This window comes from Thermobia domestica, chromosome 17 (genome assembly GCF_964235325.1).
Source record: "Thermobia domestica chromosome 17, izTheDome1.hap1.1, whole genome shotgun sequence".
Classification (NCBI taxonomy): Eukaryota; Metazoa; Arthropoda; class Insecta; order Zygentoma; family Lepismatidae; genus Thermobia; species Thermobia domestica.
This window is the reverse complement of record NC_137470.1, coordinates 184,656,825-184,728,913: the sequence shown is the minus strand read 5'-3', so window position 1 is coordinate 184,728,913 and position 72,089 is coordinate 184,656,825. Positions and strand designations below refer to the sequence as shown.

The 72,089-nt window shown below is 35.6% G+C and overlaps 1 protein-coding gene across 1 annotated transcript; it reads right to left on the bottom strand.

Moving 5' to 3' along the window:
• Positions 1-13,299: 13,299 nt before the first annotated feature.
• On the bottom strand, positions 13,300-48,205 carry LOC145673866 (uncharacterized). Its single transcript, XM_081743644.1, has 4 exons — positions 48,119-48,205; positions 36,693-36,751; positions 21,712-22,145; positions 13,300-14,595 (listed from the first exon to the last, which is right to left on the bottom strand). Exons 1-3 carry the CDS (start codon positions 48,134-48,136, stop codon positions 21,713-21,715), a joined length of 510 nt encoding a protein of 169 aa, XP_081599770.1. The 5' UTR covers positions 48,137-48,205; the 3' UTR covers positions 13,300-14,595; position 21,712.
• Positions 48,206-72,089: the final 23,884 nt, after the last annotated feature.

The following is a 72,089-nucleotide window of genomic DNA, read 5'->3' as shown; positions in this document are numbered from 1 at the left end:
TATTCGCAATCATGTTTGTGCGGTATATTTTTTATGCAAAAGTCTGTGTAAGAAGATGAGGTCGTTCAATATCCGCCTTTGAACAAGTGTCTGAAGTGTAAAATTAGCAAGTAAATTCTTCTGCGGTTCATATTTTGGTTAAAATCTTATCCTTTTGTATGTGAGAAAACGTAGGAATTTGCTTTTAATTTGTAAGACTTTTTGACTATGAGTTTTAACAGTTTTCCAAATAAGTGAGATTTATTTGGATCTTATTAAAGAAATGTGAAGCATGTTTAAAGTGTTATCATTCATAAATTGTTTGTTTTTTCTATTATGAAGCTCAAGGTTTCTATACGAATCCTTGACGATGTTTGCCACATAAAGCGAAAGGTTATTTTTTTATTTCCATATTATAGCTAGACCTTTAATTGTATCTATCTATATACGGTACATAACAATGCAAGTGGTTATGTTCATGATTTCATAGCTCTTGAGCCACCCGACCGATCTCGATCACATTTTTAATGTAGATGAGCTTTGGGCCTCAAATGGTTTTTATCATTTCAATTTGAAAATGCAACGTACAGAAAGAGAAGGGGATTATATTTTTAAAATGAATGAAAATGACCGATATTAGTGCCAAATAAAAAAAAAGGCACTACATTGTAGCTTTTATCTTATTTTTATCGGTTTGCTGTTACTGCCATAATTAACTCTCAAAATGGTTTTACTTTGCTTTGCGTATTTCTTTGATTATTTGATTCCGGATGCTAGGTGAGTTTAATGCAAATGTTTCAGCTCAATGAGTTTTCCCTTCTCCTTAAATGACTTCCAATATTAAAATTAAAAATATGCGAACATTTTTGCAAAATAAAAATTGTCAAACCGAAATGCACATTGCACATTTGTGTTAGTAGTACAGATTGATAAATCTAAGAGTAAATCAAACTTCTATCACATTGTTATCAAACTTAGAAAACTTGCTTAACCCAGATAAAGAATATGATTTGAATTGATTTACGCGTTTACTGTAAGAGTTCCGTCTTTTATTAAATAAAAGACTTAATTTTTTCTCTGAAGATCTATTAAGTTTAGCAATAATGCAACGGATGTTTTATGTCTTGAATAAGAAGTGATATCATCGCCAAAGAGGAAAAAAAATGCAGGTTAATGTTTTTATTACGGTGTGATGTGCAGTCAAGGACTTTTGTGAATTCGTGCAAATGTTTCAGTTGTAATGTAATTTAAATGGGCTTTCTCTCATCACGTTGCGTACTAGTGATTTCTTTGAAATAAATAAAACGAAAACAACATATATATATTGCTATTGATAGGAACTCTTATCGCTTAGCTCATATTTTTTTTACAACGTTTTACTTGTAATTTATTATTTTCTTGAGTGTAACAGACGATTTCACACAGTAATAATTTTATCGCCTTCATTAAATCTGTGAAACAGTTCGGCATAGGAATTAATAGAAATGTTATTTTTAATCCAGAGACCATCTTCCACAGTTATTCATGGTTTTGTTGAAACGTGAATTACATGGTAATCAAGTCAGTATGCGTGAGAGTCTATTGAGTACATTTACAAGAAGCATGTACTTCAATATTTGAAAAAAAAAAAAAAAACAAACAAACAACAGTATATTGGAATTGCCAGTTAATAGCGCATATTTTTCGTATACTGCGTATAAATAATAGATAGACTACCTACAATTTCGTGTAGAATAAAATAAAAAAGTCAGGTACATCAGATCGGTAACAGAGAATTCCAAAACATAGATACTATAGAGTGCTCTTGATGATACACACTAGAGAATTAGAGAATTCGTAGAAAATATTAGACAACCCCAAAACTTAGAGACTGTCTTAACGAAATTAGAGACGAGACTACACAGTTGGCAACTCTTAATAATTTTCAATAGAGAAACATTCATTAAATTCTGAATTTCTTTGAATAAATGAATTTAACAGGTTAATAACAGTTGTTATGATTTTTGGTATGAACCTGAAGTTTTCACAAAACCTACAGATTTATTCGTTCTTGTTAAGATAATAAGTAATTACCCTACACGTTACTTATTCTTAGCCAAATAATTATTACAATTATTCAATACGAGCTTGAACATATAATTATTGTGTATATTCAAGATTTATTGGATGCTAGTCGAAACTTTTGTTATTGTGTGTCAGATCATTTGAACGAACAAATTGAGGGTTTCTCTACTACGACAAAAATCATCTCCGGACTATATATAAAACTACATGAACTGACAAATTAAAGGGGTACTTCCGGTTGACGTGGAAACTTGAAATTTGGCATGATTGAAGCTTTCCAGAACGAACTGACAGGAAATTTCATGTAATTTCATTTTATTTTTAAATTTCAGGGGGTCTAAAGGGGGATGAAAAATTTCCCCAAGTTAGTTAATTGGGTCTTTTTTCATATAATCTCATGTCTTAGGTACTTGGAATTAGAATAAAAACTTCAAATTCTATATGATTATACATTTTCATAAGCGTAACCTAAGTAATCTAAAGGAATAAAAATTTACAACTTTAGAGTGGTTTTTATGGGGAACTGAAAAATCTTTCCAATGTTATTTATATGGAACGCCTTTTACACCCCCAAATTATTGAGCACTTGCTGTATGGCTACAATGATTAAATTTGACATGATTGTAGGTTTTCGAGACTAACAGACAGATGAATTACCAAAAGTGATTTTTTTTTAATTTTTAGGTAGTGTAAAGGGGGATGAAGGAATTCCCCATGTTATTTAAATGAGTGTTTTTTTTTATTTTTTTCTTTTAGATATAATATAATATTTTAGGTACTTGGAATTGGAATAAAAATTCTGTATGCTTATACGTTTTCGTTTACGTTAACTAAGTAAATCGCTAAAAAAATAATAATTTCCAACTGTAGAGTGGTTTTATGGGGAACTGAAAAATCTTTCCCATGATATTTACCTTCTACACCCCAAAATGTATAATCACTTCCGGCAGGATTAGAATGATGAAATTTGATATTATTGTAGTATTCAACAACTAACCCACAGGGAAATTGCCAAAAGTGAATATTTTTAAAATTTAATTGGTCTAAAGGAAGGTAAAGAAATTTCCATGTTATTTAAATAGGGATTTTCATCGGATACAACATTTTATCTTTTAGATAGAACAAATAGGAAAAGAAACTTGAAATTCGGTAGAATTATCGCATTAAGAGGTGTGAGGCCGTAGGCCGAGCAAATGCGGGGGCCTGTGGGCGGAGCTCTCAGCTAGTCAAAAGCTAGTCTACATAAATATATGACACTACATGAACCCGGTCACTGATATAAAATAACGGGTACTTCCGGTTGACTTGGAAAGTCGAAATTTGGCATGATTGTAGCTTTTCGGGACTAACGCGCAGAAAGATTAGCAAAAGTAAATATCTTTTTTAAAAATAATTTTAGGTGTTCTAAACGGGGGAACAATAAATTCCCCATGTTATTTAAATGGCTCTATAGCCTGATGTGTCAGACATTTGGAATTGGAATGAAAACTTAAAATTCGGTATGCTTGTACGTTTTCGTTAGCTTTACCTAAGTAAATCACCCAAAATAGAAAAAATCAAACTTTAGAATGGTTTTGTGGGGAACTGAGAAATCTTTTTTTTTTTTTTCATCTTATTTGTGTGCGACACTTTCTACACACAAAAATTATTAGGAAGTTCCTGTAGGTCTACAATGATTACATTTGGCATGATTGTATCCTTCCAAGTGTGAAATGAAACTCATTTGTTATTTTATGGATTTCTTTCATGTTTCTGAATTTTGTGAAGTAGAGTTTCCATTACTTTGTTATTTGCTTATTTTTTATTTTTTTATTTATTTATTTATTTTTTTTTTGTTTGGATGTGATCAATGGTAGGCTTCAGTTCTATGTTGTTTTCCTAAATAACGAGTAAAGAATTAACCAGTTGAGAATGCTCCCAGAGCATTGCCAGAACGAACTTAAAAAGAATGGAAGGAAAAGTATAATTGTTCCTACATGTAAAAGTAAAACTTCCTATCCAGGCATTCTGTTTCTCGCAATATATCATCTCTCTGTGACTTACGGTCCCCGATATATGGTTCCTTAAATCTCTGGAAATTGGTCATTTTTGGCCAATATCTCGGGAACGGTGAGAGTGACTCGAAAAATGCCATCACTTTCTCAGATATTTTTTGATGCTCTATGAAATGAAGGGCATAATATTAAAAAAAAATGACAGGCAGACTGATAGACAGACACAGAGACATAGATAATTCCGTAACGAACTTTTTAAGTTCGTTAAAATATTATTATAAACAAATCTTGTAATTTAAATCAGTACGCTAAAATACTATATAATTTTCCTTCTTTCGCGTTGGACATTTCTATGAAAGCACAATATGTTCTATTGTTAAAATATGCACAACTTTTTTTTTTAAGATAAATTATTACTATATGTTGCTCCTTGCAAGATTTAATATTTTATGTAATATACCTTTCATGACTTTTTTATTCACGTATCTTTTTCTTTTATGTGACCAAATCAATACTTTAGTGTGGTGTAGCTTTCATGAATAAATGCATAAATAAATAATAAATAATGAATTTTTAATGTTTTTGCACTCTTAAAAAATAACTAGCTTATTGATATACATTTAGTTAATACAAAATCTGGCCCTCTCTTAAAAGCTCTGTTTCCTAAAAACAAGTCGCTGCTCTCTTTCCCTCATACTAGATAAGGGAAGCCATAAATAAATCAGGCATAAACATAACTGTATCGGATCGGAAGGATCGGTCATTGTATACATACAACGTTTAAGAAGGAAGTGCCATAAAATATTACATATCCTGCGCGAGAATGACACTAAAGATGCGAAACTTGGTTCGGTAACTTGACGGAGGGTAAAAATAATCTATTTCATCATTTGGATTAACTATATGTTTAAATCTAGAAAAGAGAAAAAACATATAACTTAGTTAGCCACAGTCCTGGAGCCTTATTCCGTTACCAGTCTTCTACTTTGTGTTGACGTAAATCATTAAGTAATTGGGTCCGTAGTCATTATTGCGTATCATCGAGATCAAGAATTGAATCAACTAGCAGTCATTTCTCACCAATGATTTTTTCTTTCCAACGACAAATGTAAAGGTTGACTTTTTAAAATAAATAATAGAATTTGTGTCAAAGCCACTATGTATTAAACAGAAATCTTGCCTTACGATTCGATTGTGCAACATCCGTTTCAAGTGTATCATTTCCGGTAAATCCAGAAGCCGTCAGTATCAGCAGTTTCAGCAGTGGATACAACTTCGTTGACGTATTCAAATTGTTTCAACATCATCACTTTTCATTTCTTCCTGCAACTTCCCAGCTGGATAATTAGAATTCGAGGGACAATTTGGGGTTCAGAACGAAAGTTTCGGGAATAAATGTTCAGTGCATTTTTTATGTGCAATAGAAATCCCTCAAAAAAGTTATCCAAATCCATTTGATATGTCAAAAAATGGCCGATTTAATTTTGAGAGACAAGAAAATGATAAGAAGTTCCTTGTGATCGATATACAAGTATATACCTTGCAGTGGCATGCGGTGAAATATTATTCCCGGTAAGCAATCCAATGAAACATCACTTTTCGGTAAACTCTGTAAACATTTAACGTTTGAATTAAAGCCACTGCTACAAATAATAACTAAGCCAGTGACAAACTAACTAACTAGCTCTATGGCCTATGGGACCCGGTGGTTCAATAACGCGTTCACGAAAGCTCTCCATTGACTTATGTCGTTTGCCAACTTCATCCAGTTTCTACCTTGTATTCCTATTTCTGCGACATCCATCTTAATATCGTTCTTCCATCTACTTCTAGGTATTCCTAATGGTCGTTTTCGGATTTGTCTTAAAGTGTAGACTTTGAAAGCGTTCCTACTTTCTTCCATCCTGGCTACATGACCTGTCCACCTGAGCCACCTAGATTTGATGACTAAAAATGTTTGGCAAACCTATAAATTATGTAGTTCTTCGTTATGAAGTTTCCACCATTTCCCATTTCAGTCCCTCTTGGGTCCGAATATTCGTTTCTGCATCTTGTTTTCAAATACTTTCAGTCTGTGTTCTTCCCTCAGAGTAAGCTACCATGTTTCTGATCCATACAAAACAACAGACATGACTATTTTAAGCTTCAAATTCCTCGACTAAATTCGTGACGAGAAGAGATTTTGAACTGGATAATAATACGAATTCCCTGCTTTTAGTCGACATTTAATTTATTCGCGAATTTGGTTTTCGTCTGTTAATATTGATCCTAAATATTTGAAAGTATCTACTTTATCAAAAGTATTATTTGGTATTTTACCGCGTCCATAATTTGCAGTATTACGATCCCGGCGAACTTACCTTTAAGCCCACATCCTTGCAAGTGTTTAATAAAACCTCTGCATTTCTTTCTATTGTCCTCCTATCATCCCCTATTAAATGTACATCATCAGCGTACACCATAAACTGGTGAATACCATTCAACACCCATGTTGCTATCTTTGATTTTCGTTAGGACCAGGACAAAGTTGAATAATAATGGCGACAACTCGTCTCCTTTTTTCAGGCCATTATCCACATGAAAGCTTGTGGACAAACATTTTTCTACCCGCACTTTACTTTGGGATTCATTTAAACACATCTTAATTAATCTAATTAGATTTTTCGGTATTCCAAATTCTATAAGAATGTTATATAATGTTTTTATCCTAACCAAGTCGTAAGCCTTTCTAGAGTCAATAAATAGTTGATGTACTGGGGTATTGTATTTCGTCTACACCCGGAGGTTTGTGTTTCTTTAAGTTCTTTATAGTGATTTCAACTTCTATTCGGCAAGGTTCCGGGATATACAGTTCTGCGGTATTTCCTTTTCTACACGAGCATTAGTTTTTGGCTGCATGTTAAGCAAATCGTCAATGAAATCTTTCCATCTATTTAAGATGCTATCTGTATCAGTGAGAACTGTTTCGTCAGCTTTCTTTAATATATAACACGAGGTTTATAGCCTTTCTTAAATTCGTTGATCCCCTTATCCATTCTCCGAATGTATTTACTTTCACTATTATCTTCAAGCTCCTTAATTTTAGCTTTGAAATAATCGCGTTTCTTTACGAAATTTTGTGTAGTTATTTCATTCGGAGTTTGTAGCCAACTGAATTTTGCCTGTTTTCTGTTCTTTGCTAGTTTAATGCATTCCTAGTCGAACCATGGTTTGTTTCTACCTATTTCCAACTGTCCCAATTTTTATTTGCTGAAATATTAATGCTATCTCTAATTTCAATCCAAGAATCATCAACACTAGTGCACTCCGACTCTTCTGAAACCGAGAATCTATTCGAAACTTCAATCTGGTATTCCTACCTTACTTGGCCCTCTTCTAATTTCTTTAATTTAAATCTCTCCGTTTTCAGACATTGAACATTGAACAGGTGTCGAATATTTCCTTTGTTCAATGATAATCTCTCTCTTATTATCGCTACTACCAGGTAGTGATCAGTGTCACCATCAGCCCCTCTAAACAACCGAACATCAATTATGCTAAATTGTCTTCTTCTGTCTACTAAAACGTGATCAATTTGATTATGTGCTTTTCCATCTAGTGAGATCCAAGTTTATTTATGAACGTCGTGGTTTTGGAATGTTGTACTCTTCACGATAAGACTTCTGGATGTTGTAAAGTTCACGAGTCTAACACCGTTGTCATTACTTGTCTTATGCAGACTTTCATTCCTTATAATCGGATTGAAAATATCCTCTCGTCCTTCTTTCACATTAAAATCACCTAATAGGATTTTCGTATGGTATCGGGGGAGTTGGTCAAATATCATTTCCACTTCTTCGTAAAATCTGTCTTTTATATCGTCATCCTTATTTTCCGTAGAGGCATGTAAATTTGAAGCAATATCACACCATCGACCCTTAAGAGTAATAAAACAAAGTCTGTCAGTAACAAATTCAACCCACTTAATTGCTGGTAATATTCGTTTGTGAACGAAAAACCCTGTTCCTAATTGGTGATTTTTATTTCCTTTCCCTAAAAGAACGTAAAATTTCCTGAATTCACAGTTCCATTTCCTTCCCACCTAACTTCCTGAACTCTTACTAGGTCTACTGTGTATTTCTTTAACTCGCTTGTTATGAATTTTGACGCGTCTATCCTATAGAGACTTCAAATATTCCATGTTCCAAATCCCCTGTCTATTTTCTTTTGCTGAGGTAGTGCCAAGTTTCAGTCCTAATTCGGGACTTCTGTGAATGTTTCTGAACAAGCTCCTTTTTTTTTTTTTTAACAGGATGAGGTTGTTGGACTCACCCAAACTCCCAAGCTGGACGACCACTCCTTGTCGTCTGTCCGCGACTGGTTTATTCAGTATATTCACAGCTAATCTCTATAGTTTATCTAGAGTAGGGTGGAGCGAAAAAAAAATCAAATTTTTGAGTATCGAATTCTAATAAGGCTCAAAAGTTGCATATTCCCATGCTAATTAATGAAAAAATAACGAAGAAAATCACACTTTGGATCTTTAGTTCGTGCAAATGGTCTAAAATTTGAAAAAAAAAATGACAAAAAAAAACACCAAAATTTTTCTTTACGCAAGAAATATACAAATTACTTTATTTTATTTTTGTAGCGTCCAAGTTCTTTCTTTATTTTAGTTGTGTGAGGTCATTTTGTTAATAATTCGTTAATGCTTTTGCAGCTCTTCGCCAATTTTCGAACGATTTCTTTCTGTGAAATGACGCATAACTCACCACGAGGAGGTGGCTGCAATTCGAGTTCCACCCACACCCTATCCAACCACCCGATCAATTATCGTGTGCTAAATTATGTTGATTTAGTCAAGGACGTTGCCTTAATTTCAGATTTTTTTAAAAAAAATCAAATTTTGGCATTGTGAGGGTGAGTAGGGTCTACTGCGAGCAAAGTTGCTCTAATGTAGCCATCTCTGTTTTCTTGTTCGTACACTTTTCCTGCAGACTCTGTAAGAAGTTTGGCACATATTTCAGCTTCCTGAGTGTGGCATGATAAATTCAAGAAGTCAAACTCATGAGCACACTTGTAATGTATAAGTGATAAGATTTCGAGCGTTGGAGGGGGCGACACCTTACGTTTTCTTCAATATATCAGCTCAGTGTAGTCTGTGGCATTAAGATTTATTGAAGGTGTCATAAAAGTTCTAACAGAGCAACTCAGACAGGGCAGTGTGCTTCAGATGTGGCTATAAGAGATCCTGGACCTCTCAGTTACTTCCGATGGCTGGCATGTGCAAACCAGATCTTACGATTTACGTTTCTCAAACAAATCCTACAAACGAACTCAAAGTGCTTGTAAACTGCATTATGGAAACATATTTCTGTTTTGTTCGACATAGAGAGATACCAGTCAGTAAAACATTGACCTAAACATATTTTGAAGATAGTTCAAACAATTAAACAATTGGCAAACAACATTAAAAGAATCATCGATCCTGTAATTTAGAGAAACGCGTTCTTCTGTCATCTAGAGAATATATGGTTAATTATGACAGTGGATATGAGATAATACGTACGAGAGTTGGGTTACAGGAGAGTGCTAGAGGGAAGAAATCAACATTCGAAGGGGAAATTTGTTAGAACTTTTATGCATTTTTAATAAATTTTGATGCCATGGACTACAGTGAGCTGATAGTTTGGAGAAAATGTAAGGTGTCGCCCTATGCATTATCTTATCTTATCATTTATGTATGACAAATCTGCTCATGAGTTTGATTTCTTAAATTTTCCATGCCATAATCAGGAAGTTGAAAGTTGTGTCGAACTTGTCACAAAGTTTGTAGGAAAAGTATGAAAGCAGAGATGGCTACATTAGAACAAGTTTGCTCTCAATACTCGCAATGTCAAAAATTGATTAAAAAAAAATCTGAATTTAAGGCAACATCCTTGACTAAATCAACATAATTTTTAGCACACCCTAATTGATAGGAGAGTTAGGTAGGGTGTGGTTGAACTCGATGCAGCCACCTCTCCGTGGTGAGTTCTGGGTTATTTCAAGGAAAGAAAAAAGAACGTTGATAAATGGGCCAAGAGCTGCAAAATCATTATGAAAATAAAATGTATAAAGTCACTCACATTACCGAATTAATAAGAAACATGGTCTCACACAACTAAAATAAAGCACTTGGACGCTACAGAAGTTTAAAAAAAGTAATCCGTATATGCCTTGTGTAAAGGAATATTTTTTTCTGTCATTTTTTTTTTTTCAAATTTCACCTCCTTTACGTGAACTGAAGATTATTTTCGTTATTTTTCCTTTTATTAGCACGCAACTTTTGCGCCCTATTAGAATTCGATATTCGAAAATTTGATTTTTTCACCCCACCCTGATCTAGAGGCCTTCTTCTTGATCTAGAGGCCTTGATGACGGGACTGTTAATTATAATTACTAGTTATAAGTATTTTTCTATTTAATATGATCTTTTATTTTGACTCCTAAAAGCCTGTTCATGCTTATTCAAGAAACAAACTTCAATGAAACTTTTCATATATGGTCTTACGAACGCGTTCCTTGTGTTGTTGATCACTCATTTTCCTTTTTCATCTAGCATATAATCAAGTCTGGAGTTTCTCGATTTTTTCCATAATTACTGCTTTCAAATGACATTAACAAAGACAGTACATTTTTGAAAGCTTTGTGTACATTATTAATGTCATTATATTATCCACATTCTAATTACTAAAAAAAAGAAGAACAAACAATATAACTTGTTTGTAGAAGAACAATCACATAACCATGAATATTCGTAATTTTGAAATGTCAAATTCATGTTTTAACTTTAGTGGATATATTAAATTGACGAGTTGTACGACCATTCTGCACAATTACCTTTTTATTTTCGTATGTTGTAGAAGTAAAATTAAATCACCGAAAATGAGAAGTTGTGCAATCACTATTATCTCTAGCTCCCAACTCAGTCTCCATTTCACAGGCTTCTTGCTTTCACTGCAATAATCAGAAATTGTCATTGCATACTTTCCTCCCATACATTGCACAATATTCAAATATTTCACTTCACCATTAAACAAACGGATGTAGCAGTAACACAGACACAGTCAGTAATCTTTATAATTTTTTTTTACTAGTTTTATTACAAATTTTCTTTAATGATGGCAAGAGGATTTGACACATTTTTTTAAAATTGTCTTTCTTTTTTAACTTTCGGCAGAGTATGCAAGCGAAGAATTGCTTTCAGACCATCAAACAATACCAAAGAATGATTCTAGTGGAGAAGGCTATGCTAGTATGTTGCTTTCTAGTGACAGTATGAGGAATTTACCACAACTATTCAGTTTCAATGTCAAGGAAGGAAGTAAAAGAGTGATTTTGGAAATAGGTTGGAATAAAGAAAAGAAACAATAATTAATAATGTTATGTGTGGGTTTTATCTTTGGACATACACTACTTGCCTTACATATATGAGTTGAGTTGATTTTGAGTTTAACGTCCCGTTCAGCAGCGAGGCTATATGAGACGTGGACCTACTGATTAACGTGTAATCCGAACCATATGAGGTCCAGCCGGGAATCGAACTCGGGTCTCCCGCTCCAAAGGCGCATACGCTAATCGCTTAGCCACGGATGAGCTCCTACCTTACATATATGAGATAAGCGCCCCTGATACAGTAACTATTTTCAAAGTAGTCACCATGAATCTCCAGAAATTTCAGGTAGAGTGGTACAAGCTTCGGCATACCATCTGTATAAATATCTGCCGTCCGAGAGTGCAGCCAGTCTGGAACAGATGTTTGGAGAAGTTTACTGTTGTTGGAACATTTCCCTACAAGGCACTGTTTTCAGCTGAAGGAAAATAAATAGGTCCCTGGGGGCAAAATTGGTGCTGTAAGGGTTATGATTGAATAGTTCCCATTGAAATCTTTGAGTTACGTGTGGGCAGAAGTTGCCGTGTGTCAGAAGAACTCCAGAGCGTAGCATTCTTCTGAACCAATTTTTTTATGCCACATGATTTTGTGAACTAGTGGTGTTTGAATTTCTAGGCTTTAGGAGAATCAGAGTGCCGCCATTGCATTGATTTCTGCTTCGACTCCCCAGTGGTGTACAATATCTAGGATACATCTCTCGTCTTTGTGTGAGAAAATAAGTTACCCCTATCCTTCTTCCACCTGTCCCAAAAGGTCACATGTAACTGTTATTCTTTGCTCTTCATGCAATAACAGAGCAAATATATCTCAGTATTTCTCACACTCACCTCGCACACAGTTTCTGATAACCCAATTTGTCTCTCACAAGTCGGTGCACTGTTTTTGCATACATTTCCGGAAACTTTTGGCGAGTTCAGTTATTATGAACTGGTGATAGGATTGCAGATTCTGGTTAGTGTGTTCCACCAGATTGTCCATCTGAACATTGGGGTTTCTGTGACACTCGTCGGCATGAACATTTGAAGGCCCTTCCCGAAACTCCCTGCACCATTGCATGACCATCTTACATTCGTTACTGCCAGTCCGTAAATCGCACACAATTTCCTATGAATGCAGCTGCATTCTGACCTTTGACGTTCAGAAATCGTATGACAGATCTATCTTCACAATCCTCGGAATTTTTTTGTATGGCAGCCATTTCACCTTACTGCTACTCCCACGTACACAATTCCATTCGAACAATTCTTTCTCTGTTACAAGTACAGAGTACTAGAGCATTTTCCTGCCCATACTCAATTCGATCAGTATTGCCAATCCCGCTTTAAAATATCCTTTTTTGGCATGCGCCTCGTAAAACCGACTTCCGGTCTAAATAGGTCGGTTTCATTAGAAACGGGAAGTTAAAATGTCTACAATCGATTTGACATGTTTGATTTGTTATTAAGAGGCTTTGAATTTGTTATTTTGCTATGTATTCTAGATTGTAGGAATGGACAGGTGGTATTTGACTCCCTACATATGGGTACACAACCAGTCAAAAGTTTCCGGACAGGAGCTTCAGCTTACATTTCAATGAACTAATCAATGTACTTGCAACAGGGAAATCTACCAATTCGAAATATTTGTGTGTATATGTGCAAGTCCCTGAAAGTCTCAGGATGATAATTGATGACTATCACTTTTGTAACATATATTTAATGAGTTATATATCTTATGTTCGGTTAAACCAAAGCTTGCTTATAGAAAAAAAGAAAAACATAAATCACTTTACTCAAGCAATCATGCAGAAACAAGAAATAAGTTGGACTAATTGCCAGGGATGATTAGAATAACTGAACAATGGCGGCTCCATAAATATATTTTATTTCACAAAATACAGTTAAGGAAATTTCGTGTACTTTTCTGTTACAAATCCTTGTACATTCGTACATGAAGCAAAGCAAATTGAAGTAAGTATACTTTCCAGCCTTCGTTTCGATTTCGTTTCTTTATATCCACCTCTTTTAATAAGACTTTTAAGAAAAATCCTCATAAACAGTAGATAGAAATGTACCAAGACACAATCTGCACCAGCTTCAAAAGTCGTGAACACGAAATTGCACAAAGATCTTTAAAATTCAATGTTCATCTATATCACAATTGTTACACATTGTTAAGGACAATTCATTTTATATAAATAAAGATATTTTGCTTGTTACATTAATAATATTACTAATTTTGCAAGGAACATACATATCCTTTAGAGAATGCTTAAGCTTCAATTATATAAACATATTTAATTTTTACATAAATAACTTAATACATTTTGACATATAAGTTCCTTTTTTAACTACTTTTATAAATTTTATGAGATTTTGTGATCATACTTCTGTGTGAACAATATATCCATACTATTAAAATATACCAAAACATTTGATACAAATATATAATTTTAAAGATCACAGTTTCTGAGAAAAGTGACAAGTTTGTATCCTTCCTTATGGAGATCACTACTGATACAGTTGTTTACTATTTATTTAAACAAATGTCGGCTTCTAACAAAATAAATCATACATGAAATGGTAATATTGTCAGTAGAATATACACTTTATAGTAAATATGTTGTATGTTCATTCAGTTTGCCTTTTTCATCTTCTGTAAGATTTCTGACGTTTATAATATGTCGTTTAATCATGTAATCAGCTGTTTTGAAAGATATAATACCTTAGTTGCAATAGTGTTGATATTAACAGTAAATTTAGTATAGCAAAGTTTACTAACAGATTTTAGTTGAAATAGTAGACATTAGCCTGAGATTTAGTGGGCATATTAGTAGTGAAGTAGTGATAGCAACAGTATGATCAGATGAAAGCTGAATCTGGAAATGGTTAACCTAAGCAAAACACAAATAAATATTGTAGCAGAGTATTTCATATTACTGCGCATCTGTGAAAAAAAAATAAATAAAAATAAATTTCTGTGAGAATGGTCTCATCAATACATTTGCGTTTTCAAGATAGTAACTCATAGATTTTCCATGGACTGCATTTATGTCACCTGCAAAATGCATTGGTGTAGAATTGCCTTGAAATAATGCTTTCTTCCAACGAAAAGTGCTGAATTTTGATTGATCCTTCAGGGTACGTTAGATTGAGCATAACATTCCTGTAAAGAGAATTAAAATTCATAATTAGCAAAATTGTGCATATATATCGTAAATTACCATCTTGTAATAATTAGCATCAATTACCCGCTTTGCTGGGTTAAATTAAGAAAATAATAGTAATACGTTCCGTTAGTCAGGCACTTTTTACTATTACTAAAGCGCTCCTTGATATTGGTCATTTTCGATGATTTTTATATATCCCCTCTCCTCCACCTCCAAGTTATGGGGCAATTTAGATTTAAATGACATCGCAAATCTCGCTATTCATTTCAGCGATCCCGAAACTTATAGATGTGACACTATATCTTCTCCTTCCCCCAAGTTGCACCGTCAAATTGAAATGGTAAAAACCACTCCATGTCCAAACCTAATCTATGTTGAAAATTTGAACGAGATCGGTTGGGTGCTTCAAGAGTTATTACATCACAAACATAGTCACTTTTATAGTTTTCTATGTCCCTGTATAGATAGATAAGAAAGCCACACACAAATAAATAAATAAATAAATAAATAAATAAAAAGCACCTGACCCCAGGATGTGGTTTCGATGTATTTTGTTACACAGAATCCAAATTTCGGAACCCCAGGGCGATCGACAGTGACAATTTTATATTATGGGCGAAAAACGTGAGCGATTTTCAAAGGGCTGGATACACGTAACACAGCTATACAAAAGAAGTTATGTTCAGCGCACCACATGGTACGTATTCGATGTATTTTATTCGAAACCGTAGAACTCGAAATTTCGAAACCCTAGGACGATTGACAGTGTCAATTTTCTTTTATAGGCGAAAAACCTGTGTTCTCCCTACCAAAATCGCACAAATATTACCGCCATAAAAGAAAAATTAACACGGTCAATCTTCCAGGGGTTTCCAAATTTGGCTTCTGTGAAAAAAAAAAATCATCGAATCCATACGCTGGGGTCCGGTACACAGAACTTTTACTTTTTGTGTGTGGCTTTGTAATTTATTCAGGATGAAACATTTTCTGCTATCTAGCTTTGGGTTAAGTTCACTGGAAAATAGAAAGACTGAGTAAGTAAATCTGATATAATTAAATGACATGTTGATTGAGTAGAACTTTCTTTTTCTCACCTTTTGCCGAAAAGTTTGTCCATAGAAGTTCATTGTATGTACATGATGCATATATTCCTGCAGAAGTTCAAGATCAAACGCTTTGTGCAGATCAGAACAAATAGAAATACAGAACAATTGCATACTTCTGGAAGTGTTAAATGCACGTTATCTCTTCGGAAAAGGACAGTGAGAATAAGCCTTAGTGAACTCAAATCCCGATCATTAACTACAGTATCGTGCTCCAATATTGCATCATGATGAAACTTACGCAGGAAATTAATTATGGATCTCCACTTCTATCCGTATAACCAACAATGTGTTCATCAAGATAGTGAGATAAAGGTTTGAGTTCGGAACTCTTTTTCTAATCATATACTTCTCTGATATGATCAACTGGTTTACAATACATTCAACTATTCAAATATACGTTCCTGCATGGAACAGTGCTCCTTGGTATCAAAATTCGACCATCAAAGAGCCTACAAACAAGTTTGTCTTGCGCTTCGGTACTCCTGTTGTATAGTGTTTCTAATATAAAGCTAGCTGACCAAAAATGTTCTATATTTTATATATACGCACGTGAAATCATTTTAAAACACTTCTCATACATCGTCAAATTTGAAGCAATTTGCCCCACATAATATGGTTCTGTAAAGTGCATGCTGCTTGTAGTTTTCATAAGGGTATGCTATTACTAATTTTAATGCCCGCTGCACATTGACAAGAAGAAGAATAGTCAAGATGAGCCAGAGCGAAGCAGGAGACGATACAGAGAGAGAGAGAGAGAGGTCTAACTGCATTACCTCTGTGCAGTGGCGTATTGAAGGGGGGTGTATGGTTTAAGCCCCGCCCCCGAAATTTTATTTACTATTTTAAAGTAAATGAAATATCTTACAGAATTTTCACATGTCCAGCAATAAAGTTAGCAAAGCCCACCGAAACAAACTCGTAAATACTCCACTGACTGTGTGTCTCTGTCAGAACGTTGGAGAGACCTTTGTCTACCACATGATTGAGTGAATTTGCGATACGAGGCTATGTTACATCGCTCACAGTACTGCACTTTGTCTCGGCTCTTTTGTCCTCTGGTCAGCATGAAGTTTCCTAAGGTTAAGCAAAACACGTCTTGCGTGATATCGGAATAGATTCAGTGGAGTTGAGTTGTGAGAGGTCGTATTGAGTGTTGTCCAGAACGAAGTGATGATCGTGTACGTATTCACACTCGCCATACAGGATCCATAAATTGCATTCTAGTATAGGAGACAATCAGCTGTACTATTCTCTTATATCTGCTTCTTATCCATGATTGATTGCTTGTAGATTTATGATGCAGTGAACCCTATACTCCGTCCTTATCCAGACACTTTGTGGTAGTGATAATTTCAGAAGTTTCTCCCCAAGGGAACTTCCAATACAATAAGGTTGGAAGTAATATAGTGCAAATACTGGTATACCACGTTAATCACAATAGGAAATATAACTCGGAATAATATTTCTCCTGGAATCATCACTGTTTGTGGAACTGCATCTTACAGCTTACTTATGTGCTCGAAGTACCGGAAGAGCTGGTAGTGAGTGAAAGAGAGCCAAGAGAATAGGGTGGATGGGTAAAGTTTCATACTGCAATCCATGGAGAGTCTGCAATGCCACTTGAGTGACATTTCTACGAGGACTGTCATGCAACGTGATACCATCTTTTGACAATGCATGAATGCTTGCAGGCAATGCTACTATGAATTTCTGTGTTCTGAACTGAAACGATCCGTAGTGATGTTTTCCTTTTGATGTAGGAAGACATGACAAATTAACTCTATGATCAATGTTATCTAGATGTTTTGGGAACTGTGCTGAACTTTGATCAGCCACTATTCTAATCGCCCAGATAGTCGCAGCAGATCCATTTCCCATCAAAAGTGATAATCCGAACACAGAGAACTGTACCTCTTGACACGGCGATTCTTGTAGTTTGGTGTCAACTTACGAAGCACCCACAAGTCACACTTTTCCACCTTACAATTCCACGGACATGCCTAAGGACACGGGCATGGTGTGTGTCTAACTAGTCTGTAATAACACAAACACTTTTCTAAGGGTCCGCTTCCACAAAATTCCTGAGAAGCTCATCCAAGGTTTTATTTTTTTCGGATTTTCTTCCTATTTCTAGTAATAAGGATACTTAAGAGTAAAAATAATAATAATGAAAGTACGATTTTCTCAAAAACGGCTCCAACAATTTTGTTTATAGTCATAAATCAATTTATCATAAACAACCTCATTATCTGGTATAGTCCATTGCGAGCCATGGGATAAAAAAAAAGAAGGTAGTTCATTCTTGAGGGTAAGTTTTTGTCCGATGATTTCCTCAGAAACAACTCAGAGGATTTTTTTTCATATTCCATTAATAACCTGAGAATATGAAATAACTAATTTGTCCTAAAAAATCTACGAGGGTTACTTTATTATTAGGGTTAGATTTTGTTCGACGATTTTCTCAAAAATGACTCAGGTGGTTTTGCTCACACTCCATAAATAAATATTTCATTAATAGTGTTACGTGCTAAAAAGAATTCACGAGGAGTCGTTTATTATTGGGGTGAAATTTTTCGGGCGATTTTCCTAATAACGACTTATGCTATTTTGCTCATATTTAAAAATAAATATTTAAATACGAGCTCAATAATATGTAAATTATTCCTTACGAAAAAAAAAAAAACAAGTGTAGTTTACTCTTCAGAATGATGTTCTTCTTTTTACTACATTTTCAAAAACAGCTCATGCAATTTTGGTCATATTTCATTATTATTCCTATAACGTTGCACGAATCACTCCCATGAGAGCATCCTCATTTAGCAAGTTTTGTTTTTGACAATTTTTTAAAATACCACATACGCGATTTTTTATTATAGAAACAAATATTCCATTAATAGCTCCAACGTATGGGATGAGTACGTAATCGCTTAAGGAAAAACCTACAACATGTATTACACTTCTGATCCTGAGTTTTCTTTTTGTAAAGTTTTCCGAAAACGCTTGAAAATTTTGTTCGCATTTCCTGATAAAATGTTGCATTACTAAATAAATTGAAGCGAGAAATTTTATCGTTGTTGGTCCTACCTCTTACTCAAGCGTAATATTTTCTTTCGTGGAAACATACTAGACGCGTTTTACTTTTCATCCACTACTCATTCAACCGTTGAGAAAGACATGCATTTTGGAAAGTTGTCAATAGATGGTACTGTAAGTTGATGGTACAACTAAACAGTTTGAAGGACAAGCAACAGATGGCAGTAAACGGAATTCCAGTCACCCAAGTCGATGGTGTATATAATCCTCGAAGATCGTAGAAATTATAATTACACCTGTTCATAGGCCAACGATCATGTGTGTTTTCTGCTTTACTTCCACTTTATTATTATTATTATTATTATTATTATTATTATTATTATTATTATTATTATTATTATTATTATTATTATTATTATTATTATTATTATTATTACATGTTTATATCAATTACCGCTTAGGGGCTGAAGTTATTTATTTTGTCTACACATGGTTGGTTGTCTCAGAAGTTTGTCGTTCCTTTTCAGTTTCGATACTGTGTGAGACGTGGGATTTCATTCGATAACGGTTTGCCTCAACGGAATGCACAATCTGCGCTTTAGTTTGCTCTCTCTCTCTCTCTCTCTCTCTCTCACACACACACACACACACACACACATATATATATATATATATATATATATATATATATATATATATATATCTTTATTTGTTGATAAGTTATTCGTCCTTTTGCAAATGGTGAACCATACCGTTAACAACTGAGCAAGGCATCCAGACTGTCAAACTGTGGGGTGGGAGTCCCCGTGCAGTAGCAGCCGATTTCAATCAGTGTCATCGCAACGTCACCCTGTGCCATATGTGGAGCACATTGTGTAACAGACAAACATCAATTGTTGTCCATACCTTCTCACCAAATAAAGATATTTGAAATCTGATTTCAGGTGGACATCCTGGGCAAATTCTAATTTAAGGTGATGCATCACACAATAATTTATCATTTTAAAAAAATGAATCTCAAGATGGCCGCCGTCCGCGAACCATCATCTAAAGTGTGTGCCCTTAGCCCTGTTGTATATTTCCTGCAACAAGTTCAATACAAATACATCCCTACGGATTTTAAAAGGGTTGCAAGGGAGTTTTGAAACACCCTGTATTTATCTTCAAGTTTCAAAGCCTACGATTTCACTTTATTTTAAATGGAAATGCGTATGCTAACCACAAAGTAACCGACAAATTATGATTTGTTAAAATTTTTAGAAACATGGACCGCTTAGATTCCAAATGTCCTAACTCCAAAATTGAAATTTTCCATGAGTCAAATTTGAACTTCAAAATATAATGAACATTTCACATCTCTGTTATATTGGCCACCAAAACCATGACTATGTAGCCTATAGTTTTATAATTTACTGTTTACAAACGTATGTTTAAAAACAAGAATTTTAGGAATGATCAAATGAAAATGGATCAAAATATTCAGATCTTGGCCAAAAATTTTAGAAACTATTAAAAACCAGTTTAGAATGCTCCAAGAACATTGCCAGAACGAAATTAAAAAGACTGGAGAGATGGGTCGCGAAGAATAGCTGTCATCTTTCCTAGATTTAAAAGTAAATATTTTTGTCCGCACCTTCTTCTCGTTCTCGCAAAAAAATAGCAAAATATAATATCCCTATGACTTACACTTCTCGAGATATGGCTGCATAAATATCTAGAAATTTGAACTTTTTGGCAAATATCTGGAGAACGGTGGCCAGTTGGCCAATAGAGAGTTAATAAGTGGCCACCGGTTACTATTTTGTACCAAAATGTTCAACAACCTCTTAGGTATTGATCAACATCAATATGATCTGTGCTACTTACGGTTCCCGAGATTCGGTTCCTTAAATCTCCCGAAATCGGTACTATGATTTGGCCAATATCACGAAAACGGCAAGTCAGAGACAGAAGATATTGGTGTGAATCAATCCCGAATGGAATGCCAAACATTTTCGTACCGATGTTAATTGATGGCCACCATTCAATTGGCCATCGGTTACTATTTAGTACCAAATATTTACCATGCTCTTGCGTATTGATCAACATCAATATCATCTCTCTACAACTTATGGTTCCCGAGCTATGGCTCCTTAAATATCTAGAAATTGGCCATTTTTGGCCAATATAACGGGAATGGTAAGTCATAGAGAGATTATATTGGTGTTAGTCAATACCTAAGGAGATGGCAGACATTTTGGTAACGATAATAATTAGTGGCCAGTTGGACAGTGCCCACCGGTTGCTATTTGGTCCCAAAACATTTGAAATCGTTTTAGATATTGATCAACAGCAATATGATTTCTGTATGACTTACGGTTCCCAAGGTATGGCTCCTTAAATCTCTGAAAATCGGCCATTTTTGGCCAATATCTCGGGAACGATGAGAGTGACGAGAAAAATTTAATCACTTACTTTCTCTTATAGATTTTGATGCTCTATCGAATGCAGGGTTCAAAGATGAAAAAAATCGCAAATAACAGGCAGACGGACAGACAGATAGACACACAGACATAGAGAATTCCGTAATGATATTTTTAAGTTCGTTCAAAATGAATCAAATGACTCCGATCTTGGTTAATAATTAGTTTTGTTATCAGGGGCCACAACAGTTTTGAACTGCTCCTAAATCAAGTTTTTTCTTTCTTTTTTCATTTCTTTTCTTTTTCTTTCTTTCTTTCTTTCTTTCTTTCTTTTTTTTTTTTTTGGAATAAGTACATTATGCTCAGTTAATTGATTGTTTGCGTTTCGCTACACTGTATGCAATTCTGCAAATATAATGAGTACAAGAAAATATTTGATTGAAATATATTTGACCTTTGGATTCCATAAAAGTACACACCTACAGAGGTGAAGCAAAGCACTAACCTATTTTTTTATTGTCCGAAGTTAGGCTACTTGGCATGCAAACCGTCCTTTTTTTTAAATACTTACTTTATTGTAATTTATGTTTCTTCTTTTGTTCGTCTTGTTTCTGTGCCTGTTCCTTATTGTCATCCTTTAAATCTCTTTTTGTCTTACTTCCTTTATCAGTTTTTGGATTAATTTTCATAAGTTCTGTGTTCAGATGCTGTTGAACGTAAGCTTCATCATCTTCGTTAACAATTACTTCATTTGTCTTTGCTTCTTCTGTTTTCTGAGTTGGTTTCTTATCTTCCGCCTTCTTCTCCACCTTCTTTGTCTCTTTCTTTATCTCTGTTTTAACCTTTACGGGAGTTTCCTGCTTTTGCTTTGAGATATTGGTTGGTATGATCTTCTCCACAGTTTCCTTTTCAACATCGGTGGATTTTCCATCTCCAGTGTAGTCGTGAACATACACGTGTTTATGCACGAAGAACTGGGGTTCATGTTGAACGTAGTACAACTGTCTGTAAAATAAAACATTGCAACATAAGTGTTTTTATTATAGTACCTTTCTTACACATAAAAAAATACTGTGAACCTGGGTTGTTACTCCTTTAATAGTCATTTTGGGATTAGAATTTCTACTAATACAACAGTTTGAGTAGACCCAGATTGCTAGCATAAACTTAAGCCACATTTTGCATTACCTATATTGCGAATGCAATTGAACGCAGCAAAAATGTGCTATGGAGTACTTTTGGAGATTTTGAGATGACAGAACGGAACTGTGAGTGTAAAAGAGAAACCAAATTTAAAGTTGTATCTAACATATATTTTGTCTCATTCTTAATCCCTCGCGTTTCAAATGTGGGTGCTGCAATACCTGTTTTATTTACTGTTAAAAACTGTCTAGACCGTTATATAAGGCGCAAATATTGTGTGCGCGTGAGAAAAGCATTCACATTACTGATGAAAACAGTTATTTGCATTGTGGAGCATTTGGAATGAAAAAAGGAAAATTCAGATGTTTTGACGGGATTTTATGCTGCTTCATGTTTTTCTTTTCCCATCTCCAGATAGACCTCGAAGTTGCTAATTGTTCATCATCGAAACAAACACATGTGTGTTGTAACTGAATGCTCCCTTAGGCTGTCATCTGCAGTAACAACACAATTTCTGGTCTTTTGTGCTAGTAAGGTGCTGTCACCTAAGGACAAAAGGTACAAAATTAAGTCTTACCTTACTTCCACTAATAAATTTCATCAACTCCAGGATTAATACAAGGGGTACGTTTTCATGACATCCGCATGGATGTCACTGGTACGCAAGGGGTTAATGTGCCTAAGTGAGTGTTTGTGTATCAAATATCTGTTATGTGACACTAAAGTGTGTGACGATTCTCAGGCTAAAAGAGGATAGATTAACTGGATCATACCTGACGTAGATGATGATGTAGACCAAAAAAAAAAAAAGTACACTAGGTGAGCAGCAGCCTTTGCTGCACACAAAGGCAGTCTCTCAGAATTATGCTGTTGAATACTTAATTCTCAACTTGAAGATTTAGCTGTGAGATACTAGCTCAATGACTCTAATACCTATTTCAATGACTCTTACCAAGCCTCTAATCCAGACTGTCTTTCACGGATTAATATGAACCATTTATACAAAAGGTGCTTACACTGCAGCTGGTGGCTCACAAAATTGAGATCAAAATCACTACATGTACGTATGGAATTTCTCTGAAGAAATCTTAACCTGTGACGACATGGATTGTCACGAACATGGTAAAGAGGAAGTGTGTGATAATAAGGTAACCTATCATTATGGATTTATTAGAAAGTAGGTGCGCCATCTTCTATTTTTATGGGTATATACGACGTTATTCTCCATTTGACCCTTCCACCCTACCTTTTCGATCTCAATCTGAGGTTTGTTATGATTGAGAAAATATATTGAAAGTTCTGGTACCAGCTGGTAGTGTAAAATGACGAGGGCCTTTTGATGCGAATGTCTGATCGTGATTGGTTGGTTTTGAACCCGGGATGGAAGCCATGGATCAACTAACGTTGATCGTCAGTTGGTCAGTGTTTAAGGTACGTAGAGTATGTTTCTTTACACTTTGTTAAATTTAATTATTATTTTTTATGTGAAAAATAGTGCGAAATTTTGTCACAGGATATTCGTGAGAATACTCAATGTATTTGGAAAATGATATTAAGGGATGACACATTTAGATACGAGCAAATGTAAAATTTTGCTATTGAAAATTTGACTGCTTAAAGACGAAAAAGTAGAGTTTGCTGTAGGCCATGCGGGAATGGCGTCGTTATGAAAAGTGTATTCTAGGCTGTTCCATTCGGAACTGTAGAAACTGTTTTTTACTAGTTATCTAATTGTGATTTTTTGTGTGCGTACTGTTAATTGTTTGTTCTTGTTATTTGATATGTTAGGTTTGCCATTGCTAAGCAACATCGTTGAACAACTGAAATAATTTTTGGATTAATTTTCGTATATTAAAAAGTGAGAGTGAGACATTTACATTATCTGAATGCGCTACGTGGTCTTTCAATACAGTACCGACAAAAACTTTCCCCCCCTTTTTTTAGGATTATTTTCCCGTAGGTCAAGTCTGTTTTGAAAGTTAGGTTTGTACTTTTTTTTTTAAAAAAAAAAAATATTTCAAGTACAGATTTTGCCCCGGGGTGGTCATCCCGAAAAAAAGGGGATTAAGAGTGTTCGTTGCAAATCAATACTTCTTAAATATTGAACACCATGTCAACACTTAGAATTTTACATAACTTACATTACGCTGTCCGAAGCAATGTGTTCGTTGTAACAAAACATAGAATTACAAAATGCTTATATTAACAGAAAACCCTTCAGATAAAACATTAACAGTGTTCACACACAATGTTTTATGAAATGAAAATAATAAAACCGAAACAAAACAAACCTTGATAATCTTCCAAAACTGAAAATTAAGATACATAATATTTCCAATAATGAGATTAAAATATTAAGACTCCTTGACAATATTCAATTTTAACACAGGCCAGTGAATCCCAGCATGATTGCCACCGTAATGCTTTGTTTCAACACCAAGGATTCAGTGTTGTTGTTGACACAGGCCTAGTGTTACCAATTTGATACAGAGATGATGCTGAGCAGCATGAAAATAAACCGCAACGATGCAACAGAACTAAGTATTTATATAAAAAAAAAAGAAAGGTGAATATTAACTTTGTTCCTATGATATTTCTGTACAGATTTTGATTCATTTATATTGAGATGAGTTTGAAGGTATCACTTACCTAGGAAATACCGCCACCGGTTTCGTATGATTTGCAGGCCACCTCTACTGACTAATTGCTCTGTATCAGAGTTTCAATTGCAGCAGATTGTGTTTTAGGCCTACCGCTCACTGGCAACTATCTTGTTGCTCTGGCTAAATGCATTGAGTCTTATGGGAGTCCGCTCACTGAGGCGACAGTGACAGAAAAGTTGCCGAGGTACCGCCAAGTAGAAAGATAAAAAAATAAATGCTTTCTACAAGTTTTTTCACGTAACAGTTCGTTCCTTGTGTACCGCGTGAAAAGAAGTGTTCGCAATACAAACTAACACATTCTTTGATTAGTGACTAGCATGTCTTTAATTAGTGATAAAGACTATGAAAAATTAATTGAGGAAATAGAGAAACCCCCAGCGTTAAAGAAGAAATATATATGAAGAAGAAATTATTGAAGGAAGTGTGTTTTGCTGTTGTAAGAAACTAGAATGAGCTTTCCGTCCAAGAAAAAACAACACAGATAGATACACTCATGTCCAAAATTATTGTCTATAAATATGTTTTTTGTAGGAATATAATTTGATAACGAATTCGCCCGGTATTTCTTATAATGTTAGTATGTGTATAATCAGCAAAGACATGTATGTGGAAAATTTCATGTCAAAAGAGTAATAACAATAAAACGAAAATAAATCTTTATTGTCCATTTAGCAGCATTTTGTTTTACTCATTCTAATTTTCGTATTTATATTTTTTTTCCTATGAAATTTACCACAAATATACATTTCCCGATTATACACATAGTATCAGTATTAAAAGTACCCTTCAAAATCATTATCAAATTATATTCTTACAAGAAGACAGTTATAGATATGCGACAATCATTTTGGACATGAGCGTACATTAATCGATAATGACATATCGCTGTCGTACTACACACTACTACTTTCATTAATTTCCCACAACTAGAAAAATAGAGATAAAATTGTCATTATCAATTTTCTTTCCATTTCAAATATAAAAAAAAGAAAAAAAAACTGTACAGTATAAAAGTAGGCGATTTTAAAACGTGAAGAATACGGAGGAAGAACGAAGAAAGCCAATTTTTATTTTATGGCCAAACGTAGAACATCTGAAAGTACAGTTACGGTACAGTGTTGTCGGATTGCCGCTTTTGTTAGTTTCGTTCTGTTAGTTATTTCCAGTCGTTTTATATTTTCGTTATTCTTGTTATCTTTTGATTCGAATAATTGCTCCTGTTCGTATTAGCTTACATAATGCTGTTATTTTTGTCACTCATTGAAGCTCAGGGACGTCATTTAGGGGGGCAGGAAGGTGCAATTTCGCCCCAAGAGTTTGAGAAATATATAGGCCTATATAAATACTCTTAATATATTGTCTATTAATATACTAGTACAAAATGGGAAAGTCTTATGTCGGTGTAGTGCTCTTGCCCCCTCAAGCGAAGTTTGAAATGGCGCCCTTGTTAACGCTACCTTCCAAAATTTTATAGCATTGGTGTAATTAGGATAATTTGCTGGGGAGCCATGGCCCCTTACTTCTAAAAATTGCAAGAACATTTTAGAATATCTTGTTATAACAATGTTATATATGTCGTTTGAGTCCATCCCCCGTCCTCATTGTTAATCTTTTCAAATTATTTAGTTCCGCATTGTTAGTTCCACTCATGACTTTTTTGAACTTATAGACCTTTAACACGCTCGAAAACCTGTGCACGCTAACTCCGAGTGTGAATTGATTAAAAAAAAAAAAAAAAAAAATCATGTAAATGATAAAGGTGCCCACGATAGGGTACATGTCTAATAGACCTTTCGTACTAATTTGAGGACGCTCAATCCACCCAATTTTGAGATTATTTTTCCCGAGACCCCAGAGAGGGACATGTTAAGAAAATAGTTCTATTGGATTGAGCGTCTTGAAATTAGTAGAAAAGAAGCACTTTGAAATTTATCCAAGTAGGTCTTATTTCATTTATTTAAATTTATTTATTTAACCATTGGAATGGGCTATAGTTTTTTTTTTTTTTTTTAATGCCCGAAACCAGCGATTATATGAACTGTTCCCGTTGCCGATTATGTAAATTGTGATATCAAATGCTCGGCAACTTTTCTGTTGCCGTCGCCAGTGAGCGAGGGTATAGCAACAAAACTGTTTTGTCTCCGTGAAGTTGCTGACTGCAGGCGACAGCGACGAGATAGTTGCGCAACTGTTTTGTCGCCAGTGAGCGGTAGGCCTTAGCTGGACGATGGGTGCTGCACCCAACTTCTCTTTATAGGCTTTCCACAGACTGGTGACGGTGCGACTGCGACGATGTTACAGACGCCGCTTGAGAAGTCCGAGAGCACAATAGTCCATTGGACTTCTCTCTGCACTCTTGGCAGGGATGCCAGAGAAAGCAGTAGTTTCCTGTTCCATCCGGCGATAAAATTCCAGTGATGGTTTCGTCATGTGGCTGGATGCCTTGTCTTGGTGCCGTTCAACTTATTTCACGTCTTCTCCGTACAATGCTTGAATTTTATGCTGGTACATTTCGGTCAGGACATGACTCTGGTAGTACGCAGCATTGACATGAAAATGAAATGAAATCTTCAAGTTTTACGTCCCACGGTTATGCCGGTTAGGCCAAAGGAGACGGTGATAATGAGAAATGAGTGAAATGGTGGAATGAAGAAAGTGGGAGGAAACGGGACAACCCCGAGAAAACCCATGAGAGCGGTGTTTGTACACCAGAAAATCCACACGGCGCGAGCTGGGATCGAACCAGGGACCCCAGCACCGGAGGTGAACGCTCTACCACTGAGCCACCGCGTACGCAGCATTGATGATTTCTCCACATTTCGGAGACAGTTATCGGTCACAATAACGAAACCTTTCGGAAAACGGTTCTAACTGCTCTCGTCGGTGTGGTGGACTCAAAACCCTGTGCCGCATATTTCCATATAATATAACTGACAGTGGCACGAACTACACGAAAATTACATTCTCGATACATTTTTACGACACGAGACGCCGTGAACTTAGCGTCGAAAAAGGTCGCAATTAATCCCTCTCAGAATCTTCTCCCTCCACGTAAGAAAGGACTTTTGGAGATACGTGCGAACAGCAGTAAGGTGAAATGGCTGCCTTAATACAAACCTGCCAATTAAGAAGTGAGATCTGTTATATGATTTCTGAACACCAAAGAACAGAATGAAGCTGTATAGTTTCGGCGGCATCAGATTACGCTTGACCACACTGCTCTACTACGTTAATAAAGATGTACTGTTACTGAAAATCTTACGGCGATGGATGGCGAGTGTGCGGTACGTTACACATTGATTTCGGCTCAATATAACTGAAACAACCTCCGTATATATACACCATGTTTTGCTAGTAAAATTTCAACTAGCACGGTGAGCACAAGTCACTGAGATATCATAGGAGTTAAACTGAAATTTGGAGATAATTCTTGCATTGTCACGAAGATAAGAGATAAGGAGAGATTTTTTTGATAAGGAAGGTAATGGCTGTTCAAAATTTACCTCAAGAATAGTGTATCTCAGAAGTCCCTGGCGTTAGGGAGATAAAACTCGGTATATGAACTCTTCGTTACAAACTAGCGAAAACGTGTTTCAGCATTTCCGAAAAATCCGCTCCAAAGAGGAGAAAGAGGTACATTTATAACACACTCAAATTTGTATTTGTTTAATCAGAAATTGTCCAATGTGAGAATTCGCTGAAGTTCAAGATCTAAAATTCGATATATAGACTTTTAACAATAAATTTAGGAATGGTCTAAGAAATTGATCAAAAGATTGCGATTTTGGCCAAGAATTAGGTTTTGGATAAGGGGCAACAAAATTGTTCTGCAGTCCCTAAATCGCAGAAAATTTTTCTGCACCCCTTTATTTTTTAAGGAATAAGCACATTATACTGAGTTAAGTGGTAGATTGGGTTTGTCTACATTATATGTAGTTCTCCAGATATAATATGTAAAAGAAGATTTTTGATTGAATGAAATATATTGGATTTTTGATTCAATAATTAAAATTAAAAAATAGGTTCAGCGTTTCTGATAATTTCGCTCCAAGTTGGATTAATTTCAATCATCTTGTAATTTCCCTTTATTTATTCACAAACAGCCAAGTGTGAGGCTTTGCTTAAGCTGGATATGTAAAATTCGAATTATAAACTATTGCATAAAATTGAGGAATACGAGTTTCAGCGTTTTTGAAAACTCCAATTCAAAAGGTAAAATCTGGACATTTCTAGAATATCTACATTTCCCTTTCTAGATTGGGGACTCACTTAGGTTGAAGATATGAAATTTGGTATAAACTCTTAAATAAAAATAAGGGAATACGGATTTCGTGTTTCCCGAAAATTCTGCTCCAAAGAGGAAAAGGGAATAATTTCTATAGAAGTGAATTTTACCTTTATTTATTTGCAACACACAAATATTAACATTTATTTAAGTCAGAGATGAGCTATTTGGTATATAAAGCATTTTCTTTGAATAAGAATGAATTTCACTTTGTTTGTGACTGTATGTCCCGAATCATTCGACCAATCTTCATCAAATTTTCAACATAGATGATGTTCTAAACTGGGACGGGTTTTATCATTTTACTTTAACGGTGCCACTTAGGGGAGGGGAAATACTTAATAATGATCGAAAATGACCAATATTAGTGTCGAATCACATCTAAATTGGGACGGGTTCCTGAGAAAAAAAGTAACACTTCCGATGCCGTTTAAAACCAAATCTAGTCTTTTATGACAAAAACGAAAGTGTTATGCCCGTGCGAAGAACTGGTATTATGCTTGTACATATTGGGTCACAAATTATGCACAGAAATGTGAAGTTTAACATATATGAAACGATAATCATGCATGTTGTGTTGTATGGTTGCGAAATATGATCACTTACTCTGAGGAAAAAAACGCAGACTGAAAGTATTTGAGAATAAAATCCTGAGATGAATATTCGGACCCAAGAGGAACGGGAATGAGGGATGGAGGAAACTTCATAATAAGGAACTCCATAATCAATACCGTTTACCAAACACTGGTAGGATCATGAAGACAAGGAGGCTAAGGTAGACACGTGATGTAGTCAGAAGGGAAGAAAGTAGGAACGCCTTCAAAACTTTAACTGGAAATCCAATCGGAAAACGATCATTAGGAGAGCCTAGGTTCAGGTGGGAAGACACTATTAAGATGGACCTCGCAGAAATAAGAATAAAAATAGAAACTTCACGTAGTTGATTAAATACACAAGTCAACGACAAGTTCTTGTGAACCCGGCATTGAATAGACTGTTTCGGTTGTATAGACCATATGGCTAGTTAGTTTTAAATTTCAATATTTTTTTCACGTTTAACTACTACAAAAAGTGTACTTTCATTCCCTATTTAATTCAGGTTTATCCTGATTAACACGTCATTAGGCATAAATACATCATATTACTTTTCTGGTGTGGGGTCCTTGCTTCGATCCCAACACGCACCAAGTAGGCTTTATGGTGGACAAACACTGTACACATGGGTTTTCTCAAGATTCTTCCGTTTCCTCCCACTTTCTTCAGTCCACCATTTCATTCATTTCAAATCTTCGCCGTTTCCTTTAGTCTAGTCGGTATAACCGTGTGACTGAAGATTCCATTTCATTACATTACATTACTTTTTAGATAAATGAATACCCTTAATCACAATAGGCTCTGTTGTTTTGATAATTAGCATTGTGCTTATGCCATTGCGTGATATGGATGAATATATGTGCATCTTAGAAAATGTGTTGTTATTATAAATATAAAATATGTCCATTGTATATTAGAAATTGACAATTGTTGCAAGGAATTCCCTTTAAGGTATTGTTGGCTAGTAACAAGTGCACGTTTAGGTAAGACAATCGACTATTAATTACTAAAATATTGTATTTGGAATTTGTTATGACAAAGTTTTACTTTCTGCCAAGATCAATAAGCTTGGTATTTTCGTATCACCTTTAGACACAAATAAACATCAATTAATTGCGTGCACTTATGAAAGCATAACAATGGTTTGTCAGTTGTGAAGTGTGCCGTGAAGGCGTGGGCAAACGCATAGCACTCTACACCCGTACACATCATACAAAAGGTGTGGGTAATTAATGTCCCTCATTTTTAGCAATTGTGGTACCATTCTGGGAATCTATACTTTGGAGAAACAGCATATTACGTGCATCAAAGTCAACTAATTATGAAATGTTATACTCTATTTTCAAAGAAAAAGAGTAAATATATATGGCAAACAATATTGAAAAATTAAAACAAAATATGTATGAATTATGAGGAATTATTAGCAACGGGCTTTACAAGGTGAACCGGGCAACCGCCTGGCATCCTATGCTTCAAAATATTGCTCTTGGTTTTTCAAAACGTGATTGAATAAAATCTCGAAGTTTACAAAATCCTAATTAAGTCGATTACAGTTTATAAGTAGACCATCTGCAGGACACCACAACATGCACCATGAATAAAAGTATGAGATTATTACTAAATACTAAATGAGATTATTTAGAAAGTATGATTTGTTATTTTTTTATTTTGTTTTATTTTTAATTTTCGTAACGATATTTTTGTTCAATTTCTGCTGCAAATAATCAGAATTACGTATTACTATTAATGAAAACTTTCAACGACGCAAAAAATAATATGTGTGTCTGTTCCGCGATCACATTTTGTAAAATTTATTAAATTTTACTGAAATTTGGCATCATTTTCTTGTAGTTTAAAAGACATGACTATTTATTTGAGATTGAATTGGTCAACAGTGTCAAAACTCATGAAAATACTTTACCCTGCAGTACTTTCTAACTTACTAACTTACTAGAAAATGGCTAACTTACGCGACTTTGGGGCTGCGACCCATGTTTGATTCATTTCGGGAGCTTATTCCTGGTGGAGTTCGGATTCCACATTAGTTGTAGGTCCACGTCTCATACATCCTCACTGTTGAAAAAAACGCTAAGTTCGGATCCAATAAAACAACCAAAAGTGGTGAATTGACCCCAGATAGGAAGGTTGTAAATATATATATTACTAAAATTTCCTATGATCAATTTCGTAACAAAAAATAAATTTTGATTAAACATTCCGCCATATTGATTAACTTTCAAAACACTCTTTCTTGCATTCATGCGATACTATTCATAAAGCTGTTTGGTTGCACTTGGTCCGAGCTTGATTCCTGGTGGGAGAGAGTTGAACTTCGAATACATTACAGTAATTAACCTTGGTGAAGAATAACAAATCACCTTTTAAAAAATGTTTCAAAGTGATTTTTGTAAATAAGTAATTAAAAAGAATCAGCAGGTATAATGAAATTACAGTCTATCTGTATAATTAGTAGGTATAATCAAATCTTTAAATTTTACGTCCCACGATTATGCCGGCTAGGCTAAAGGAGACGGTGATGATGAGAAATGAATGAAGAACGTGGGAGGAAACGGGAGAACCCCTTGCAAAACCACGCATTCGGGGTTTCTCACCCAATAATAATAATAATAATAATAATAACAATAAATGAGCGATGAACATATTTGTAAAGTTCCTGAATGAAATTGTTTATGTGTTCTGGTTGTTGAAAATTTCACACTTCAGTACACTTAAAGAAATATTACACATACGAGTTTTCTCCATTGTATTACAAATATAAACACCATAATTTCTATATCAATAGTTCCTTGTATGCTGCTCATCCAGAAATTTACACATTTTTTTAAACTTCCTATTGTTAGTATTATTTTTCATCACCAATAGAAACGAAAGAAGCTCTTTCAACTTTGCACGATTACTGTTTTGTTTGTAATTAAAAAAAAAAAAAAAAACATGTTATATATCAATCGTGATAAATCACAGTGAAAGTTTAACAAATTACAAGTAGTTTTGTTGTAATTAATAAAACTATATACAATATATTCATTTTATTAATTTAAATTTCATTAAGCTACTGCTTTTAAAATATTTTAATAGGTGTATAGACAATCATACATGCGTTTCGTTTGTATTACCATTTTTAATTTGATTTGTATTTTATAAATATCCAACACAAGAATATAACATCGCATAATTACGCTCCAAGAGCATTGTCAGAATAAACCTAAAACGAACGGAGAGATACAACAGGAAGGATATCTGTGATTTTTACTACATGTAAAAGTAAATCTATTTATCTGCACCTCCTCCTGTTTCTCTCAAAAATTCGCAAAATATGGTCTTTCTATGGCTTAGGGTTCCCGAGATATGGCCAATATTTGAAGAACGGTGGCCAGTTAGCCAATGACCACTGATTACTATTTGGTACCAAATGGTTCACCATTCTCTTAGGCAGTGGTTGTCAAACTTTCCGTTAACGCTGACCCTCTGTTTATTCGGAAAGTGATCTGCGGACCCCCTTGCAATGCTATCTGAAATTTCACATAGTATTTAAAAATATACTAATTAGAATTATCACTGACCACAAGAAGATCAAGAAAAATAATGCAATAGGGAATTTATTCTGAATATATATGATTGTTTCTTAGTGAACGAAATTTCAATTAAAAATACAGTAAATTTCAAGACTGCAAATCAATGTATTTTTTAAAGGAAATCCACTCGATAAACAATGTTCTCAAATGTGGGGTCACTAATGTGAGAAATTGAATTATATCTGTTTTTCCATAATTGCATATAAATCTGGAATATGTTTTGTCACCATCAAACTCAGGTCCGATTCACTTTAAGATTTTAATACTGCAAAGAGCAGAAAGAGTCTGTCCACATAAATAAGTGGTAGGGAAAGGAATCAAATGTTGTAATGCCTTTTTTTAGACAACTCTCCATATTCACTATGCTAAAACTTAGTAAAAGTAGGAAAACATTTCTAATTGATTTCTATTTAGTAACTGAAAGAATACTTCCTGCGTAACACGTGAGAGTTCCATTTTATTACAACATATTTCAATTTTTAAGCATCACGGACCCTACTTTGAGAACGACTGCTCTTTGGTATTGATCAAAACCAATATGATCCGTCTATGACTTACAGCACCCGAGATATGGCTCCTTAAATCTCCGGAAATCGGTCAATTTTTGGCCAACATGTCGGAAACGGTAAGAGTGATGCGATAAATTCCATAAGTTTCTCAGGTAGTTTTTGATGCTCTTTTGAATGGAGAGCTTTAAATAAAAAAAAACAAAAAAAAAAAACATCTCAAATAACAGACAGACAGATAGATATAGAAAATTCAGTTACGAACCTTTTAAAGTTCGTTGAAAAAAAAAACTCTCAAGAATAGCTTTTATCATTTAAGTGCAGTAAGAGTTATCTCATTTTGACCCATATTGGCATGGTGACAGATCTTAGTGGGCTTAGTGCGGATATAAAACATTCTGGTGTGGAGGCTTTTGGTTCCAGAGTTAAAGATCATCAAATTTGGTTTTGCGCAAATTATAAATCTATGCTAAAATCAACAAAGGATTTTCTTAGCACGATAGAGCTTACCAGTTGAATATTTATTTCAGAATAAAATGTTTGCAAATTTGCAGACATGCTATAAGTAAATTTTAGAACCATTTATGCGCTGCGTATGGCAGTCATTGTGAACGTATGTAATTCTGACCGGTTTAATTGGGACAACCCCTATGTTGTGTTGTGCTCACTTCTTATAACGTGCAATGCTCGCTTGAGTCTCTGTAGATTTTGGTGAGAGTTTCAAATTTGTCTCTTTTGTGAGATATGTTTAATCTTAATAGTTGGCGATAAAATGACACCCACTTGGTAGTCCCCCTAGGCGAGACATATTACAATGCTCGTCTCATTTTTGGGACGACAATTGACACAAGACGTGAAATTTACCCTGGGCAATTCTAATTCATCTAACAAGGCAGGGTATCTAGGTGTAACACGCCGATTGTGATAAGATTACACAGACATAAAGAACATCGAAAAAGAAGAGACACGTATTTTCTTTTATATCGACCAACAAGCCCATTGTTTTCGTTTCTTCTTTCTTCCTGCTCCTTATCACCCTTTTCGCTCATTTCCGTAACACATTGTGACAATGTTGTACACGTGATTGTTCCTTTTTCCGGATGTTCTACTCTCTTCTCATGGGTGCGTTCTACTTCATTGAATTGCGTCGACCATGGGTAGTATTACTTACATTAACATTTTCCGATATCTCTTCTCGTTCTCTCTATATTCCACATAATCTCATTTTGACCCCACTTTATGCCCCTATTTGACCCTTTCAATGCGCTTGTTGGCCTATATAAAAAAATACGTGTCTCTTCTTTTTCAATGTTCTTTATGTCTGCGCAATCTTATCACAATCGGTGTGTTACACCTGGGTACCCTCCTTTGTAAGTCTTAAGCCCTGAGCATAGTTTTAGTGTTACATGATCTATAGCAGGAGTAGTATAAATTGATAAAATGAAATAAAATCTTTTAGTTTAACGTTCGACGATTAGGCGTTTTAGACTAAGTGAGGTATTCTTTTCTTAATTTCATCCAGAAGTTATCAGAATTCTTCTGCCTCAGGAGAAGTACAGGAACACTGTGATAAAACGACATTCAGAACATATTTATTATTGCAGTGTATTGTGTAATTACTTGCATTGTCTTGAAACGTTGATAAATCGTTGAAACGTTATACTTTATCAATTTATATCTGGAAACACGGTGGCTGAGTGGCAAAGCGATTAAATTTGGTGAACGGGGTTTCTGGTTTGATCCCCGACCAAGTAAGTTTGTGTCGGACAACATCGTATGCCTGGGTTTTCCAGGGTTACTCCAGTTTCCTACCGCTTTTTCATTCCACCAATTTTTACTTTATCATTTACTTGCCTTAGTTATCCGTCTCGCTTAGTCTAAAACGCCTAATTGTGGAACGTTAAACTAAAAGATTTTATTTCATTTTATCAATTTATACTACTCCTGCTATAGATCATGTAACACTAAAACTATGCTCAGGGCTTAAGACTTACAAAGGAGGGTACCCAGGTGTAACACACCGATTGTGATAAGATTGCGCAGACATAAAGAACATTGAAAAAGAAGAGACACGTATTTTTTTTATATAGGCCAACAAGCGCATTGAAAGGGTCAAATAGGGGCATAAAGTGGGGTCAAAATGAGATTATGTGGAATATAGCGAGAACGAGAAGAGATATCCTAAAAGATTAAATGTAAGAAATACTACCCATAGTCGACGCAATTCAATGAGGTCATACAGTTTATGCATACATTTAGAAGAGACGCAAAAGCTTCTGCGATAATCGAGACGAGAAATTTTTTTCGAGGATTGAGACGAGACAAGACTTACAAAATTTAAGAGAAGAGAGGGAAAACTTACTGCGAGTCTGATATCGTCTCTTCAGCAACACTAATAGCTATTATTTATTGTATTAAAATTAGAATTAGGATAAATAAATACATTTTCTGGCTTTCGGCTTCCATGGCCATGTTAAACCGTCACATATTCGAGAGATAACATCCCTCCGGGATCACATTGAGAGGGGAATTGGATAGGAAAAAGGGAATGGCGAAGACAAAAGCGGCCTGAAGCTATTATACATGAGAAAAACTCACGAAAAACCTCACCCAGAATGACTGGTCTGAAAGAAGCTGTTACAACTTTTCGACCGAGTGTCCCCACCGGGAATGAAACCTAGGACCGCTCTTGCCTTCGGTGAGAGTGTAAATGACTATATTATTCTTTACATTTAATTGGAAACAAGGAAACAGATAAAAAAACTTACTTCATGGGTACTTCGGTATCCGATGATGCGAGGTAAAACACCATTGCCATGCACAACACCTACAAAATAATATAGAACAATATTTTTAAGAAAATGCCGATAAATTACAAAAAAAAGTGAACAAATTGATATAAAATTATGACAACTTGAATTCAATTATAATTCATTAGAATTAAATAGAAACCCATAAACGAATTATCAAATTGTGTTAATGACGATAAAAAAAATCGGATGTATAAAGGATGCTTATATTTATTTATTAGCCTTTTGATTGATATACAACTTTTTCCTTTATTTTCTTTTCCTCTTTTGTTTTGTTTATTTGTTTTACCCTTTGAATCCCAGCCCTGTAGATAGAGTGCAGAGCCTGGCGACCATGCTAAGCGGAGAGCATTAGGCAAAAATTAGTGCAAACAAATCATCAACCAGAATGGTTGCTAACTACATAATTGTTTTAAAATTATTGCCATGAACATTTGGGTCTTCTGTAGTCCAGTGTTTAGTGCGTTGGCCTCATTATACTGTTTTTGTGATATAAAGCACACAAGAACAAAAACACACGTCTCATAAATAGCAACGGTTCGTACTTTCAGCAACAGATGGCATAACGATCGTGATTTTCTCATTGCTTGAAAAGGTCACGTGCTCTAATGTTGTCACATAAAGACGTAAACTTTGGTCCTCTCCGACCAGAAAAAAATCCCACGTTTTCGTAGGCAAAATAATATAAGAATATTTCCTCTTCAGCTGTTTTAAACGAGCTACGCACGGACTGTACGTAGTGCTAGAGAAGAATACTGGCTCGACTACGTACGTAATGGTACTCAAGCGGTCAATGGTGTTATTTTGTTGATTTCCTTACAATATATCTTTCTCTGTCAAACTCAATTCACATTAAATATAAATGTAATATCATTTCAATTAAATTTATGAATCCTATAATTTAATTTTCATCAACCAAGAAACTATTAAACAAATTTCAATAAATAAATAAATAGGGGAAGTGCGCACAGTACCGGACGTTACCCAGTACCGGACAGTAGTTGTAGAGTCCATATCCGATAGATGACAGACGTGTACTGGCTATCATCACCATTGTGTAAGTTCAAGGTGTAGGTGAGCAAGTTGTGACTTGTATCAGGCCATTGTGGAGAAAGATATTGGCGTTTGTAGCTGAATTGCTGTGTACGTTGGTGCTGTATGTTAAGTTTTGTCTACTGTGTCGACTGTACGGGTAAGCACGTGAGCATTTTATTACATATATGACTTCTCTTATTGTGTGATGTACCCAAGAATGCTAATAAATATTGAATTACGGAACGTGTTACTACGCGACCCAACATTATATGTTAACGTGTTAATTTCCCAGTACCGGACAGCATGTATGTTCCCAGTATCGGACAAGGACACAATGTCGTCGTTACGGAAATTTTAGTAGCGTTTCTCGTTGTTGTTTTTTCCAGGCAAGATGGCAAGCAAGAATGGGGGGAAATGGGTGGAAGAGGATGACGAAGGCAACGCAAGCAGTCATGGAAGGGCAAATGAATCTGAGGGTAGCAGCACGTAACTTTCTGGTACCTAAGGGCACTTTAGAGGATAGAGTGAAAGACTTCAAAATTGGAAACAATAGAAATGATTCCTTAAATGGGCCGTTTTGATACAACATTTTCAGAAATGGAGACGCAGCTTGTTAATCATCAAAAGGACATGGACAACCAATTGCTGTCGATGAACAAAAAGAAGTTTTTCACTTTACATGGTGTAAAACACAGTTCTGTTAGCACGATTTCTCGCTCAGCTCAAGAAAGGTCTTCATTCGACCCTAGTATGCCGTCAACTTCAAGACAATTTCAGAAAGTAGCTCAAGAGATCTACTTAGTCACAAGCGAAACAAACAGCAGGTTACCAATGAGAAGAAACAGAAGTGAAACCAGCCAAATTCTAACATCTACGCCATACAGGAAAGCATTAGAAGAAAAAGTAACAGGAAATAAAGCACAAATGATAGAAGAAACGAAACTGAAGAGCATGCAGTTTCAAGTAGACGAAGATAACTCAACGAAAAGGTAGCTAATAAAAGCGAACAGACAGGTGTAAAGAAAAGTAAGAAGTCAATAAGAAAAAAACTGACTTTGACACCAGTGGCACAGATAAGTGCAGCAGTGGATTAAAAGCCATCATCACTGAATGCATCATTTGTTCTGAAAGTGGACGAAGAGTGAGTGCAGTGTATTTTGTGTCACAAATGGGCTCATGTTGCATGCACAAATCAAGAGAATATTGACTATTATTTATGTGATTGGTGCAAATTTGTTTAGTGCTTGTTTATGTTCAGGTGAGATAGGACTAATTTACATTTTCATACTCCTTGTTCAGTACTGGGATATTCGCTTGACATTTCTTTGTTTGTATTATTATTGTTTCTGCAACGAGATGTGTTTTATTTACTTAAATATTTATAGAAGTGCCTTCAGACGTTATTTACGTTTATATATCATACTATTCGTTGCATATAAAAGGAAACAAATGTATTTTATGTTGTGTCCGGTACTGGGTAACGTTTCTGTGTATGTGTGAATTTGAACCTGATTTTCATTTTCATTTTAAACATATATGCACTCCATTGTTGTAGTTTCTTTTACGTCAGCTCTTATAATACATGTCCAACTTTAATATGGTTGCATTACTTTTATGATGTACCTCTTACTTATCTCGTGAATTCGAAAAATCCTTAGGTGTCCGGTACTGTGCGCACTTCCCCTAAATAAATAAATAGTAAATACATAAAATAAGATAAATGTGTAAAATCATACCATTACATTTATATTAACTTGTAAGAGAAAAAGAAAAAAAAGACACATTTTCCCATACAAAATAACGGGCTGAGAAAATTGTGACATATGTGTTTAACACACTTAAGGAAATGAGTGGATTCTGGATTCCTTTCTTATTATAAAGAAAAGATTCAAATCGAAATCTAGTTTGATTTAAATTTGTTATTTTAGAAGTAAAACAGAGAGAATCTACATAGAAGGCATCCACATTCAGAGAGGGCGCACTGACCTTTGGACTTTGCCCGGTTCTCAGATATCTTCTTCGCATTTGCATAATCTCAACACATACTCTGACAACAGTAGTACACAAGAACCCCACTTGATTTGCAATCTCTGACATAGAGTGAAGGTAAAAATCTGTCCTCGGTGGAACTGCCTAAATCCCGTAATTTTCCCATTCCACTTGACATGACTACTGCGCCTTGCAGCTACATGTCCTGCCTATTTAACTAAACGCAATTAATTTAGACAACACATATGTAGGTGTGACAATGCGAGAACTTCAAACAGTCAAGCGTACCTAATTCGCTGGCACGTCAGTGTACATGTAGTTACACAGATGCACTACATTACAGGGATGGCTTTCCTAATATCTGCTGCAAGAAAAGGGTTTTCCCATATTTTAATATTTAATTCACAACTGATTGTGATTTATTTAAACTTTGTAATAAAAGGGTAGAGGATGTTACGTATCACCCTAAAGGTAAAGAAAGGATTGCATATATTTGCGACAATCCACCAGACCTGAGATTCAAGAGGAAGGTTTCACAATTTTATGAAGATGATGTAGTCACCACCGCAGACAGTTCTGCCTTACTTAATCAGGAAGCCCATTTTGAGAGAGTGAGTAAATGTCAGAGGCGTTTTGTAACAATTGTATAACAATATAGAAAATATTGTTCAGCTAGGATCGAACCCGGACTATCTAGGTGGCCTGCAGAAATGTTACTTTGGCATGTCCTAACAAAGCGAGCCATAGTAGCACAGTGATAGACCGTCTAGCTCTAGTGTGTGGGACCCTGGTTCGATTCCCGCCAAGTAAGTTTGTGGTGGAGAACATTGTGTCTGTGATTTTTCTCGGCGTACTCCCGTTTCCTCCCAGCTTCAACCATAATCTCTTTTAGCCTAAAGGGCATAATCGGACGTTAAACTGAAAGATTTCATTTCATCTTCATTTCTTCCCGCTCTGTAGGTACTTGATGTTAACAAGTATCAGTGCCATTGAAGGAATTTGGTTAGAATATTGAAATTAACCCAATTGTATGCAACGAACGTGACATTTACGTGTAGTTGTACCAAAAACATATCTTGGGATCACCTCTATCAACAAACTAAACTCCCAACTTCAACACTCGATATTCTAGTAAATATTGATAATGGCCCATCAACCAGTTCTTGAGATTTTGTTTGTGTTCTGGACGGACAGACACACACAGCCAGACAGCGTAAGTATATAAAGGTCTTATAGCAAACTATATATTTTTTTTAAAAAAGTGAGTAAATTTTGGACGAAATATTGAAAGAGCAATTTAAAAATAAATGGTTTCCTTTAAAAAAAAAAAGAATAAAATATTATTTTGATCAGCATTTCTCACAGAATTTTACATCAATCAAGCTTATTCAAACATATTACATCATGATACACCACTTTCTTGGCCCGATAATTCACTTGCATTAGATTCAATAGTAAATTTATTGAGTGGTTTGAATGATAAAGTTCGTGCAATGAAGTGTACAACAATAATTGAGTTAATTGGGCCAATACACGACATCTCTCGCAACTGCATTCCATTAGAGAGACTACAAAGCTTAGTGAACTCCATGACAAGACCCAATCAATTATTAACTTAAACCAAAGCAATTTCTCAACGTAACTAAATTTCCCTTTACCTAAAAATGTACATCACATTTTGTTAAATATCATCCATTGCTGCATACACCAATCAACCAGAACATTATACCACTACCTAATGTCTGACATGTCTATGTTAGGTAAGCTGGAGCAATAGAGTTTGGCATGGAAGGAATGAGGCCTTCGCAGTTGACTGTAGGCATGACGCACTACAGTTGCACAAACAAGTTTGTCAATTTATATAAATTCTGCGGAGAGGGTTGAGATGAACTTTGATCTAATCTGTAATGATATTCGAAAAATGTTCAAGTTGGCTAAGATCGGCTGTGCTTGGGGTGCGTTGCAGGAATTGAAATTTGCTATTGTGCTCCTCGAACCACTGAAGTAAACGTGGCTTTTTTGACAAGAAGTGTTCTCACGCTTAAAGATGATATTCCCAGCTGGAACTATAGAACCAACATGAATAAGTGTGCGTAATCAACAATGAGCTGTCGATGGGTAGAAGCTGTCATGGTGACATCCACACACACTATTTAGCCCCTGAATGATCATGTGAATGCTCCCCAAATCATAATGAAGCCACTGCTGGTCTGTGGTCATCCTACTGTGCATATTTTGGATAAGTGTTCCCTTGTCGAATGATTAATCCTGATCAGATCATCGATGTTATGAAGTCAGTATCGTGATACATCGGACCATGCTCTGCTATTTGGGAACATGTAGTACTAGATGACCTTTTACCAAATGCGGAAACACCACCTGAATATGTGGCTCCGTTTACGAGTTATTCGGGTTTAAATATTTGACCTTTGACCTCGATGGTCAGTACTTTTGGGACATGTAGTACTTGATGAATGCTTGTGTAATTTCTGTTATGTTACATAGGGGTTGATAAAAGATAACGAATACACTCCTGCTATTGGTTAATATTCTCTGCTATATTAAATAGGGGTTGTAATCTGTGCTATATTAAATAGTGGTTAAAAATAGGCCATACTCTTTTATACATAGGGAGCTGCGAAAACAGGTGTTCATAGTCTCTGTGTAATATCTCCTATGTTAAAATAGGGGTTGAAAAAAAGTGGCTGTAAAAGAGAACGAATACACAACTTAAAAAGGCAGTAAAAGAGAACGAGTTTTCGAGGTATTCAATTTTTCGTAGCTGGACGGTACGGAGGGCATCACGTGTCATGCGACACTGGAAAATTGAGTCCTTGCTATCAGGAGGCCCTGTAAAAAAATGGCGATTTTTCAGCTACCGGGTATCAGGTGACGCTCATCTACTAGTGAATTTTAAATCTGTGCACACCTGTATATCTTGCTATTTCAAACAAAATATTGTTATGCTGAGTGGCACACGCCGGCGTCTCCTCGCCCAAAAAAGGGAAGAATGAGCAAATCCTAAGTGAAAACGATGCTCATTGTCTTTTTTGACATCAAAGGCATCGTCCACCATGAATTTGTTCCTCCTGGACAAACCGTCAACGCCAAGTTTTACGTGGAAATGCTCAAGAGACTCAAACGAAGGGTCAATCGGGTCCGACCAGACATAGGAGCCGACTGGAAGCTGCACCACGACAACGCCCCGGCTCACACCGCCTTTCTTGTGAACAGCTACCTGACCAAGGTCGGCATCCCAACGCTTCCGCAGCCGCCCTACAGCCCAGATGTGGCTCCACCGGACTTCTTTTTGTTTCCTCGCCTGAAACGCCAGATGAAAGGCAAGCATTTTGAGACGACAGAGGGGATCCCAGCAGCTTGCACCGCGGCTCTCAAGGCTATTCCGGAGAATGACTTCCGTGACGGGGGCGTATATATAAAAACTAATAAAACCTAATAACTTTTGAACCACTCAACCAATCTCCATCAAATTTTCAACATATATGAGGGTCGGGCCTCGGGTGTTTTGTATTGTTTCACTTTGACGAGCCACCGTAGGGGAGGGAGAGGGGTATATATATGTATGTAAAAAATGAAAATAAAAATGACTGCTTTTGTGACTTCATCACTCTTGAACCGCCCGACTGATTTCAATCACATTTTCAACATATGAGTTAATGGGCAGGGATTGCTTTAGGCTATTCACTTTTACGATGCAACTTAGAGGAGGGGGAAGGGGAGAGACGTTTAAAAATGATCAGAAATGACCGATATTATTGCCGAATCCATAGTTTTCTAGGTCGATGAGAGAAACAGTGACACTTCTTATGCCGTTTCAATCCTAGTTCAGCCCTGATAGTTTTGGAGGGGGAGGTACAACGTAGGGGAGGGGGATAAAATTTAAAAATGATCGAAAGTGACTAAAATTAGTGCCGAATCTATAGTTTTAGGAGTAGCTGAGATTAATAGTGACAATTTTGATGCCGTGTGCTGGAGCACACAGGAGGGGAAGGGGGAGCTATATAATAATAATAATAATAATAATAATAATAATAATAATAATAATAATAGAAAATGACCAATATTAGTGTCTAATCCATAGTTTTCGGGATCATTTAGATGAACAGTGTCATTTCCGATCCCGTTTAAATCCAAATTCATACAAAGATTGTGCATTTAAATTAATTATTTCAACCCAGCGAAGTGGGTAATATATGCTAATACATATAAGATATTCAAATGTTGAAGCTACGTAGGTCCTACCCTTCTGGTCTATAGAACCTCAAATGTTGTTCATTTTCATTTCTTATGATGTTCTGATGCTCTATCAGATGTGCTATGTGGCAATCAGATTTGGGCGACACCTTGTGGGACCATCTCCCTGTTGACTTCCGCGAACGGTTTCGTTGTCCCGTCGTTAATGTATTTAGTGTGACATTTTGCATTTTTGGCATATTTTTCTTATAATCTATGGCAATTTTTTAACAATTGAAGGGTAAGGAAAAAATCAAGGAATGCCCATGTATGTGCTTTTTCGGGTGCTTTGTCCTACCTGTTGGAGACTCTTGGTACTATTTGACTGTATATGCCATGCATATGTAGATGTAAAAATGTTCATGTAGAAAGATGTAACTAGCCCTATTCTTCTTACGCGGTTTGCAATATTAAATCACAGTTTTCTCGAAAATGAAGTTTATGACATTCCTTCTTTTTTCCCCTTACTCTTCAATTTGACTTGAAAGAGAATCTATAAACAACAATATCACATAAAGAAAAATATCATATATAGGAGGGGCGCAAAATAGCTTCAACCAATATGTGAAGCTTGCTTGTTTTGGAGAAAGTTACTTTGTGCCCTCTCTGAATACAGTCATCCAAAGAAATTTGACTCAAACAACTCGTACTACTGATTTTCCCCTCAAAATATATGTTTGTAGGTTTTAGCTACCGGGGGCTGCGGTGGCTCAGTGATTGAGCGTTCATTTCTGGTGCTCATTGACTGCGCCATTCATTCAATCCCTGCTCGCACCAAGTAAACTTTGCGGACAAACACTGTGTGAGCGAATTTTCTTTGGGTTCTCCCGTTTCCTTCCATTTACTTCATACCGCCATTTTCTTCATTTCAAATCATTACCTCCTCTTTTAGCCTAATTGGCATAATCATGGGACGTAATACTTAAAGATTTAATTTCATTTGTTTTAGCTACCTTGGTAGGCCTCATATTGCTTTTGAAAATATTACTTATATGTAGCTAAGTTTTCATTAAGTTTCATTGACGTACACTTAGTAATTATGAAAATAGAAGAAAAGAATCGAAATATATTGCGACGTTTTTAAATATATTACATCTGTGCTAATATATCGAAAATGTATGTGTGTGTCTAATCAGATAAATATGTGGATCTCTTATCAGATTTATCGCAAAGAATAGATTTACTTCGATTCACCAAATTTAAAGGTAGATCTTCACCAGATATAATCGCGGACGAAGCCTTCATTTCAATTTTCGAATTGAGGGTGGATTTGAGACGATGGGGAGTCACACTGTATATGCTAAAATTACAGTGAAATCATAGTGCCTGTGAGATATGCAACCCAACCGTTCTTACTGTTGTCCAGGTGGTATACCTTTCATATCTTTAGATTCTTATGCATTAGACCTATTCTTGTTCTTTTCATGCAAAGAATGGCCTATTTGTAATATATTTCACGCATTGCTTTACCTTCAAATATTTATCAGACTGGCAACACATTTTACTGCATGCCTAGATCATTATGATACATTTGATAATGTAATATCCTATCCGAATTTTGTATATTGTTTTCTTGGCAATTTGATGGAAATTGTAGTCAAGAACTAAACTAGAAATAAATAACTGTATTTAATCATAATGCATGTGCATTGAAACAGGGAAGGAACAGTTCCCAAACTTGCAAATATCGAGTCTATGTGGCAATAAAATTGGTATCTTAAGATAGAAGTTTACAATGGTGATATCTATAAAAAGATAAGTTCATTCAGCCATGAACTACTTGTTCTGGAGAGATGTGAAGTGCGATAGTGACTTTCTGCGGGAAAAACATGTCTAGTTATTCAGAATATATTGGAAAATTATAGACATAATACAGTGTCCCGCTCAGATAACTTTACCCAATTAAAACGTAAATTATAACAGTGTAATCCAATGATGAAGACAACGGGAACTAGTTTTTATCCCCCCTTCTTTTAGCAAAATATTATCAAAATTAAACATTTACTACCCTTGTTCTGAGTGGATAACATATTGAGTGCTCAACTCCTCTTGATAGATTTCTGATTAAGTAGTGACTCTATACAGTACTGAACATTCTTTCTGGCGTTGGAAGCATTGACTTTTTCAGTTTGTCTCAAAATTACTTTTAATTATTATTAAATCCTTCGTGGTTTTTAATTTCCAAAATTTCGCAACACACCAGTTGGGGACCACTGCTCTACGTTGTTAAAAAACTGGAAGTTACAAATACGGAAAACAATCAAATGTAAATTGTTGTGTAGAAGTTTTTGCGTTTGTATTTGTTTATATTTTCTTAACACGTTTTTATTTTATTTATTTTTATGTTTTTGTTTTTGTTAATGCTTAATTTTGTAGTTATTAATTTATTTTTGAACGAGTGGGTGATTGCTTAAATGGTTTCATCGTATCTATTGATACATTCGATGATACACTATGATTAGAGCAAGATTTTCTTTCTTTTTCTTTTCTTTTTTTTTATAAACATCATTTTATGATGCAAATATCGTCGACTGATTGTGCGCTACTAAAAACTGACCACAATATAGTAAAAAGACAGTGGGACATCTAGGTCCCCTCACTTTTTTGAGTAACATAAATAATCTAAGATATTATTTATATATTTTTGAAAGTTTATATTAAGCACATGATATTATCACAGTCTGGGTTCTGGCTGCTCCCCCAGTTTTTACCTTCTAGATCCGCCACTGTAAAACGCTAACATAAAAAGGAATAATGCCATTTGCATATAGCTGTATATTATTCATGAATATTACTGGTGCGGTATTTTTATGCTCGCATTCAATTATTGCTGATAGCATAATAAGAAAGGCGCAGACCAAAGTTGAATTTCTGCCACCTCATACTATATTATGTTAATATATAGTGTGCAAAACAGAATAATTTGCTAACTAAAACTACCACACTGTAAAGTGTGAAAAGCAAATCTCCAAGCTCTCTTTTCTTCTTAAGAATGTTAATTATTCCCCAATTACTTTGCACAAGGTACAGAGTAATTATTGCGTGATTATGTGTGTGAGAGTATATGTATTTTTTTGTTATTTACACTTTCACACTTTTTGCACAAAGATAAAATGTAATTATAAAAACTATTGAATGTAACATAGACCAATATGAATGCGACCTCTGATAACGTAGAAGAACAATGGGTGTTCAAACAGCGGGACACATGCTTCAAGTAGTTTATAGAATTATCCAAAGGTGTCACCAGTGTAAATGTATTAAAGGGTAATAATTGGGGCATTAAACTTTTAAAAAGTAACTGATTCAATGAATTTTTTTTAAAATATAACATCTAAATAATGGCATTTTCTCAGAGTGAATACTATTTGTGAAGTGTAGTATATTTTGCAGTAGTGCTATGCACATTCAATTCTCTTGAAAAATTTTAAAACTATACTGTAGCTTCTGCGTATCAGTGTTCCCTGTGATATGATACGAACTGATTCGTAAATCAGGACTAAAATCGTGTCTGTCTAGTCTGATTTTATTTTCCGAAAATAACATTGTACTCTATTTACCTAGGCAGAGGTATTATGCAAGTTTAGCAAAATTATAGTGGTCAGTAGCTTTTCCCAATGATTAAAAAATATTGATGTGATGGTCCGGTGGAAATTACGAAGCTACAGTAATGGATAGATATAGAATTAAGATACAATGTATACAAACTCATATTAATAATGTCTTCAGTACCCAGTTATTAATTTTCATAAGATACGCTTTCACTTCTTATAGTGTCAAAAACCTTACTTTTTTCATATAGATGTTATGTGTTCTAACAGAATGATACACTGCACATCCTGTGAAGTATGCAACATGTTTACTGTTCAAATACCATATTCTAATATAAATATTCCGTAACTAGTACTGGGCTTCAAATATAGACACAGCAACATATGGAGAAATGCTAACATACTGAATTACTCACGTGTCTGGAACATGTGAAGTCATCTTATTGTTGAATTTTCAGATATGTTTTCTTGTAGTATTTTCTGAGTCCAAGCGTCACTGCACCTATACACTAAGAGCAATATAAAAGTAAGCAAAGACGATTGGAATTTGCTTACCGATACCTTACCCGCCATCTTGAGCACCAGAAGGCGAGTTGAAGGTTCCACTCGCTGGGCACCGGCTAAGTGAACAGCAGCCTGTTGTTAGGAAACTGTGACGCTTCTGTGCACACGTTCACTTTATATGGCGAATGTGGCGGAACCTTTCAAAGAATAACCAAAAGAAATTTTATTGACTAGTGTTTTCAACTCATATTATTATTTAATAAGTGTAAATATGCGTCTGCCTGAAACAATTAATAACAACTTTTCAATTAAAAAAATGGCATAACAATGCAAAAGCTTGTATTGTAAAACATACTTTCAATTAAAAATGGAAGTTGGTATTTTAAATGAAAGTCTGTAAGTTAGACTGGTAATCTCCATGCATGGCCAAACTTAATAAAGCACTAACTTTGCTCTTAGCTGCTATGCACCCAGACTCTTCTGTTGGGGTAGTCCACGAGTGTGCAGGATGCTTCGAAAAGAACTTCACAACTTCGTAAATTTATGCCAGTTTATAGAGACCATTTACAGAGCTACTTTTAGTGTCATTTGTAATAATGTACAAGGGCCGTTTGGAGAGTAACCTCTGATTGATTGAAAGAAACACCGAAGTAAATAAGAAGAGATTATTATATACATCTGAAAACTACTACTTTACTATATTTTCCAATATAGTTAAATTAAACATTCAAGCACTTATTGTATCTTTGCACTAGCTTAAAAATTTCATTAGCGGGTCATTCTATATCAACTTAACACACTGTTTTATACTGACTCTTTCAGATTTTGATGATTTTTAAGTCGCGTGAAGATATCATAGCAAGTTTGAAAAATACCCAATTTCATCCTTCTAGGTTGATTAGTTTTCGAAATTTTACGGTTCGAAATTTCTAATTTTGGTCAAAAAAGTGCATATATTACCTTCTTTAACTTGATATATCTCGGCTCCTAATTAATGTATCGAACTAAAACTTATGTCATTGCAAAGGCATTGTCTTAAGTTTTTTTAGATATATAAAAATAATTTTCTAAAATGAATTTTCGAAAACTCGAATTCGAATTTTCAAATTCGAATTTCTCGAAAAAGGGCAATTTTAAATTTGGAAAAAAATATATGTACGTTAGGCCTTCATAAAGATACCGTCAAAATATAATTTTGGGATCGTAATTGGATCAAAAGATACAGACTTCGAAGGAATTTGTGTGAATAAATAAAAAATGTTTTACGTGATTTGCATAGTGTTCACTGAACCTTCCTTGCGCTGTAATATTTGACAATCATTCAAACTACTCAACTAATTAAATATTGAACTTTGGCACAGAAAGGAACCAACCTAGCTACTAACCAATAATAGGAGGGGGAGAACCTGTGATCTAAAACCTTCCCGCGCAGAAAAAGTGCCACTCAGTCTATATTCCAAAATCTTGTTGGTGTGAGCATAAGTTTAGAAAGTTCTTACGGTATTTATACTGTGCAGCTGAATCATCCGAAAAGTAGAAAATTTTCTCAGGGGCAGTATTATGTTTGTTTCGAAGGAATTCCACAAGCTCCCTCTGAAAGGAGTAGAATGCCACAGTATTGTGTTCCTTGAATTGCCACAGTATTGTAGTCAGGTATTTTGACCAAGTTATAGTGGTGATTTTTGTTACTTTGTCGGTGATAAATGACGAAGGGATGAACTGTAGCTGTGCTTCATCAGGTACAACAAAGTCATAATTTTCCGCGAAGTCACAAACAACAACAAATTCACTTTCAGAAAATTTTCTATAACATGGTTGAAAAATAAACTTGTTACTTTGCTATGAAGTCATGATAAAGATCATTTAATTTTTGACGAAATAGCTCAATAAATTCGGATGATGGCTTCTGAAGAGTTTCTAATGTACATCTATCAACAGACAACCATTCAAGAAAAGTCATAGTTTCAATTAAACTTTCCTCTACGGCGTCTTCCAGCAGAGTTTTGATGACGTCAGTTCCTGGGCAAGAAGAGCAAGTTCCTCCAGAACAGTCCTCAGACACAGGTTCACACGTCATGAGATGTAGGCAGCAGTTCTTGTAAGTTGTTATGGAACCATTTGTTAGAGTTTTTAACTTGGCATTTTCTATCATTAACTTCAAGTTTCAGTCTTTTGTGTGCGTTCCATTAGCTCCAACTAACACGAAATTTTTTAATCTGCAAATTTTGAAAACCATATGTTCATATAAGGGAACTACTCTTTAAACATCTGACATACTTCCCGCAAATTACACAAAAGAAGACTTTTAGAAATTTTAACTTTCTTTCTGCTACTGTCTTTCACTGTAAGGCAGTCTTTTATGCCTGGCATAATCATTACTTTGGCACAATTATTTGACAGCCTGGTGTTTTCTGATGGTACACGATGCGTTTCTATTACTTACTTTGTGGTGGACAAACACCGTGTGCGTGGGTTTTCTCGGGGTTCTCCCGTTTCCTCCCACTTTCTTCATTCCACCATTTAATTCATTATTCATCATCACCGTCTCCTTTAGCCTAACCGGCATAATCGTGGGACGTAAAACTCAAAGATTTCATTTCATTTTCGTTTTTCTGTTACTTGTATCTCGCGATCCCATCACGATCCCAAAATTGTATTTCGACAGTATCTTTATAAAGGCCTAACTTACATGTGAGATTTTTCCACAAATTTAAAGTTGACCTTTTTCGAGAAATTCGAATTTGAAATTTCGAATTCGATTTAAAAAAAACTAGTACACGTCCATTGATTTATAATCTAAGAAAAGCTTAAAACAATGGTTTTGCAATGACGTAAATCTTAGTTAGGTACGTTAATTCGCTAATTAGAAGTCGAAATGTTTTTAATTAAAGAGGTAATATATGCAATTTTTTGACCAAAATTGGAAATTTCGAACCGTAAAATTTCGAAAACAAATCAACCTAGAAGGTTGAAATTTTGTATTTTTGAATCTTGCTATTATGTAATCATGTGACGTAAAAATCATCGAAATCCGAAAATGTGAGGAAAAATGTGTGTTTTTTGTGCTGATTTCATATGGAATGACCGTGGCATAAAAAATATCTCACATGTGCCTTCAGCCACTGTACTTGCTATATCCTAACCTCTGTGTCACTACGTCATACAACAGAGTCCTAGAAATTTGTGGAAGTTCATCAGAAAGTTTCAAGATTATGAAACGTCGATTTTCACGAACGTTTCATCAATTTTCTGAACGAGTTCATCACTGACCACTGATGGCCTGCCACTCTCTCTTCGTTTTAAATGTTTGTTCGTCCACTTTTAAATGAACGAATCCATTCACGAATAACTCCTTCACTCATCACACTGGTCCATACACGGCAAACATTTTACGGTGAATAACTGCTGGCGGATATTGTTTTGCCGTAAGGAAACGTATAACAGCTCGAACCTCGCACTTGGCGAGGTTTTCTATTGCAGCATATATTTTGAGACGGTACAAAGATTGTATTAGTAATCAGAGAACATTATATATTACTTCGTAATCTTGTATAATACCTGACAAGTTCAATGTGAAATTCATTGGTAAGCTCCGGAACATCCCATCTAAAGTCGATTTCCTGACAAACCTACATCACCAGGTCGAGCATCACTTCGTTAACTGCTCTTGCTCTGAGTCAGTATGAAGTCAGTATGGGTGGTTAATAAACTTTATCTTTTTATTCATTCCCAAAAGTAAAAATCGAGAGCTGCTCACGTATGCCAAGATAGCCCCCCCCACTTTAGAAAATTGAAACAATGACTAGGTCATTCGTTTGTACTACGTTTGTACCGTTTGTACCGAAAATATTTTCGTTTGTACCATTTTCCTTATAGGGTTACTTCAGAGGTCGACTGGGGGGGCTATCTTGGCGCCAAGATAGCCCCCCGTATCACAGCACAAAAAATTGGAATACACCATTCGAAAGCAAATCGTTTGTACCGTTTGTACCAAAAAAGTTTTGTTTGTACCCTGATAGTTTTCGAGAAACAGGGGATGACATTTGGGGGGGCTATCTTGGCGCCAAGATAGCCCCCCGTGTCACAGCACAAAAATTTGAAATACACCATTCGAAAGCAAATCGTTTGTACCGTTTGTACCGAAAAAAGTTTTGTTTGTTCCCCGATAGTCTTCGAAAAACAAGGAATGACATTTGGGGGGCTATCTTGGCGCCAAGATAGCCCCCCCGTATCACAGCACAAAAAATTGGAATACAACATTCGAAAGCAAATCGTTTGTACCATTTGTACCGAAAAAAGTTTTGTTTGCACCCTGATAGTTTTCGAGAAACAGGGGATGATATTTTGGGCGGTTGGCTATCTTGGCGCCAAGATAGCCCCCCCGTATCACAGCACAAAAATTTGAAATACACCATTCGAAAGCAAATCGTTTGTACCGTTTGTACGGAAAAAAGTTTTGTTTGTACCCTGATAGTTTTCGAGAAACAGAGGATGACATTTGGGGGGGGCTATCTTGGCGCCAAGATAGCCCCCCGTATCACAGCACAAAAAATTGGAATACACCATTCGAAAGCAAATCGTTTGTACCGTTTGTACAGAAAAAAGTTTTGTTTGTACCCTGATAGTTTTCGAGAAACAGGGGATGACATTTGGGGGGGCTATATTGGCGCCAAGATAGCCCCCCCGTATCACAGCACCAAAATTTGAAATACACCATTCGAAAGCAAATCGTTTGTACCGTTTGTACCGAAAAAAGTTTTGTTTGTACCCCGATAGTTTTCGAAAAACAGGGAATGACATTTCGGGGGCTATCTTGGCGCCAAGATAGCCCCCCCGTATCACAGCACAAAAATTGGAATACACCATTCGAAAGCAAATCGTTTGTACCGTTTGTACCGAAAAAAGTTTTGTTTGTACCCTGATAGTTTTCGAGAAACAGGGGATGACATTTGGGGGACTATCTTGGCGCCAAGATAGCCCCCCCGTATCACAGCACAAAAATTTGAAATACACCATTCGAAAGCAAATCGTTTGTACCGTTTGTACCGAAAAAGTTTTGTTTGTTCCCCGATAGTTTTCGAAAAACAAGGAATGACATTTGGGGGGCTATCTTGGCGCCAAGATAGCCCCCCCGTATCACAGCACAAAAAATTGGAATACGCCATTCGAAAGCAAATCGTTTGTACCGTTTGTACCGAAAAGAGTTTTGTTTGTACCCTGATAGTTTTCGAGAAACAGGGGATGACATTTGGGGGGGCTATCTTGGCGCCAAGATAGGCCCCCTAATGTGTACTTTTTCCATGTCCATTAATAAGTATCATATGTTTATCCATGTGAATTGATATGTATTTAGAATTCTGGTTCTGCATATCAAAATAAAAAAAAAAATCAATTTTTCAGTACGTTATAACTCAACGTTAGAATTGAATCGGCGAGTGGGAAAACAGTGTGAGTCCAAAATAAACCATTTTGAAGTAAAGGCATAAATAACACTAAAGATGTAGTACTACAAGTTGTAATGAAGAGCAGTGCAATTTGCAAGACCTTGCACGTTATAACAGAATGGTATAATGTCGACTGTACATTTGTGGCGTTAACTAACGAAAGTTATTTTTTCAAATATCTCAAAATGCGTTTTGTGGACTATAGTAGTTTTCCACTCACGGATTCAATTAAATTTTCTCTGTTTCTGCCCTTTTCCTTAAATAAATACGAATTATTCAGCAATGGCCTATTTGCTTTCGTCTATTGTCTATGAAAGCGGCAAACTTCTCGAGGCCTTAATGTGACAGATATAAACAGCTAATTTTTTCAGTTGGTGTAAAGCTGAAACGTGGAAGGACGCAGTTTAGGTGAGCAAACATTTCATCTTTTAGTTTTCTTTGTTTAAGATTATTTCTGTAAATCCAGTTTCTTTCTGAATTTGTACACACTTCGTTATGCTTTTTACGGTATTTATTTACGGAAAAGGGCACAAATAGATTAAATTTAATTGAATCGTTGAGCGGAAAAACACTACTAGTACAAAAAACGCATTTTGAGATGTTTGAAGAAAGAACTTTCGTTTGTTAATGCCACAAATGTACAGTCGACATTATAGCATTCTGTTATAACGTGCGAAGTCTTCCAAATTGTACTGCTCTTCATTACAACTTGTAGTTCTACATCTTTAGTGTTATTTTCGCCTTTAACTGAAAATGGCTTATTTTGAACTCACACTGTTTTCCCACTCGCCGATTCAGTTTTAACGTTGCGTTATTCCCAACAAGTCCTTCTTTTCATTTGGATATGTACATCAAGAGATCTAAATTCACATAAATTCACATGAATAGACACATAATACTTATTAATGGGCATGGAAAAAGTACATATTAGGGGGCCAATCTTGCGTACAAGATAGCCTCCCAAACGCCATCCACACTTTCTTGAAAATTATCAGGGTACGAACAAAACTTTTTTCGGTACAAACGGTACAAACGATATACTTTCGAATGGTGTATTCCAATTTTTTGTGCTGTGATAGGGGGGGATATATTGGGGCCAAGATAGCCCCCCCAAATGTCATCCCCTGTTTTTCGAAAACTATCGGGGTACAAACAAAACTTTTTTCGGTACAAACGGTACAAACGATTTGCTTTCGAATGGTGTATTTCAAATTTTTGTGCTGTGATACGGGGGGGCTATCTTGGCGCCAAGATAGCCAACCGCCCAAAATATCATCCCCTGTTTCTCGAAAACTATCAGGGTACAAACAAAACTTTTTTCGGTACAAACGGTACAAACGATTTGCTTTCGAATGGTGTATTTCAAATTTTTGTGCTGTGATACGGGGGGGCTATCTTGGCGCCAAGATAGCCAACCGCCCAAAATATCATCCCCTGTTTCTCGAAAACTATCAGGGTACAAACAAAACTTTTTCCACGGCACAAACGATTTGCTTTCGAATGGTGTATTCCAATTTTTTGTGCTGTGATACGGGGGGGCTATCTTGGCGCCAAGATAGGCCCCCAGTTGGCCTCTCAGGTACCCCTATAAGGAAAATGGTACAAACGAAAATATTTTCGGTACAAACGGTACAAACGTAGTACAAACGAATGACCTAGTCATTGTTTCAATTTTCTAAAGTGGGGGGGCTATCTTGCCATACGTGAGCTGCTTGATCCGATGAACGAGGTGACCATGGTATCGACCCGCCTTGACCCTCCCATTTACCTTTAGAGCAGTAATTATGAAATTCCTGCTCTAAGTAAGGTAGTGTTACTCGGTATTAGGCACTACGTGAGTCTAAACTTGTTCTATTTTGCTATTAAATGACACCAAAACCAGTTCTGTAAGCAGTATGAATACATTTATGTGAATTTATAAAGTTCTAAAGTCCTGTTCGAAGCATCCTGTATATGTAGCTGAAACTGAACTCAAGTTCCGGTGTAGTTCAAATCCCACGAAAATATTAATTAGGTAGTGTCTCCCACTTAAAAACATATTTACGAGCAAACTGTAGGAATTCTGAGATCTGGCCTAAAATCAGTAGGAAAGACCAACATAGTATGTGACAGTGATCCCAAAATATACCCACGGAAGATTGCAAATAAATATACAGGATGTTTAAAAACATACACCGATCACCATAATAGCGAGTGAAACAATGCAAATAACTGCTCGTACTGATTCGAATCTATCGTTTAGGTATAGTATTCAATGGTCGCGGTAAATCTTGGTGCAGCTCGGCGATTGTCATACTCAGCCCAGCTGGCGGTATGTTTTCCACACGTGCTCCATATACGATTAGCTCTTGTGACGACAGAAGGTAAACACCGAGTAAAGCAGTGGTCCCGCGTACCGTATGTATTCACTAACGCTCTCGACTTTGGTGCGACAGGTCCTTGCTTTGATTTCCATTGGGGACAATCGGTCTACAAACTGTAACAGCTTTTTTAGGCGAGCCATTCAATGGGCAGGAATAAACTCCCTACAAATTGTTTAATACCCTTCCAATTTTCAAGGAAAGAAAATAATTTTGTTCTTTACATTGGTAGAATTTATTACGTAATATCTCATTTGTGCCAATGCAGATATCAGTGGTGGACCACGGCGCAACGTCTAACCTTGCGTAAGCGGACTTAACTAGTATACGGTACGAGGTATGGCAGTCAATGGAACAAGTATAGAAATTGTGGCGAACTGCGAAAGGACCTCGTGTCTCAGTAGCTGCGAAGATCCTAAGAAATCGTCTTTCAAAGCTAATTGACACAGGTTAAGTAGTACATATTAGGAGACGTGGTCGCTCCTCAACATACAGGACGGAAGATGCTGCGCAGGTGGCTCTGGAAATATTCACTCGAAGTAGTCAGAAATTACGAAGACAGGCATCTCGCGAAAGTGGTTTAACTCAACACACAATACGAACTGTTCTGAAGGAAAAGTTGAATTTTCGTACATGGAAACCACATTACTGCCAGAAATTATCGTCGAAATACTGTGATAATCTGTGGAAGTATGGGAAGATTATGCTTGCCTGGCATGAAGATTGATCTGATCTTTTCAGTAATATTCTGTGGTCAGATAAACAATATTTCATGTAGAGGAGGGCTGTTAATCGGCAAAATTGATATTATTAAGAAGCAGAGGGTCAGAGGGTGGTTGCTGGAAGAAGACAACATTGCCCAGAGATCAGAATATTGTGCGGCATCACGTCCACAAAGGTTGTGGGTCCATATGTCATTCGGGACACAATGAATGCAGAAGAGCACCTTAGTATACTTGAAGATTATGTTCACGTACTGTATCCACATCTAACAATTACAACCAACTTATTTTTATCTAAGATCGAGTTCCGCCTCATTTCATACGTTCTGGCCGTATGTGGCTCGATACCCATTTTCCAGGACGTTGCTGTGAGTTTGTCAAGTTCTTGTAAACTTACCACTGGAGTATCTGTAGAAGTATGTCCCAAACATCCCCAACCATTTACAAAAACTGGTGGGTAATGGTGGTACCTATGAGGAATTTTAGCAATGCATAACAATTCTAGTATTGTAAGGAACAATATATTTTTCGCTTCATGAAATTGTTTAAGTATTTTTTTAAAGTTATAAACAATTTATAAAATCGAGCCAATTCCCATTTATCCTGAACATTACAAAAATAAAGTTAATTTTTTTTTTTTCAAAAAGTGAAAACTCTCAATTATTTCTTGGTACTTTTTTTTCTTTTTTTTTTTTTTTGCAATTTTGTAAACTGTCACTCATACGATTTTGTTACTACTTTATAAACGAATATTTCATTAATAACCCTAACATATGACATAAGTTGCTCCTTACGGAAAAGCCTACAAGAGGTAGTTTAATTTGGCGATGAGTTTTCTTTCGGTGAAATTTTTCAAAAAATGACGCAATTTTGTTCGTATTTCACAAGAAAATATTTCATTAATAATTGTAGCACAATATAATTTAGATTAATGAATTGGAGCTAGAAAGCTTAGTGCGGTGACTTGCACCTTTTATTTTCGTTAGACACTAATGTTATTATTGGAAATCTATACAACTACTAGCTGATGAAGTAACCACCGTAGATTTGGTAAAACATAAAAAGTTATAATTGTATTACACAAAATATAATTTACTGCATTTTTGCCCTAACTTTTAACTCCTCTTCTTTTAGGAAACAAATTTTAATGAAAGAAATCCCCAGTTCGAGACTGATGCCTATCATGTTTAGAAAGTCATTTTAAATAGTTCTGTGGTGTGGGTTTGTATAGGAAACAAAATGGAACACTATTATTGAAAGTTTTTCCTTTCTAAAACGCTGGGACAAGTGGCTAATTACTTTTAATGAAAAGTTCATATCTATGTATATATCGAAATCGACCCCTACCTAATGATAAGTGATTCTGAAACGTGGTCTTCTTAGTTTGAGGGAACAACACAGTGAAAATAATATAATATAAAATTCGGACCCAAGAGGGACGGGAATGGGGAATAGAGGGAAATTTCGTAACAACGAACTGCATGATTTCTATTGTTTACCAAACATTGTTAGGGCTATCAACTGTAGGAGGTTCAGGCGGGCAGGTCATGTGGCCAGAATGAAAGAAAGTAGAAACAATTTCAGTTTTAACTTATAATCCAATCTGGAAACAACCATTAGGAATACCCATGGTATTGGGCTAATATTAAGATGAATGGAGGCTAATATTAAGATGAATTTCGCAGAAATAAGAATATAAAGTAGAAACTGTCTAAGGACAGAAGTCAGTAAAGAGTTTTCGTGAAAACGACATAGAATCTTCAGGTTCCATAAGCTATAGAGTTAGTTAAATGTCCGTATATTGAGGGGTTTCTGAGATAGTCTAATTTGCTATAAATTTTGAACGTTCTCTGTCCCAATTACGGTATGCGTTTTGATAACAATGCCACTGATTTGATGGTAAATTTCAACGAACGCCTCACGAGATTTCTGCATCTGTCCTTCCTGCTTGTCGTCAGGTATAACAAAAGCAACTATAAGAGATAAAGAGGAATATTCCCAACCATTATATTAATTTGAACTTTAATATTTAATCCACATAGTTTTGAAGTTAAATGCAATTTCTCAATGAAGAACCAAACTCACTCATTTATTATTACAAAGCGTCCGAAAAGTACCTATGCGATTTTGAAACTTAATGATTTTTAAACTCATTAACGTATTTCGTTTTATTTCAGATTTGAAAACCGGGAAACTTAAAAATGTTGATTTGTTGTTTTCTTTCGTTTCATATTTTACGATTTGAAAGTATTGAAGATATGGAGAGATTCAGGATTGAACAAAATAGTCACAATTTTCGAATTTTATTTGGAAAACCAACGATCAATTCTTTCGACTGAAGGAGGGAATTGCACATGTTTTGGTGTAATACTGAGCTATCTCGGAAACAGAGACCAACCAATACACATCAGAAAGTTCGACATGTTCAAGTCACCATGGAAGAATATGCTGGGATATCTCAGAAGGAATTCTGCTCAGTTATGGTTGCCCCGGTCAAACCTTCATCGCATTCTTAGGTATTTCCCGGTCAAACCTTCATCGCATTCTGAGGTATTTCCCGGTCAAACCTTCATCGCATTCTGAGGTATTTCACGGTCAAACCTTCATCGCATTCTGAGGTATTTCCCGGTCAAACCTTCATCGCATTCCGAGGTATTTCCCGGTCAAACCTTCACCGCATTCTGAGGTATTTGTATATTTTTGCCCAACTAGCTAAGTTAAGTTTGTCCATCATTTCCAACCTGTGGACTGCCAACAGCGACGTTAATATGTAGTTCGTTTTCGACAACTGCGCAGAGAAGAAAATTTTCTCAACAGATTATTCAGAGTGACAAGATTTGAGACTTGTCCACTACATGCAACTTCATCCCACAAAATATTCAATTTTGGTGTACTCACTGCTCAAGGCATCTGACATTTTTAATTTATTTTGCTGAAAGATAAAATGGACATTCTGTAACTGTTACTCCTGAAATAAAAATCTATGCTTCAGTTAAAAAAAAAATGCGTTACAAAATATGCCACATATGTGATTTCAACAGGATGGATCCGCACCTTGCAAGGCCAGACCAACGTTTGAGCTGTTAACAGAGAGTTCTTTGGTGAACGAATCATTTGGAAATCCTAGACCTGAATGGTTCCGAATTTCTCTTGTGGGGTTACCTCAAGAGAGGGCTGGCATCAATATACCACCTACTAGTGGACAGCTGAAAAACCATATCCGAGCAGAAATCAAATTTTGAATTAAAAAAAAAAACTTTAACATATGTAATGGAAACCACCTTGGGAGAAATAAGAATGTCAAAGGCAAGAAATTACAGTCACTTGAAGATCTTTTCCTTAATGAGTAATGAAAAAAAAAATCCGGAGATGTTAGCTTTCTGGGTTATCCATTTTTCTGGAATCATTTTCTTAAAAAAAAATGGCTTTCACATTCCGGACGCCCTAGATAATAATAATAATAATAATAATAATAATAATAATAATAATAATAATAATAATAATAATAATAATAATAATAATAATAGTGACAATATTATTATTATTATTATTATTGTGTTATATGTTCCAATATAATGTAAAGTTTTCTATGGAATGTTAATCCGCATACAAGCTTTCAGGAATGTATTAAACCAAGGGAATATTATATATGTTTATCCGGCAATCTTATTGGTGTCACAAATCTCAATAAATTACAGAGTTCATTATGTTTTGAAATAAATGCTTTAATCTTGACACTTATATAAATTTTGCGTGAGATCAAGAAACGTTCCAGATAGTAAGTTTAAAATATACATTTTATGCTTAGTCTAGGGATCAATACTGTTTTAGTATGTTTTCATGTCATTCTTTTATTATAGTGAAATCAGAATTTATTGTTCTTCAGACCTCAAAAAGCAATTGGAATTAATAATGAGATTTCGAATATTGTAGAGGGAGATATTCGAAACAGGGTTGACATGTTTAAAACAAAATGTTTAAAACAAATGTTTAAAACATGTTTAAAACGAGGGCTGTTGTTTTATTCAGTTTGTTTTAAACGTTTTAAACAAATTGTTTTAAACGTGTGTTTTTTTAGATGGTGGTTGAACCTGTTTAAAACAACTAAAATATCAGATTGAGTAAGTTAATTTAATTTTCTAACAAACAACCCATCCTTCGCAGGATTTGTGCATGGAGTAAATTACAAGCAGAGTTATATTCTTATTATAACACCAATTACTGAACGAAATTCTGCATATCAATGTGCGTATAACTAAACCAACAGAAATTCAAATGAAGTATTTCAACATTTCTTAATTTCCAAGAATAACGGAGGTTAAACACACTATACACTAAGATCCAAATTCACAAATTCAAAACTTGGGTATTTTTTTTATCAGTATCATTTCCATAATAATGAAGAGTTCTCACATTATAAGCTAGAAGAAATGCTCTGGCAAATACAATACAACTCATAGAAAAGAGCAGTGACTAGCCTACAAGGAGCAAATGACGTTTTAACTAAACAGTTTTCAAGATACATCTCTATCTGCAACATAGGTAGCTAATAACGATTAATGTCTATGGCATAACAACACATAGACGCCCTCCAGGGATTTTAACAAAATGGTAGACTCTCATGTTCGGGGCTCTGGTGACTCCCCTAATTATCACAGAGTCATGAGTTATACACCATTGGAAAGCTTATAGATCACAAATTCCAATGAGGTAACATTCCTAAAATTCCCGCCGTATTCGTAGAAAAAGAAATAAAAAAATCATTAAAAATATGAAAATATTGACTTTGCGGGGCCCTAGCAACCCTTGCAGTCACCCTACGCTGACAAAGTGATGAATGTGTAGGCCACATACTTGTGACAATAATATAAGAAATTGTAGCCATTGCGTAATGAATTCGTTTTATGTAGGAAATATTTTCAATATATATATATATATATATATATATATATATATATATATATATATGCGCAGAACACATTCATTGAAATAGACATTCTTTCCCCTCCTCCACTATAGTACCACGTTCATATGTAAATCATTTTTGCTGCACACATCATGTATACGATCAAGAATTATGCTTCGAGACCACTTCAGTGAAATATATCTTGTGTTGTATGGGACCATCCTAAAAATAAATGTAAATTAACCAAATTTGACCCCCTCTTCCTCTATAAACAATAAGTACACATACAGGTTACTATCATGTAGGGGACTATCTCATTACTTCACATACCAATTTTTATGTTTGTACCACAAAGGGGGAAGGAATACCCACATAAACCTGATGAAAAAAAATGATGAAAAAAAATGATGAAAAATTTAAAAAACGAACTTCATCCTCCCTTCCTTTCTCGGTCGTACATACGTACCCCATCAGGAAGTCGGAAAGAGGGATTGCCGCCGTCGACGGTGGCGGGCCGCCGGAGGCAGCCGGCACCCGTCCGCGGCGGCACGACCATCTACTTGTTCAAAGTTTTCGACCTTTTGCCGAGGCGGCAAGCGGTCGAAAATCGTCAAGTAAAATTCCCTTTGCCGACTCTTTGCCGACCGTCAGAGCCGGCAAAACAATCGGAAAGGCCTCTTTCCGACCCTCTTCCGACTCCTTATGCCGGCCTCCTTTCGACTGCGGCGCCGGCGCATTTACTGCGCCTTTACGGTTGTTTGCCGACTGCTCGGCAAGACAACTTTCCGACGGCGGTGCCGGCGTATTTAATGCTCATTTCCGGCTCTTTGCCGACCGCTCGCCAAGGCAACTATTCGTCGTGGTCGAAAATCGCGCTGAAAGATGCCGGCGTCCGGCGCCGGCAATCCGACTGCGGCATCTGGTCGGCATGGACAAATTGTCCGACTATAGGCGGCAGAATCCTGATGGGGTACCCCCTATATGCATAAAATGCAACTGACGGAAAGCTTCATCCCTCAAAAATACTTTGGTACCTAATCATCTTTCTAGCTTAATTAGAGGCTAAGCTATTGATGTTTGTTGTAAAAATAAATGTAATTTACGTCAAAAAACTTCAACTCCAAAAATGGGCTAACTTTGCCTTCTCCCTACTACCCCATATAAGCAAGAAGTACAAATACACAATATTACCATGTAGTGTCCTACTTCATTGCTTCACGTAACAATTTTTATAAATCTATCCCCGAAGAGGGGGTATGCCCCCCCCAAAAAACTGTTAAAAAACAAAAAGGACGATATTTACCCTCCTCTCATATACATAAAATGTATGCCAGCAAAGTTGCATCTTTCAGGAATAAATTGGTACCAAAACCATCTTCCAGCCTTAATTTGAGGTTTAAGACAGCCATTGAGGTTTAAAGCCCTGACACAGCAGTTGCGTCAATGGACGGTTAAAGATTAAGAATGCAGACGACCAGTAGAACGTAACACAAAGAAACTAAACTACATATTCCTTGAACGGAGATCGGGAAAATCCCGATTTCTTTCTCCGGAATTGGTCATTTGGGCGGACCGAGATTAGGGAAGTTCCCGAAATTTGATCTAGCGGTTGAATATAGATGGCAAGCAATACCTAAGAGTGTAAAAAGTTTTAAACATAAAAAACGTTCTTTTTGTTTTATTTAAAAAAAAAAACATTTTTTTTTTCAATCCTGATTGGAGAGCATTGTGTGTCATAAACTATTAAATTATGAAGTAAGCGTGTGTTTGCCTTTATGTCTTATAGGAGCCTCTTACAATAAAGATGACAACTTTAGAAAGCTTTGGTATCCCTTCGGAGTGACAGTCTGATAAATAGTCCTACATATTTTTTTGTAGGCCGTACAGTACTTTAGTTATTTATTTCTTTATTTTTCTCCTCAATCATAGGTTGGTGGGCAACTTGGAAATTTTAAAACTTCACTCTTTCTCTTGGGAGAGCTGTTTTATACTTTGATAAGGCCGCTTCTTCGTAACTGCATCTAAATAATCTATAATTGGTCTTTCTCTTTTTGGTTTTCCTTCTGCATTTCCCTCTATCAATACGGTGATCCAATCAGAGTCCCGAATAAGACGACCAAGTATACGGTTTCTTCTTTTTCCTATCATCTTCATGATCTATCATCCTTCATTAGCTTCCTTTAGTAAGTCTTCATTCCTTTTTCTTTTGGTCCATGATATGCGCAGCGTTCAGCTCCAACACCACATTTCAAGTGCTTTCAGCTTGGACATTTCTCAATGTCACACCTCTAATCCGTAAAGCGCCACGTTCCTTACCAGGGTCTCAATAAGTCGTTTACGAACGACCAACGACACATTTCTTGATGCTAGTAGTCCTCTTTTCCTATTGAATGCTTGTTTAGCCTCCGCTATTCTGGAACTTACGTCTTTTTTACTTGTTCCGTCTGAGGATATTAGAATTCCTAAATAGGAGAACGTCTTAACATCTTTGAGTTTCTCTCCATCTAGCCAAACGTTAAACCCTTCCTTTCCTGCTTTTGTGCTCTTTATCATTTTGCTTTTATTCGTATTAGCTTTATTTTGCATGTTTTCTTTTCAGTTGGTACTTGAGTCTGAAATAATTTGTGGCCCAGCGTAGAGTAATCGCTTAAGCTCTCGTCTCTGGTGCGAGCGGTCCCGCGTTCGACTCCTGTTAAAGCCACTCGGTCGAAGAAGTGTAAAAGATTTACTGCCAGGCATCCTGAGTGAGGTTTCCATGGATTTTACTCATTCATATCAGGCATATACCGGGATAGTACCTAACATAGAGGTAACACGTCGTTTCTTTCCTTCCCTTTCCTCGGACAATGTGATTACCTAAAGACGTCATCCCTCCGGTAGCATTGCCATAAATGCCGAAAGCCCAGAAAACCAAATTCCTAATTCTAAACCCGAAATAAGAATTTCAACTATTCAGAAGTTTATAAAGTAACATAGCAGCAAACGGACAGACAACGATTATTAATTAATTGATTAAGTAACTAATTAATTAGCCAATTAATTAATTAACTATTAATTAATTAATTAATTTAAACAGTATACGAACTGTTGAAATTGTCTGTGATTACCAATATGTACGATACTCGTTGTATTCAAAGTTTTTTTTTTTTTTGTCCGTACATGAAAATACCGGTGATGCTAATGTTTAAATTTTGATGAGAAAAGCATTAATTAGTGTTTTTTTTCTAACTTCCTAAAAGTTTAGTTCTTATAACTGACGTTGTTTCAACAATTCTCACTTAAATTAACGCAAAGATACTAAAGCTTTTTTTTTTGTATGCTGACTTATTTGAGTAAAGCTTAGAAAGATTATGATTCAATTAATTTGCAACACTTATTATTTTATTTCCTGATAGTGTCTGTAACAGGAAGAAATTAGAAAGTACAGAGATCACGCTTTGATGTATCACGTTTAAAAGTAAAAAATGATTTTCTATTCATATCAGTGCACAAGATTGATAATGATCTTCATTTCACAAAACGGATTCTTCCTGTTGTCTGTAAGCTGTAAATCATGTAATTTCTTAAAGCTCTCTCATGGATTGAGAGCTAGCAAATACCGCGGAAAAGATTAACACAACAAAATAGAGTTGTTCTTTTTAAGCTTTCACACTATAAAGGAGTATGGCGTAAATCATGGAGGGAATGGAAAACTATTTATATATATATATATGTATGTATGGGTGTCCCAGGAGGAAAGGACAATACTTCAGAAAATAGTGGTATGGGTGATTCTAAGCAAAAAAGTTCATATGAACATTGGGTCCTAATCTCAACAGTTTGACAGCTATAGGTTGAGAACCAGTTTTGATTTCATGTTGCTTATTAGTCACCTTCTGTTCATTCTTCAAAGGTGAGACATAGCAGATTTGAAAGGTGATGAAATTATCTTTCCAATGATATGAAACATGTAACAGTGATGTGTTTGGAAGGGAAGTTATTAAACATTATTTAAAAATCAGTGTTGCTGTCCAATTCCCTTACATAATCATAACTTTCCCCTTCTATTTTTCTATTTGAAACCAGGAATGACGTTTAAATTGAGGGATAAACTCTGGTATTGACAGGAAATGTGATTACGCGAATTTTTTTATGAATTAATATATGCTGGTATCTGAAGCGGTCAGTATTATATACCCTGTCATGTCCCAAGCGAATGACGTTTTAACCTCGTGCATATTGTTTGTACGTTTAACCAAAATATTTTATACAGGATGGCCCAAAAATAGGTATACAGTCCCGTACTGATCAGTTTACTGTATTTTATACCATTTCTTATTGTTAGCAAACAGGTAGACATACTTTCTTTCTTATTTGTTCTTAACGGCCTTTTACTTATAACTTAAGCCCGGAATAGTTGAAGCAAATAAAAGCATAAACTAAAATTTTATACTTGATCAATACAGGGATGTATATCTGCTTTTGAGCCATCCGGTATTAAAGGTTAAACTGGTAACCGACAACAATAATTTTCTAGGGTTTATATACCCTTTAATACCCCAAGTATGTGTGGTATATACTCTCCCATACCCCAAACACGTGAGGTTTTAACTTCGGTAATATTTGTTGGGATTAAAATAAAAGTTCAAATATTCATATGATCTGAGAATATGTCTTACCTTTCAGCCTAAAGAAATATAACATCAGCACATATTTTCATGTATGTGATATCGGCTATGGATGTTCACGGTTAAAGTCACCGTTTCCCATGAAGATTTTAAGGACTGACTCCATTAACGGACTCGGTCGAGTGGCAGGGGCGGATCCAAGGGGGGATCGGGGCGATGGCCCCCCAGAAGAGCAAACTTTCTTATTTTATATATAAATAAACCCATCCATAAAAAGTTTGGAGCTCTTAAAAGTAGCTCTAAGTAGCATTAATACTACCGACCGCCCCCCCAGAAGTCCCTCCTGGAACCGCCCCTGTAGAGTGGTCTAGCTGTTTGTTGCCAGTGACGGAATTCAAGAATTTACTTTTGTTCAAGATTTATCAAGTAACAGATGAAGTACTATCAATACATTCTTCTAATTCCCACTTAGCGTGATCCTAATAAGGATGGAGATGGAAGCTATTCGTAGTATATTGAATTTATAGCAAAACAGATTTCTTCACCATAATTCGTATTAGATCGTGAAATGATAGTCTTCGTTCATATCCTGGTTGAATAAATGGCTAAGATATCACATGAAACCTATTGGTAGTATAGCGAATTAATATCAAACTTCTCTTTATTCTCATGTTTGATTCTATTTTTGTAATCATTAAGTATGAGCTTATCACGTATGAACTCGCGCAAAATGTAGTTTGAAAGTCTAAACATGACAATAATTGCTACCAAGACTGGCCCTAGGCAATTTGTCGCTCTGTACAATAGCATCATTTGCCGCTTCCCCTTTCTCCAAAAAGAACAAATCTTGAAAGCCACGATTTTAAATATGCTACCCCATCATGAACAACAAAAGGGAAGGAAATCACTTTCGCACTCAGATGTGTAGTGCACAGGGTGCGAATTACCGGGGGGATGAGGGGGATTTTCCCCCTCAATCACATTTTGTTCCCCCCCAAAGAAGTCAGATGAAGTATCCCCACCGGGGATGCTCGCTTTCCCCCTCAAACTATGCTTAGTATAACTCAAAATTTCACTGATTTTTGTTATTTCTTGTAAATTTAATCTTCTGGCTGTATTTCGAAATGATCGATGTAAACTGTTCAGTTTTGGTCATTTCTACTTACCACCTAATTACCCACTATTTTCAACGTTGTTTACTAGAACTATAGTATTATGACTACGGTTGTTACTTGCAACTGTACCTTCGTACCCTTCAGTTCGTCATCGTTTGTGAATTCGAATGTACTAATTGAGTATAACAAAGCCACATATAGATTTATAAATGTTCTTAGCGGTTGCCCAAGAAGAAGTAACGAATAGCTTCTTCTACCATACTTGGCGAAGTTCGGACATGTCATATTCATCCTCTATATTTGTATCGATTATCATCTTATTTTAATTTTTGTTATAACATGTTATTTCATTTTCCAGTGTACTCTTTGCTAGCACATGGTCTTCATTCCCTAGTAGGTTGTGTGTATGCAACTCAAAAGTTGCATTTAATTTGTGATAATTAGCATAGTAATCACTGCTTTTACAGTTTACGGAAATGAACTTTCGAAACTGTACTCAAAATCTTAGATACAGGTATTCTCTCGTAAGTATATGTTAACGTACACGCTGGGGGATACGCTCCTAGTGAGCAAACATGTTAATGAAGGTGATTTTTAGGTGAATAAGCGAATAATTCAAGATTTGTTTCAGCATTTGTTAATACGACTGGTTCTCCGTGTCATTTTCCGTGTCTGTATAAGCATTTCAACTGGAGCGGGTTTTTTAAAGTTAACCCTTCATTTTTCAATCTTTTCGCTGTACAGTTTGCTGTCCACGCAATTAATGTTGTCTGAGGAACTTCTGTGTAATGTTTTACTTTATTTGAATAACGTAGCCCATAGTGAATCAACTCATCTTCAACCTAACAGTAAAGTAATTTTTAAGTGTTGAGTTTCTGTGCCCATCACGGAATCGATATTTGGAGAAAAAAAAAGTCGTGATGAGCACAGCTTTAGCGGGAAGTAGAAGCACAAGCTCGAAATTTGAATTGAGAGATTTTAAATATTTGGCCTTCGATTTGACCTTGATGTAAGAAATCGGGACCAGCAACAATCCATTTCTTATTTGATAGGCTAATATCTAGATTTTCTTTAAAAATAATAATAATAATAATAATAATAATAATAATAATAATAATAATAATAATAATAATAATAATAATAATAATAAAATGTCCGGTTTAACTGATAATTTTAGTGGTTTTCACAAGACTGAAGTAGGTTTCTTTTCGCAACCTGTATGTATTAATGCAAAGTGGAAGCTTTCAATATGAGTGGAAAAATTAACATATGCTTGTGATCATGGCTATCGCTCGTGCCGAATTATTAACTAAATAAACCTTAGAGAGCTACGGGGATAAGAGTGAGTACAACATTAAAACACGTTCAGAAAGGTTTAGTGGGATGTGTGTATGTCAGACAACATATATGTGCATAGTTATTGGGGAGCAACAGGATTGCGCACACTATAGATCCCGAATTGCGCACAGATCTCTGTTGGTCTTTCTGAACACAGATTTTTGCCCAACGTTGCCACAATGCTAGATTTATTATATGTGCGCAAAGGTTTTCCTTCAGATTAGGATAGAAACAGAAATTAGAAATACAATTCATATTATATTGAGCTAGGTGAGAAATAAAATTAATATATAATATAATTTGGTCAGTAGATACAAGAAGTCATGATACCTCCAAATTTACAATCCAAATGTTAAAATTTTTCTTGTCTCATAACCTGAATCCGTTCGGAGTTCTAATACCTATTTTTAGGTGGTAAAGTAGCGTCTTCATTGTTCGATTAAAAAAGAACCAATAAAGCTTTTTACTTTTTGTTTTCAAGACTAGAGGCACTGTAGAACACGTTACGTATGGTTTCACGCCTTCCTGCGTCGAGACATAGGAGGTGATGACATCATAACTTTATTTTTTTTTTTTGTTAGGCCTATTTTCATTATTTTTTGGCGGGCTTACTTTCGCACCTAGAAGATTGAAATTTTGTACAAACATTCAATCCACCGAGTACTATTTATTAGATTTTTTCAGATCTCTGCGTTAGCACAAGCTGGAACCAGAGGGGCAAAAAGGTATATGAAAGAGATTTTGTGGTTTAAAAAATCCCTTTTTTCGCGATTTTCCCGCCTGAGATACATGATGGAGGCATGTGAAGGGTCCGTTTGAAAGACATTTTTATTCTGTAGATAATAAAGGGCAAACTATGATTCTAGGATAAATAGGGATGTCTCAGGAAATGTTCTGCCTGAGATCAAGGTATTTTACAGTAATCTGGGGCATTGTGGGGATTATTGATATTTTTCCCGCCCTGACTGTTCAAGATAAAAGCTTGAAATTTTGTACAGACATTTAATACACCCTTTAGTGTTTTCCAGTTGAGTTTTAGATCTCTGCATTAACACAGTGGGGGTCCAGAAGGGCTCAAAAATTAAAAAAATATATATATATTTTCAAAGAAAAATCCCGATTTCACTCAAAATTTCCCGACTCAGGGACACGATAAGGAGATGTGAATGGTACCATTTGAAAGGTTGCTCTATTGTAAAAAGAAAACGAGGTATGAACCATGATCCTATGATAAATAGGGATGATGCTGTAGCCGCTTGACTGAAAGTCTCTAATTTACCTTAAAAAGCCGGAATCTATAAGGGTTAAGCATTTCATACTGCTTCAATATAATGTTATGTTTCTTTAAATCTTCCTTTTCTTGTGTATTGGTATATCCTTTCGCAATTGATCTTAATTTCAATTTTGTTTCTGATTGTATCTTCAACAAAGAAGAGATTACCTGATAAATATCTGGACCAAGTGAATAGAATTATTAATTGTAATGTTTGTGAAATGCTTCCGCCCTATTTTCGTTCGAGGAGCTACTGAGGGTTATGAAGCCCATATTCTAGGTGGGAACCAATAAAACAAAGCAAACATTTATGATGACATTCTTAATGTTAATAATAATAATAATTGTAATATAGTATACATACTTTCCACTACTAGCCAAGTTTTAGGGAAAAATTGAAAATTGAAAAAGTGAATAATTTTCTCCATTGTCGTCAAGTTTTGCTTTGGTAAATTTATTCAGGTCTGTCGTTAACGTCTGGTCATATAATAGGATACTCGTTACAATAATATGTGCTATACAATAAACTTAAATTACAATATTATTAGTATAATACAACGATGTGAGTAAACTACTTCCTCATACTAATTACACTGCATTCCAATATAATCCTTGAAAAATTACACGATTTACTTATTAATAATATGGCATCTGTCAATATATATCTTAAATCACCTTCCTAAATCTAGTTAGAATATATAATTACAAACAGTATCGTTGTGTGCATATGCTCCTGAGTCTTACCTGGTCTCAGGGCACAGCGCACATTGAACGTTCTTGTCTAGGTGAGGTTTCCGTACCTGCAACCTAGAACGTATCTTCATTTTTAAGTTATTGGGAGAGCATTTTGGGGTGAATGAAGGTACACAGTTTTCGAGGAGGAAAAGTGCGAGTAGAAAGGAAATATTCATTCACAGTAAAGGCAATGTGTGAGGCTTTAATGCGAGTGCCTTTGTTTCTTAAAACGAATCTAATTTGAAATTTAATTTCCCGACAAAATTTTGGGTTGGTGTTAGATTGGAAACAACACAGCCTAAAAGGAAACATTCAGACACGAGAGCAGAATGGAGAGCATATGTATAGAAACTGCAATTGACTCGGATTTGCCAATAAATGAATACTACTTACGGCTTTGGTTCCATTCATTCCAGTTCGTAGTAATCTGTATGAACACTCACACTAGAACATCACTAATACACAGTTCCTGAAGATTGTTAAGTGACACTAGTCCGAAAACTGAGGTGGGAAGGTTTTTAGTCCATCAAGCATCTAAATTGATTGGAGATTAACTCTGGGCGACGACCAATTATGAGTCTGGACTCCAGCATCGTAGACAGCTAGGCAATCATCTCTTCCTTCTTTCCTTTATGGGCGAAGTTTTCGGTGATGTTCCCTCGTTTGGGCGGACCACGAGGGTGTCTTCTAAGGATCTGAAGTACCCTAAAAGTCTATGATAGTCCTTTTCTCATTTTAGGTATTTTCCTCTTCAGATTCATATATACTTGGATAACAAAATAACACAAATCGGAGTAGCTCGCGCACAGAGGTGTTGCGAGTTTGAAATACCGAGGTAGAAAGCTTAATGTTACAAGTCCTTGCTTCTATTTGTAAGTTCGCTCGGCGTTGTTCGAAGGATCTGGCGTCCCTATCTCAGCAAATCAATTGCCTGTGATGAGAACGTTCTCTTCAGTGTGTTTCCATCCTATGTCTGCAGTTTCGTTGTATGTTTTTTTTTTCTATTCTGCTCTATCTGCATGTTTGCTTCCGGCTAATGTTGAACTATTGCAAGCTAATTGCATGAGACGCGAAAAGAAATCATTTCTATGCAATGTAAAATTAAATTTAGAATAATCGCGTATCTTTATTTCCTTTTTACTCTTTTCTGATTTATTTTGTATTCCTTTTAGAAATTACAAATTAGATCTGTTTTACGCTCCCTCCGCGAAGTTGCAATTTTCTCAAATACAAAAATGAAAACTTGAAAAGATGCAATACGGAGTAAAACGAAAAAAAATTGAGTTTCTGAAACATAACAAAGTGAATGAAACTTGAATTTGAAACAAAAGTGAAACATATACATATGTGAAAATTTAAACTCAAAATAAGGGCGAATTGAAATGGAAAGCCCTGTATATCATTCTGGTCGTAAACACGTAAATTGAGTGTAAGACTAACTATGACATAAACATACAAGAATCAAAATCAAAACATAAATGTAAATATTGAATATAAAATCAAAGCTGAAAGTAATGAAAAT

What these genes read in the sequence shown, in the direction of transcription:
- LOC145673866 (XM_081743644.1), bottom strand. An exon ending in GATACCGAAGTACCCATGAA is followed by an intron (nt 22,146 to 36,692) that starts GTAAGTTTTTTT and finishes TTTATTTTACAG; the next exon opens with ACAGTTGTACTACGTTCAAC.